The sequence below is a fragment of the Chrysochloris asiatica genome, unplaced genomic scaffold (genome assembly GCF_000296735.1).
Source record: "Chrysochloris asiatica unplaced genomic scaffold, ChrAsi1.0 scaffold00042, whole genome shotgun sequence".
Taxonomy (NCBI): Eukaryota; Metazoa; Chordata; class Mammalia; order Afrosoricida; family Chrysochloridae; genus Chrysochloris; species Chrysochloris asiatica.
This window is the reverse complement of record NW_006408560.1, coordinates 19,649,903-19,720,716: the sequence shown is the minus strand read 5'-3', so window position 1 is coordinate 19,720,716 and position 70,814 is coordinate 19,649,903. Positions and strand designations below refer to the sequence as shown.

Genomic DNA, 70,814 nt, shown 5'->3' with positions numbered 1-70,814 from the left:
TGGGAGCCATGCACTATTTTGTCTGTCTCTCCTGGGGTCCGATAACTCTAGGTTGTGGTTTGAGGAGCTGGGATTGGGAGAGGGACAGTCTCCAGCCTGCCCAACCTCAGTCTCTGAGCTACAACCACCAAAGTGAACTGTGGCAAGGAGGCCCTAGGGCACTAAGGTGCCTTCAGGCAGGTGTGCTGCACAGTGAGAGGTACAGGGCTTCATGCATAGACCCTCCAGGAGCCCAGGTGTCAGTGCAGTGTATTCTCAGGGAAAGAACTTACCTTCTTCCCTTGTGTCTCTGCTTTTCTCTATCAGTGAGATTTTTGCAGCCTGCTGATGCACATAACCTCCATTCTTGAGCCTTTCATACCCAAGGGTGGTTTGAGGGGTACAAGGGCACTAGTCCTGGTGTGGCACTGTGGGCTAATGCGTCAGACTGCAAAGCCATTTGAACTGCAAGGTCAGTGGTTCAAGCTCACCAGCTGCTCCTTGGAAACCCTATACAGGGTCACTATGGGTTGGAATCAACTCGACGGCACTTAACAACAACAACAGGGCACTAATACACCACTCATCTGTCATTTGTTGCACGGTGGTGATTGGCATGTTGCTATGATTCTGAAAGCTATGCCACAGGTATTTTAAATACTAGCAGGGTCACCCACAATAGACAGGTTTCAGCTGAGCTTCCAGATGAAGAAGAAAGGGTGGACTACTTCTGAATATTTAGTCACTGAAAACCTTATGCATAGCAGTGGAACACTGTCAGCACAGAATATTGAATATTGAAACATGATGAAGAGTACAGCATATTGCCAGATATAGTGCTAGGGAATGAGCTCCTCAAATTGGAAGGCACTCAAAATGCAACTGGAGAAGAGCTGCCTCCTCAAAGTAGAGTTGACCATGATGACACTAATGAAATAAATCCTTCAGGACCTTCATTTGCTAATGGGATACAATTCAAAATGATGAGAAACCGCTGTAAACAACCATTAATAATCAGACCATGGAATGCATGAAATATGAACCTAAGAAAATTGGAAATTGTCAAAAATGAAAAGGAATGCATAAACATCAATATCCTAGGTATTAGTGAGCTGAAATGGACTGGTATTGGCTATTTTGAATCTGACAATCACATGGTTTACTATGCCTGGAAGGCAAACTGAAAAGGGATGGCATCATATTCATCATTAAGAAGAACATATCAAGATATATCTTGAAGTACAACACTGTCTGTGATAGGGTAATATCCATATGTCTACAAGGAAGACCAGTTAATTCCATGATTATTCAAATGTATGCACCTACCACTAAAGCCAATGATGATGAAATTGAAGAATTCTACCAACTTATTCAATCTGAAATTGTTCAAACATGCAATCAGGATGTATTGATAATTGCTGGTGATTGGAATGCAAAGGTGGGAAACAAAAAGGAAGGCTCAGTAGTTGAAAAATATTGCCTTGGTGTTAGAAATGATGCTGGACATTGTATGATAGAATTTTGCAAGACCAATGATGTCTTCATTGCAAATACCTTTTTTAAATAACATAAAAGACAACTGTACACATGAACCTCACCAGATGGAATACACAGAAATAAAATGACTACATCTGTGGAAAAAGATGGTAGAAAAGCTCCATATTATCAGCCAAAACAAGGTCAGGAGCAGACTGTGGAACAGACCATCAATTGCTCATATGCAAGTTCAGGCTGAAGCTGAAGAAAATTAAAACAAGTCCACAAGAGCCAAAAAATGACCTTGACCATATCCCACCTGAATTTGGAGATCATCTTAAGAACATATTTGATGCATTAGACACTAAAAACTGAAGACCAGAAGAGTTGTGGGATGACATTATGAATGTCATACAGGAAGAAAGATAAAGGCCATTAAGAAGACACGAAATAAGGAAAAGATCAAAATGGATATCAGAAGAGACTCTAAAATTTACTCTCCAGCTTAGAGATGCTAAAGCAAATGGAAGAAATGAGGAGGTAAAAGAGCTCAATAGAAAATTTCAAAGGGTAACTTGAGAAGATAAAGTCAAATATTATAATGACATGTGCAAAGACCTGGAGTTAGAAAACCAAAAGGGAAGAACACACTCAGCATTTCTCAAGCTGAGGGAACTGAAGAGAAAAATCAGGCCTCGACTTACAATACTGAAGGATTCTATAGACAAAAAGGATTCTATAGAAGTTGTCAAGGACTTCATTCTTCTTGGATCAACTATCAACACTCACAGAAGCAGCAGTCAAGCAATCAAATGACGTATTGCATTAGGCAAATCTGCTGCACAAGACCCTTTGACAGTGTTGAAGAGCAAAGATGTCAGCTTGAGGACTAAGATGCATCTGACCCATGCTATGATATTTTCAATAACCTCATATGCATGCAAAAGCTGGACAGTGAATAAAGGAGACCATAGAAGAATTGATGTTTTTGAGTTATGGTGTTGGAGGGGAATAGTGAAAGTGCCATAGGCTGCCAAAATAACCAATAGATCCATTTTGGAAGAAGTACAGCCCGAGTGCTCCTTGGAGTCCAAGATGGCCACACTTCATCTCTCATACTTTGGACATATTGTCAGGAGGGACCAGTGGTTGGAGAAGGATATCATGTTTGGTAAGGTGGAGGGTCAGAGAAAAAGAGGAAGACCTCCAACAGATAGATTGGCCAAGTGGTAGCATCAATGGACTCAAGTGTGGCAACAGTAATGAGGTTGGCCCGGGATCAGGCAGTGTTTCATTCTGCTGTGCATAAGGTTGCTATGGGTCGGTACTGACTCAATGGCACCTAACAACAACAACAACAACAATAGACAAAATATTGAATAATGCAGAAAGCCTCAAAAGAAGTTGGAAAGAATACAGTCACTGTACCAAAAAGAAATGGTGATGTTCAACCATTTTAAGAGCTAGCATATGATCAACAGCCAATGATCTGAAAGGAGAAGTCCAAGGTGCATTGAAGGCATTGGCAAAGAACAAGGCACCAGGAATTGATGGAATACAAATTGAAGTCTTTCAAGAAAGTGAGGCAGTACTGAAGGAAGGCACTCACTCATCTATGCCAAGAAATTTGGAAGACAACTACCTGGCCACCTGACAGGAAGAGATCTGTATTTGTGCCCATTACAAAAAGAGGTGATCCAACAAAATGTGGAAATTATTGAACAATATCATTAATATCTCATGCAAGCAAAATTTTGTTAAAGATAATTCCAAAGTGGCTGCAACCATACATTGACAGAAAACTTCCAGAGGGTCAAATTGGACATGGAATGAAGGATGTTATTGCCAGCGTCAGGTGGATCTTGACTAGAAGCAGAGAGTACCTAAAAGATGTTTACCTGTGCTTTATTGACTATGCAAAGGCTTTCAATTGTATGGGCCATGACAAGCTATGGACAACATTGCGAAGAATGAGTATTCCAGAACACTTAAATTTTGCTCATGAGGAACCTGCACATAGACCAAGAGGCAGTTGTTCCAACAGAATAAGGGAGCACTGAATGGTTTAAAATTAGGAAAGGTATGCACCAGGGTTGCGTTCTTTCACCATACTTATTCATTGTGTATGCTGAGCAAATAATCTGAGAAGCTGGATTGTATGAAGAAACACATAGCATCAGGATTGGAGGAAGACTCATTAGCAGCCTGTGATATGCAGATGATAGAGAATCTTGCATGCTGAAAGTGAAGAGGATTTAAAATACTGATGAAGATCAAAGACCACAACCTTTGATATGGGTTTCACTTCAATGTAAAGAAAACAATAATTCCCACCACTGGACCAATAAACAACATCCATATAAATGGAGCAAAGATTGAAGTTGTCAAAGATTTTATTTTGCTCTGAGCAACCATCAACACTTGTGGAAGCAGCAGTCAAGATATCAAACGATGTATTGCCCTTGGCAAATCTGCTGCACAACACCTCTTTAGAGTGTTGAAGAGCAAAGATGTCAGTTTGAGGACTAAGATGCGTCTGGCCCATGACATAGTATTTTCAATAACCTTATATGCATGTGAAAGTTGAACAGTGAATAAGGAAGACCATAGAAGAATTAGTGTATTTGAGTTTATGGTGTTGGAGAAAAATATTAAAAGTATCATGGACTTCCAAAAGAACTAACAAATCTGTGTTGGAAGAAGTACAGCCAGAATGTTCCTTGGAAGCCAGGATGGCCAGACCTCATCTCTCATACTTTGTACATATGAGAGGGACCAGTTCCTGGAGAAGGATATCATGTTTGGTAAAGTGGAGGGTCAGAGAAAAATAGGAAGAACCCCCAACAAGATGGATTGGCACAGTGACAGCAGCAATGGGCTCACATGTAACAATGATTGTGATGTTAGTGCACTGCAAGACTGGGCAGTGTTTCATTCTGTTGTGCATAAAGTCACTGTGACTTGGCACTGACTTGACGGCACCTAACAACAACAACAACTAACAAGGGTACTAGTCAGCATCTCCCTGCTATGATGCTGAACAGATTCTAGTGGAGCTTCCAATTGAAGCCAGACCAGGATCTACCCCCCAAAATCAGTCAATGAAAAGCCTATGTTGTTGTTGTTGTCAGGTGGATTCCAACAATCCAGTCCATTATGCATGAGGTTACCATGAGTCAGGGGCCAATTTGATGAAGTTGCTAAATACTGTTGAATGTGTTCAGACTCAAGGCAACCCTGTATAGGGTTTCCAAGGAGTGACTGATAGAATTGAATCACTAACCTTGTAGCTAACAATTCAGTGCTTATCCTACAGAGCTACACCAGTACTCCAGTTTGATGATATGTTGTTGTTGTTAAGTGCCGTCGAGTCGATTCCGACCTATAGAGACTCTGTATAGAGTTTCCAAGGAGCAGCTGGTGAACTTGAACCACTGACCTTGCAGTTCAAACGACTTTGCAGTCTGACGCATTAGCCCACAGCGCCACACCAGGATTCCAATTCGATGATAGCTAATGAGAAATCAGTATCTACCCTCTACTTGAATACTTTGCTTCCTAGTGTCTGTCACACTGAGTGCTTGACCTTGAATTTTGAAAAGACACTGATTAAAATATAAACACTCCTAAGAATGGTGATAACAGTTTATGGAATCCACAAGGCAGAGTGGAGTTTTGAGGAAGGTGGGGTACAAAGGTGAGAGAAAAAAAAGGCAGGAGGAGAAGGTAGAAGTTTCCAATGGCAGCTCTACCTACCTCAGCAAATGTCCTGGGGATCCGAGAATTACAGGTTGAATGGTGGCTGATTTATGTTTGTGTATTTGTTGTAGGTGAAGGGATTCTCAGGGGGTAGTACCATAACACCAGAGTTGAGTTTAGGAAAACAACACCAACTCTGATTATTCAGAGGGTTTTTTCTATCTTCCCTTCTCATCCAGGTAGACTGTTGGAGCCCCGAGTCACTGTAAATTTTGAGATCTCTGGGGAAGATGCCTGTAATATATCCCTGATGTGTTCTATGGAAACGGCCGACATGGATGTGACCTACAGTTGGACAGCCTATGGAGGCAGCATTGATACAGTCCATGAAGGCCCTGCCCTCAGCACATTCTGGAGACCTGGAGACAATGCCCCTTCCTATACTTGCAGGGCCAGCAATCCCATCAGCAACATCAGCTCCCGTCTGATTCGTGCTGGGTTTTTCTGTGCAGGTATCAGGAGACCAGAGACAGTCTCTGAAACACTAGGACACATTCCTCAAGGTCATTCTCTTGGGGAAGGAGCCACCATCTTTCTCCTTAAGCTCCTCTAAGACAGCATATGCAAGCTAGAACCTACTCCCTCTCACAGAGGCTTGACACCTAGTGCCAGCCCCTTCCTCCTTCTGTCCCCAACTTCCAATGATCTCTTCTCTTGCTCATCTAAGATCACTCCCCTGATCTCAGTTCTCAAGAATCAATATTTACAGAGACCCTTGCAAAAGGGCATCAACTGAATAATGCCAACTCATGAACTGGAGACCCCCTCTGTGGAATTTGTGGTAGGTGTCTGTCTCCTCATCTTAACCTAACACCTTCCTCTGACAAGTCCTTCTTTCTTTCCCTTTTTCCATCCCAGATCCCGGATTCCTTTCTGAGAAGGCCTCATCTTCCTTCTGCCTCCTGGTCAAGGGACTGCTTCTTCTCTTGCTCTTGGTAACTCTGGCTGTGGGGCTTTGGGTTGTTGGAGTCCAAAAAAGACACCAAGTGCCAAAGACGAAACCACTCAGGAGAAACAGAATGAAACTTAAGAAGAACTTTGGAAGACCGACTGCCTCTTGAAGACCCCTATCTTCAGCGTTGTTTCTTTCCAGTCCCCAGGGAATCTTTTCTCCAGTTCTCTCCACATATCCCAGGAGGCTCAGGGTTAGATATCCTAAGGATCATGCTCTTTGAGGAAAATCTGGCAATAAAGTCAAATCAGGTGGCCATCACTATGGAGGAACTGTGTTTGATTCTTCTATCCTTGCTGGGTCTGGCTCTGGCAAAACTCACTTCCATGTTTTCTATTCTAAGCAAACCTTCTCCAAGCCCGAGCGCTTTCCCAAGCCTTCTTTTAAGGAGGAAATCGAGCCTAAAAGATCCACTCACAATACAATTTGGTATTATATTATTCGCTATTTATCCCATTCTCCAACTCTGCCCCCCCCCCCAAAAAAAAAAAAAAAAAAAAAAAAAAAAAACACTACTAAAAAAAAAAAAAAAAAACAAAGAAAAACCCACTACTAAAGAGTTGATTCTAACCCACAGTGACTTGAGAGGACAGAATAGAACTGCTCCCTAGGGTTTCTAAGTCTGTAAATATGTACAGGAGCAGATTGCCTCATCTTTCTCCCCCAAAGTGGCTGATGGGTTCGAACCAGCGACCTTTCAGTTAGTAGTCCAACACTTAACCTATTACTCTACCAGGGCTCCTAAAAGCAAGATTCCTTTTAACCTAACTGAACCTGTGATTTCCCCACCACATTCCATACCACCTCTTCAATTCACTCACTACCTACACATGTCTGTCACTAGGGTGACTTCCAATCACCTCTTCAACACCTCCTTCCCTCCCATCTCCAGTGGCAGCTGAAGAGACCAAGAACAAACTGTATTCAGTAGTGGCTACAAATCTGATTTGGGAGAATGACCAAGTCTTAGGCAGTGACAAATTGGGCCTGGTTGAAAAATTTAGGTGGATCATTGGGCTAAGGAAAAACCAGGAATATAAACTTAAGACTCTTTGGTGGGAGTAGGCGGGAGAGACATTAACCCAGGATAAGATTCCGGAGAGTTCTGAGACATAGAAACCTATAGGGAAGGAACAGACAGGACAGTGCTACCAACAAGGTTGTAGAGGATCAAGGATTCAAGATCTTTACTCTTGATCTTGCAGAGTTGTCATATATATGGGGTGAGCACCAGAGGTCCAGAGCAGCTAGTATCAGGAGGATGTCTGAAATTTCACCAGGTTCAATGCACAACTGGAGAAGGACTGTCCTAGGGTCCTCCACAGCTCATTGTATGAGACAGCCTTATATGCCAGGGAGGGTAGATGGGAGTTAACTAAAGTCATCAGCCCAGAGAAGAACAGAGATACAAGAGCAGAGGAATCTTAGCCTGAACAATACCACTCAAATACAGGAATCTAACTTCTTAGAATTCTCCCATTTAGGATCCTGTATTTGAGTGATATTATTCCTGCTAAGATACTTAGGAGCTCTAGGTTCTGCTTGCCACTTGCCTCACAGCTAGGGACACATTATTCAGCAAATATCCATTGAGTATGGTCCCTTTCTACAAGGAACACACAGTTGAAGGAAAGATCAGCATAGGTGTATGTAGATGATTGGTTATGGCTTGGATTGTGTCTCCCAAAATATGTGTTGGAATCCTAACCCCTGTACCTGTGGATATAATACCATTTAGGAAGAGAGGCTTCTTTGGTATGGTAACGAGGTCTTATCAATGTACAGTATATCACTTTTGACAAATGAAAAGAACTAGGCACAGAGAAGCAAGCACAAACTGGGGAAGACAGAAGCACATGTGAGGATCAACAAGGAACCCAGGATCACTGAGACAAGATCTTTTTCCAGAGACGAGAAAGAGACCCTTCTCCATACCAGTGCCCTGAATTCATACTCAATGCCTACAGAACTGTGAGAAAACACATTTCTGTTCTTTAAGGCCATCCATTTGTGGTATTTTTGTTACAGCAGCCCTAGGCAGCTAAGACAGTGCTCTTAGGAAAACATGGCTAAAGCAAGTGCCTTGGTTCCCACAGAGATGGGATCAGCTGGTAACCGCAGGAATTTCAGAATGGGAGTCTGATAGGGAGAGGCTAAGCAGTGGGAGGCACACACCCTGGAATTGCTCTAGATCTCTCACCCCTTTGTCAGTGAGGGAAGGACGCTGATCTCCAAAGTGTCTGTTAAGAAAAAGATTAGTAATTCTGTGAAGGGGCAATGGGAAGTACAGGAGGATCTTGAAACTGAGAATACTTTGCTCTTGGGGAAGCAGGAAAACATGGGTCAGGTATTAGGGCCACCCAGGAGGAGGATTCTGAAAGTAGCATGGAGGAAGCCAAGAGTCAGGAGCTCCTGAACTAGAAAGGAATCAGGTGCAAGAGACAAAAATTGGCTCCTTGTCTAGGATTTTGTGATGAAGTCCCTTGAGCTTTGGAAGGAGTGGGTGAGGTTGGGAAAACAGTCCCAAAAGCACTTATAAGATTGTCAAGTTAATTCACTCTATGGCTCTGGAGTCTGAACCTTTACCCTTACCCTCTAGATGGTAAGGCCTGATGTTGGTTCTTTGCCCCTTCATTAGGCCCTGAGAGTGTGTCAGACAAATAAATAGTCCCACCTCCAAAAAGGCCTGTAATCTGTGGTCCCCCTTCCTCCAACATCTATCCTGTTGTTTTTGTTAAGTGCTGTTGAGTCAGTTCTGACTCATAGTGACTTTATGCACAATACAATAGAACACTGCTCTGTCCTGCACGACCATCACAATTGTTGTTAAGTTTAAGAGTATAAGCCCATTATTGCTGCCACTGTGTCAGTCCATCTAATTGAAGGTCTTCTTTTTCGCTGACCTTCCAATTTACCAAACCTGATGTCTTCCAAGGACTGATTCCTTCTGACAACATGTCCAAAGTATGAGAGATGAATTCTTCCCATCCTCTATTCTAAGGAAAATTCTAACTCTAATTCTTCCAAGACACATTTGTTTGTTCTTCTGACAGTACATAATACTTTCAATATTCTTCACCAACACAATACTTCAAATACATCATTCTTCTCCAGTCTTCCTTATTGATTGTTCAACTTTTACATGCATATGAGGTGATTGAAAATAGCATGGCTTGGGTCAGGCACATCTCAGTCCTCAATCCGACATATTTGCTCTTGAGCACTTTAAAGAGGTCTTTTGCAGGAGATTCGCCTAATGCAATACATAGTTTGATTTCTTGACCGCTGCTCCTGTGTTGATTTTGAATCCAAGTAAAATGAAGTCTTTGACAAATTCAGTCTTTTCTCTATTTATCATGATATTATTTATTGGTCCAGTAGTGAAGATTTTATTTTCTTTACATTGAGTTAAATCAATACAGAAGATTTTGATATTCATCAGTCACTATTACAAATCCTTTTCACTTCCAGCAAGCACGATTGTGTCATCTGTATATTTCAGGTTGTTAACAAGTCTTCCTTTAGTCCTGACATCATGTTCTTCTTCATATAATCCAGCTTCTCTAGCAAGCATGGTGAAAGGATACAACCCTGATGCACATCTTTCCTGATTTTATACCATTCAGTATCTCCTTGTCTGTTTGAACAACTGCTGCTTGGTCTATGAGTATTCCAGAACACAATTAAGTGTTCTGAAATATTCATTGTTTGCAATGTTATCCATAGTATGTTAGGATCCACACAACCGATAAAACACAAAGAAATGTCTTTCTGGTATTCTCTGCTTTCAGCCAAGATCCATCTGACATCAGCAATGATACCCCTCGTTCCACGTCCTCTTCTGAATCTGGCTTGGATGTACTGCTGCAACCCTTTTTAAATTATATGCAGCAAAATTTTACTTACATTTGGTATTACTAATATTGTTTGATGATTTCCATATTCTGCTGGGTCCGCTTTCTGTGGACTGTGCACAAATCAGGCTATTTTCTAATTGGTTGACCAAGTAGCTATCTTCCAAATTTCTTGGCATACATGAGTAATGTCCTCCATGATGACATCAGTTTGTTGAAACATTTCAATTTGTATTCCGTCAATACCTGGAGCTTTGTTTTTCACCAATGCCTTCAGTGTAGTTTGTACTTCTTCCTTCAGTACCATAGAAGCTTCCTCATATGCTACCTCTTGAAATGGTTGAACATTGACCAATTATTTTTGGTATGGTGACTCTGTATATTCCTTCGATATTCTTTTGAATTTACATCCATCATTCAATATTTGCCGATAAAATCCTTCAATATTGCAACCATAGGCTTGATTTGTTTTTGTCAGTTCTTTCAGCTTGAGAAATTTGGTTTTCTAACTCTTGGTCTTTGCACATTTCATTACAATACTTTATTTAGTCTTCTTGAGCTGCCCTTTGAAATTTTCTGTTCAGCACTTTTACTTCATTTCTTCCAGTCACTTTATTTATTTAGTTATTTATTTATTAAATGTTTTATTGTGAATTGTGTGATAGTCTACATGGGAGAACATCAGCTTTACATTCATTCCATCATCCATCATTTTATTGGCATAGTTATCATCCTGTCCATGCATCCTCACCCAACCAAGGGGTGTACCCTGTAAACCTGCACCCCCCTCCCACCACAGTCCTCAGCCCCTTTCCATCTCCTGATCCCGAGCCCCCAGCCCCACCATCTCTTGACGTTGTCTTGTCTGCCTCCATCTCAGGCCTCACTGCCTCTCTGGGTAGGATTCCGCTCTTTGCTCTTCTCCATTGATGGTGCCAGGGTCCTCTGCTCCTAGACTGATAAATTAATCACTCCCCTCTTTGTTACAAAATGTCCATCTTTAGATTTCCAACCCTCTCAATCAGTCCTGATAACAATTATCTTCCAGTCACTTTAGCTACTTACTCCAAATTCAAGAGCAAGTTTCAAAGTCTCTTCCAACTTTCAATTTTGTCTTTTCTTTCTTTCCTGTCTTTTTAAAGACCTTTGACTTTCCTCATGGATGATGTTCTTGATGTCATTCCACAACTTCTCTGGTCTTCAATCATTATATCTAATGCATCAAATCTGCTTTTGAGATGGTCTCTAAATTCAGGTGGGATATATTCAAAGTTGGAGTCCTAGTGCAGCACTGTGGGCTAATGCGTCAGATTGCAAAGTCATTTGAACTGCAAGGTTGGTGGTTCAAGCTCACTAGCTGCTCCTTGGAAACTCTATACAGGGTTGCTATGGGTCGGAATTGACTTGACAGCACTTAACAACAACAACAACATATTCAAAGCAATTATTTTGGCTCTTTTTTTCAATTATTTTGGACTTGTTTTCATTTTCTTCAGCTTCAACCTGAACTTGCTTATGAGCAATTGATGGTCCGTTCCATAGTCAACCTCTGATCTTGTTTTGGTTGATATTAAGCTTCTTCTAATTTCTCTTTACAGATATAGTCAATTTGATTCCTGTGTATTCCATCTGGTGAGGTCCATGCGTTTAGTCACCTTTTATATTGTTTACAGAAGGTATTTACAAAATTCTATCATGAGATCTCACATCATTTCTATTACCAAGACTATATTTTCCAACTACTGATCCTTCCACTTTGTTTCTCACTTTTGCATTCTATTCACCAATAATTATCAACGCATCTTGATTGCATGCTCGATCAATTTCAGACTAAGAAGTTGGTAGAATTCTTCAATTTCATCATCATTATTTTTAGTGGTTGATGTATAGATTTGAATAATAATAATATTAACTGGTCTTCCTTGTTGACATATGGCTATCATTCTATCACAGACAGCATTGTACATCAAGACAGGTCTTGAAATGCTCATTATGATAATAAATGTGACACCATTCCTCTTCACTTTGATATTCCCTGCATAATAAACTATATGTATGTCAGACTTAAAGTGGCCAATACCAGTCCATTTCAAATCACTGATGCCTAGGATATCAATCTTTATGCATTGCATTGCATTTCTGACAACTTCAAATTTTCCTAGATGCATACTTTGTATATTCCACATTCTCATAATTAATGGATATTTGCAAGTGTTTCTACTCATTTTGAGTTCTGCCACATCAACAAATGAATGTCTCAGTAGTTTTGCTCAATTCACATCATTGAGGTCAACTCTACTTTGAGGAGACAATCTTTCCTCGATTGTATTTTGAGTGCATTGCAACTTGAAGGGCTCATCTTCCAGCAGTTTATCAGTCAATGAGCCACTGCTATTCATAAGGTGTTTTGTGGTTAACCTTCAGAAATGGTCCACCTCTCCTTCTTTAAAGTGTCTTAGTCTGGAAGCTCCACTGAAACCTATGCCTTATGGGCAACTCTACTGGTATTTATAATACTGGTAGCATAGCTTCCGGCATTACAACACACAACTTACCGCAGTATGAAAACCAGTATAGACTTCTTTCCTGGGTGGCACCATCTTTTAAAATTTGGGGTTAAGGCTTTGGGAACGCTGAGATGCTGGATAATTTTACCATCAGAGTGCCAAATACTGACTGGAAAAACCTACCTAGAATCCATCCTGCAAAAAGAGGGACAGCTTATTCCTCATGTATTTTAGAGTGTGACGCACAGATGAATGAATGGGCTCTGTGCAGTTGGCCATGGCTTTTTCTTGTTGTTGTTAAGTACTGTGGAGTCGGTTCCGACTGATAGTGACCCTGCACAGGGTTTCCAAGGCTATAAATTTTTATGGGAGCAGAAAGCCTCATCTTTCTCCCACAGAACGGTTGGTAGTTCCGAACTGCTGACCTTGAGGTTGTTGTTGTTGTTAGGTGCCATTGAGTTGGTACTGACTCATAGCAACCTTATGCACAGTAGAATGAAACACTGCCCGATCCTGGGCCAACCTCACTACTGTTGCCATGCTTCAGTCCATTGATGCTGCCAGTTAGACAATCCATCTCACTGGGGGTCTTCCTCTTTTTCTCTGACCCTCCACCTTACCAAACATGATATCCTTCTCCAGTGACTGGTCCCTCCTGACAATATGTCTGAAGTATGAGAGATGAAGTTTGACCATCTTGGCATCCAAAGAGCACTCTGGCTGCATTTCTTCCAAAATGGATCTATCGGCACTTTCAATATTCTCCTCTAACACCATAACTCAAATGTGTCAATTCTTCTATGGTCTTCCTTATTCACTGTCGAGTTTTCACATGCATTATGAGGTTACTGAAAATACCATGGCTAGGGTCAGGCGCACCTTAGTCCTCAAACTGACATGTTTGCTCTTCAACACTTTAAAAAGGTCTTGTGCAGCAGATTTGCCTAATGCAATGCGTCATTTGATCTGTTGACTGCTGCTTCCATGGTGTTGATAGTTGACCCAAGAAGGATGAAGTCCTTGACAACGTCAGTCTTTTCTCCATTGATAAGAATGTTGTTTATTGGTCCAGTGGTGAGGATTTTTGTTTTCTTTACGTTGAGATGTAATCCATACCGAAGGCTGTGCTCTTTGATCTTCATCAGTAAATGTTCTAAGTCCTCTTCACTTTCAGCAAGCAAGGTTGTATCATCTGCATATCTCAGGTTGTTAATGAGTCTTCCTCCAATCCTGATGCCACGTTTTTCTTCATATAACCCAGCTTCTTGGGTTATTTGCTCAGCATACAGGTTGAATAAGACAGGTGATCCAGCGGAATGCAGAAACCATCAGATAATCTCTTAGATATCCAATGCAAGTAAAGTTTTACTAAAGGTAATACAGAAATGGCTGCAAGCACACATTGACAGAGAACTTCCAGAGGTTGAAGCCGGATTCAGAAGAGGCCGTGAAAGGAAGGATATCATTGCTGATGTCTGATGGATCTTGGCAAAGCAGAGAATATCAGAAAGATGTTTACCTGTGCTTTATTGACTATGCAAAGGCTTTCGATTGTGTGGATCATGACAAGCCATGGACAACATTGTGAAGTATGAGTATTCCAGAACACTTAATTGTGCTCATGAGGAATCTGTACCTGGACCAAGAGGCAGTTGCTGGAACAGAACATGGGAACACTGAATGGTTTAAAATGAAGAAAGGTGTGCGACCTTGAGGTTAGTAGCCTGATTTGTAACCACTACGCTACCAGAGCTACCAGAGCTCTTTATGGCTTCTTCTGAGACCTAGTCTCTGAATAGAAAAGGGCAGAGGACCACATATAACCTTAAGCTCCTGAAGAGGAAGGCTCAAGCCCAAAAGAAAGCTGAATAAGCTCAGAGGCATGAAATGAGGATAAACATCTCATAGCACTTGACAGTTTGCAAAGTTTGTTCTTTGAGAATCTATTAAATGGCATGCACTAGGCTAGCAATGGGGAGGCAGAAAAGACACTGCCTTCAAAGAATCCTTTGTGGAGTGAGTAAAGATATCATTATAATAAAGCGTCACAAGGGCTATGGGGTGAAGATGAAGGTGTGGTAGGAAGGGTCAAGGAAGGTGCTTTGGAGGGGATAAGTAAACAGAATTTTGACCTGTGATCAGCAGTGAGCCAGGGAAAGAAAAAAAAAGGGCACCTTAGCCTTGTGGAAGGTAAGTGCCAAGACGCTGATATAATAAATAACAATAAATATAATTAACAGTGCACAGTAAATTCTAGGGGCTGCATAAAGATGTGAGTGAGAAATGAAGCTGGCGAGATAAGCAGGGGCCTTTCTGATAGGCTAAGGGCTATGGAGGAATTCAAGGATGAACAGGACGTGATTTACACCCTCATGTAACTAAGAGTCTCATTGGGACAAAAGGCAGACATGCAACCTTTTAAATAACAACATGGGAAATCATACATCTGATCTGGTGACAAGACCAGTGTTTAGAGAGACAATGTGAGCTGGTTCAGGGAATTCTAATTTGTTGAATAAACTTTCTCAGAAAGTAAAGTTTGTAGATCAAGGACAGCTCAGAGGAAATGTTGAGTTTTGAGAAGGGGGTACTATAAGGGAACAAGTTATTGGACTCAGTAAATTCCTTTTCTTAATGGAAACATTAAACACAGGGAGGAAGTGGGAAGAGTGTTGTTACATTGTAGTTAATGTCACGAATCAAAATGTGTATAAATTGTTGAATGGAAAATTAATTTGCTCTGTGAACTCTAACCCCTCATTCAAATCACAATAGAAAGATTTTTTTTAAATGGTGTTAAGATACATCTGAAACAGAGAAAAATGGTAATAATAATAAAACTCACAAAATAAGCTTCCAGAAAATCTTTTAAAGGTTGAAAAGCATTCTACATCTCAATTTACAAAAGTAATTTTAAATATTTAAATCAGGAAAGATTAGTTTCTCCTCAAGAAAACATGACAGGCAGCAGAAATGAAATGTTTGGATTAGAAGTATAGCTGATTCTAACATAAGAGAGGGAGATCTTTCCCCATGGTTGGTGAGAAGCCAAGAAGTAAAAATAGCTTCCCACTTTGACCATCTGTTCTAGTCATACTCTATGGCTTTGTTTTCTTGTCATGTCCACCAATGTGTTAATTTCATTTTTATGTTCACTAATGCCCTGACTCATGACACAATGGGATCTATAGAGTTTTTGTTGGCTAATTTTCAGAAGTAGGTCACCAAGCTTTTTTTCTTAGCCTGTCTCGGTCTGGAAACACCACTAAAACTTGCTCAGCATCATAGTAACATGCAAGTTTCCACTGACAAACCGTAGCTGTGCTTGAGATACTTTACCAATAGAATCCAGGTCTCCTGCATAGAAGGAGTGGCATTCTACCACTGTTGCCCCTTCCCTCTGCCCACATTTGAATTACAGTCGTATCAATATATCAGTATATTAAAATGTAAAACAATGTGGAAAAGGTGCTATTTGGAAGGATTTACTAAAAGGCTTATGGGAGAGAACACTCCCCCTGCTCCAGCTTCTCTCTCCCTAGTTACACTTTCAACTCAGGCTGTGACAAGAAGCACTAGACATTTACCCCAGTGAGAACTTTCCAATAATCAGAACTCACTGAAACTGGAGTATGTCGCCACAAGCTTCCTGATGCAAAATGTAATCAGATAGTGACTGGAGGAACACCTAGTGAGGTGATGTATCCGGAATCTGGTGTGAAGTAGCAGTTAGACGTATCCCATAGGATCTCTCCTGATGTTGAGTTGGTTTCATAGATCCTTGTTGCACTAAGTGGAATTCAGATGGGAGTGAGAACAGTGTGTTGCTTTCAGGGAAGGCTTGGGGAAGTTGCAAGGGGAGCAATTGAATGGGTGGGACCTGAATAGGCAATGATAGTTTAAGCCTGGTGGGAAAGGCACATGGAAACTGCATCCTAAGGGCAGCCAAGCATGGAACCCAAGGAATCAGAAAGTGCTGAGGGCCATACATGCAAAATATCTTTTTGCCTGAGGGTTTAGGTCTACAAGGGAGAGAGTTTTGTGAAGTTAGGGGATACCATCTGATCAAAGCTTCCGGTTGTCAGAATCCCAGTTCTGCCATGTCCTAGATGGCAAATCTTGGGCAAGTTCCTTCACCTGGTTAAGCCTTAGTTTTCTCATAAGTCAGTTGGAGCTATATCTACCTACTCCACAGGGGTTTTGTGCATTAAGCTGAATTATAAAGCACCTAGTCCAAATCTGGCACCATGCAAAGGTCCAGTAAATGATCATGTATTTCACTCCTTCTCTTTTGAGCTCCCACCTCGGGATATCTGTCATTTCTCCCCTCAGGGTCTGCGTTTCTGAACTGTTTGAGCTGGTAGCTTGGGCGGGAGCAGACTTGACACTCCAAACTTAAAAGAGTACAGATTTCCCCTACTGCACACCGTGGGAGGCGCCTGGGCAAGCTTTGGGAGCTCGCCAGTGCAGACAGGTATTTCCAGTCTGGTGAGAAAAGAAAAAACGGTGGAGGTGGGGATGGGGATAGGGAGGGGGGGGAGGAGATCCGGTGAGCCCAGGGGAGCTGGGTGGATCCCCTGGGAGGAGGGCGGGGAGTCCCTGCCTGGTGTTCCTGCCCCCAGGTTCAGATTTCAACCCGAGCTACTGCCTCTGCGGCTCTCTTAGCTTATTACGGGAGGAAAGAGGGTCGAAGGTGGGTTATAAAGGAAAGTGGGCATGAACAGAGCCAGTTAAGGAGTCCTCTCCTGTGGTCCTCTGAAGCAAGGGCCTTAGCCAGGTAGCCCCTCAAGCTTGCAGCTGGAAGAGGGGGCCTTGCCTTTCTATGCAGGGTTGTATAGAGCTCCACGAGGGGGCGACCTGAGCCCACGTGCCACCGCGTCCTTCTATCCCGAAACTACAACTCCCAGGCCGCTCAGAGGTCCTGCCCGCCTCGCCTCGCCTTCTGTTGGTTCCAATTGGCCGCCAAGGGAGGGGGATTGGCGGTCTCCAGGACAACGGGAGGCGCTCGGGGCATCCGAGGCGGGGAGGCGGGTCCGCCCCCTATTGTGTAGCTGGAAGAGTGGAGCCGAGCGGTGCGGAGCAGGTGAGGGCGGGGGCGTTTTGGGGGGAATAAAACTGGGGGTGCTGGAGAGAGGGTGGAGAACATTGCTGGAGTTATGGGGGGACTGGAGGAGCGGGGAGTTGGGGACTGAAGTGGAATTCTTAGGGGAGCAGAACTAGGGGAGTTATGAGAGTGAAGTGGTATCCTTGTCTGGATTGGGGGGTGGGGGTGCCGGTGAACTGGAGTTCTGGAGTTTCAGTGGGGGAGTTCTTGGTGGGTTTCAAAAGCAAGGAGGAGTACTAAGGGTCTGTGAATACGAAGAAGGGGCTTATTGAGGTGGGGAGCCTGAGCGGATTGTAGACAGAAGCAGGAGAATCCCGAATCTCGGGGAGGGAGATTTTGAGGAGGGAAAGATGGGGAGAAGTGGAAGGGAGATCTGGAAAAGACACTAAGGAAGCTTTTGAGGGTTTAGAGGACCTGGTGAAATTGGGGATCAGGTGTGAGGCGCTTGAGTTTTGGGGAGACCGAGAGATACAGGGACACCTGGGGAGGGAGCACTAGTGTTTGGTGGGAGGAGTAGGAAATAGTGGGGGCCAAAGTAGTTGGAAAGATCTTAAGGAATGCAGAGGATTTCCAGCGGTACCAACGTTACTGATGTTCTTGGAAAATGGAACCAGAAGAGAATTTGGGAATGGTATATGGTTAGGGAGAGATATTTTAGGGGAATACAGGGGCTAACTAGGGGTGGTGGAAGACAGGGGGAATGGTTGCTGATGATTTGCTAGGAGTTAGACATATGGGGCACTAATTTGAGGCAGGGATTATGCTTACAGCCTGTTGTTTTATAGCCTGTCCAGTAAAGTGAGACTGAAGGTTGGGTGAAGGCCCTAGAGCAGAGCCTAGTTGGATTTACCAGGCCCAAGACAGAGATTCTAGCCCTAGCTCACTGTTTCTATGCTAAGACCCCACTCCATGCTCTAGGGATCCCTTCATACATCCCAGGGATTCCCAGGCTTTGGGACTTGTCTTGGATCATGCCCCTGGGGTTGGTGAAGGGAGGTCTGGAAAATCCAGGAGCCCCAAAGATTCTGGAGGGGAGTGAATGGGAGGAATTGGGTACCACGTGGGCCATGGTACCTGGCAGAGGGAGGGCTTGCCTGCTGGCATCCTGAAAGGGAAGTGGCGCCACTGCCTGCCAGGGGACCTGTCCAGACCTGGAGGATGTTGCCTGGGCCACCACCCCCACCTCTCATACCAGCAGGTGGGGAGGCAGCTTCTCCTCCTCCAACAATCTGACTCACTCACTGCTAAGCTAGAGTCCCTGCTAGGAGACTGCTTTGGGGAAAGAGGCCACAGGACCCCCAGATTCTAAGTACTTCCCAGAGATTAGGGAAATGGGGCAAGGGATTGTGTGGGACACCCTGTGGACCACTGTTTTAGGGGTTTAGGGACCTGTATTCTCATTGTGGCGCTTTGGGTTCATGCACCCAACTGCAAAGCCATTTGAACTGCAAGGTTGGCGGTTCAAGCTCACCAGCTGCTCCTTAGAAACCCTATACAGGGTTGCTGTGGGTCGGAACCAACTCGAAGGTACTTAACAAAACAACAATTCCCATTCAAGCTTTGGCCATGGCTACCTATGGGACCCTGAGCAAAGCACTCTGAAATCCTGAGTCCTTATTTATCACAGTAGGGTTTAGAATAAGAAGTCACAGCAGAGAAGACAGAGGAAGCTGGGGTTCTCTCTTCTGTCCCTGGGTGAAGGCTCTCTGGTCTCTTTATACTGCCACCCTCCGCCCCCCCTCCATTACTTATCTGCTCTCCTAACTCTTCCACTGCCTCTTCTCTAGTGGGGTTTCTTCTGGGCTCCAATCTTGGCCAACAGCGCATATTGCCTTGCATCTTGCATTTAGATCTGGTGGTTCTCCAGAGAACAGCTTCATCTGGTGTTACCCGAGCCAAGTGCTAACTGTCCAGAGGAGTGAGAGCTGAAACCTGTTACCTGAGGCTTCGGGCTTGCTGGGCTGTGCCATCCCTTGGCCCCTCCATCTGAGCCTTTGTGGACAGGAGGGGCTGGGCGAGCAGGCCAGCTGGGCTATGGTTTGGTGCCTCAATCTGGCCATCTTCAGCCTGGTCATCAGCCAGGGGGCTGACGGTGAGCTGTACTCTTGGAACCCAAGAACTCCTAGCCTTGGTGGGGGGATCCCCCTGGGGGTTCTCCATGCAACACATGAGGGTAGGGAAGGAACAGGCCTGGTTCAGGAGAATCTGAGGGTTCTTTTATCACCCCAAAGTTTTAGGGACCTTACAGAGATACTGCTGGGACTTTCCCTCCCAGCCCTGACTCTCACCCTTCACTGTGCCCCCATGCCACCCACCATGCAGGTCGAGGGAAGCCTGAGGTGGTGTCAGTGGTGGGCCGGGCTGGGGAGAGCACAGAGCTGAGCTGCGACCTCCCTCCGGCCGGCCGGCCCCCACTGCATGTCATCGAGTGGCTGCGCTTTGGATTCCTGCTTCCCATCTTCATCCAGTTCGGCCTCTACTCTCCCCGAATCGACCCTGATTACGTGGGTAAGAGTTAGCCTTGGGCGGGAGGGGGCCTGGCAAAGATGGGGCAAGATCCCTTCCTACTGCACTGTCCCTATACCAACCTCATATCCACACCCCTGCCTTACTGCTGCTAATGAGTGTGACTCTGGTCCCAAGCAGTGTTTATTCATGGGCAGATTTCATTCATCTTCACACATACATGTAAGGTATAGTTGTGCTATTTACAACTCCATGTGATCTGTTCTGAAGGGAATACTGTAGCCCAGTGCAAGTGTCCGTCCTAAATTCTTCAGTTCTCTTTCTAGCTCTTACCATGACCTGTGTCTCTCCACTTGGCCCTGTCCTGGTGCCTAGTTTGCTATCTGCTCACTTCTCCCTCACCTCCTCTCACCATCACCAGTATCTAAAATGCTAGTTCAGGAGCGGACCAATGAGGTGACAGAGTGGGTGTCCCCTCAGCCTGTTTCTGAGTATAGAAGAGCACGCGCATTGTAGGGTGGGCTAGAGAGGGCCAAGATCCCTGAAGATCAACAAATGGACAGGGTTGGGCTGGGCTGTTGCTGCAGGTGGATCCTAAAATAGTGCAGAGGCCATAGGATGTCTCAGCTTCTCCCTAATCCTGGATGCTGCATTCATCAGAGCAGTCCTGGGCCAGGCCGGCCAGGTCTCAGAGGGCCGTCTATGGGGAGGTCCCAAGGAGGGCGGATCTAGGGCTGCTGAGGCATTAAGCTTCTGGACAAACTAGAGTATCCGATTCCTTTTCCTTAAGGAGAAACACATGAAAGGCACCCCAGAGGGTGAGATGTGGGGAGCACCCCCACCTTTATCTCTTTCGTTTGAATTTTGGGAGAAGCTCTGAGATTGGCTGAGCTCTCAGGTCTGGGCGTGCTCAGCAGATGCTGGAGAAGGGAAGGATTTATTTTCAAACTGGGGGCAGTTGTTGGCAAACAGCCTAGTGGGAGTACATGTGTCTACACTAGCTCCATGGAAATTGATGGAGGTGGGGGTGGTGGTAATCAGGACCAGAAGAGAAAAAACGGTTGTGCCCACCAGACCCTCCCTCCCTGCTTCCATAGACTGCCCACCCAGGAGGAGTTTGGGCTATTGGGGGGTTGAGGAGAGGAAAGAGAAGGGCTTTCTTGGGATGGAGCAGGGAACTGTGAAACTCCTCTCCGCCCAGTCACCCTGTCTTGAGGTCTTTCTCCAGCATGTAGGTGCTGGATGGCTGGAAACTTTGCTTACCTGTGGGTTTTCTTTCTTCTCTGTTGTTCTTTTGAGTGCCAAGGGCTGTGAGCAATAATCTCTCGGGCTTTCTTTCTACCCCTACCCTTTGTTCCCATTCCCATCCCCCAGTCTGGAGCTCCTGGTCAGGCCTGAGCCAGTCTAGGGAGTCAGGACTCACAAGGGAGGCCCCTGAGCCCATTAACCCTTTTTCTGCCTCACTGTGGAAAGGGCCTCTCTGCCTTTGTGTAGGGGACTCCGAATTGCAGTTGCTAAGCAACAGGAGGTGGAGGTTGCATCGGACAATGCCTTACTGTCATAAATTCTCTGAGCAAGTGACTGGGAGATGGGCCTGGGACTGTGTGTGAGCCTGGTGGCCTAGAATGTGTAAGGAGCCAGTGAGAGAGAGAGACAGATTATTTGGAGCTTTAAGAGCTACACCGAAGGGGTCGCTTCCAATCTTTGAGGACTCTAGAATCCATCTAACCAAGGAGACTAAATTCATAGGATGCATCTACTCACTTATTGACTCTCTCATTATTCAACATTTTGCATTTATGACAATCATAACAAAATCGATTGCCTAATTGTTTTGCATATTAATGACATCATTGGCAATAGTAGATGTGGAGGTGTGACGTAAGAGTCAGGCCAGCTGTGCTGGTTAAGGTTATTTGTCAGTTTGACTGAACCATGATTTTCAGTGGTTTGACATTTATGCATTGATACAATTTGGTAGTTATGCAATGATGTAATTTGGCACTTATGTAATGATGTAATCATCCTCCATTTTCACATAATGACATAGTCATTGGAACCTACCCATGTCAATAAGTGAGGAGTGGGTCTATAAAAATAGTAAAATAAATGATGGAACAAGATATGACTATAGACTAGCATTAGCTATGCCCTGTTGCCATTGAGTTGGTTCTGATTCCTGGTGAACCCCAAGTGTTGCAGAGTAGAACTGCTCCGTGGGGATTTCTGGGCTGTAATCTCTACAGAAATGTAGCACCAAAACTTGTTTTCATGGAGCCACTGGGTAGGTTCAAACCACCAACCCTTTCAGTTGGCAGATGTGTGCCAGCCGTTGAACCACTCCATATGACATGTTTAGCACAGAGCCTGGCACACAGTGCTTGGTAAATGATGGCAGTCAGGCATGGTCTGAAATGTGATACAGGCTTCAGAAGGACAGAGGCCTGCACCAGCTCTCCTGGGATGGAGCTCAGATCAACTACCCATGGGATGGACTTTTGCTCCTTGACTTTTGGATTGCATTTCTTGGAGTCTCAAGATGCCACACACAACAATAGGCGAGTGAGTTTTCTTTCTGTCCCTTTTAGATCTCCCAACTTCCTGTAGAAACCCCCGCTTTTTACTAATGCCCTTCTAAACCCTCTGTATAGCCACATTTTCCCAGTAGCCTTCCCTATGACTCTTGTTTCACAGACTCTGGAAATACTGGGCCATTTTAAAAACCTTTGTGTGTATCTGTGCATGTGAACTTGCAATGTGTGAACATGTGTGTGTCACTGCCTTCTGAGGACCTGAGAGAACATACTGTTTCCGATTTCCTATCTAAAGACTGTGAAAGTGGAAGAGGAATCTCCAGGAGGCGGGCCCTGGATCTGGCAGACTTAAGACAGCCTACTCCTGGTGGTCTTCCTGTTCATTGGTAACACTGCTAGTTGCCATTGGATCAGTTAGGACTCATCACAGCCCCTTGTGTTGCAGAGTAGAACTGCACTCCATGGGGTTTTCAGTGGTGAGCTTTTCTAAGTAGACCACCAAGGCTTTCTTCTAAGTCACCTCTCGATGGATTTGAACTTCCAAGTTCTTATTGTTTGCACCCCCCCCAGGGATCCAATCTATAGCTCTAGAAATGTATGTCTTTCGGAAAACTTAGGACTTGCAGTATGCTTCTTTGGTTAGCATCCATTTAAAACCATTATTTATGCCTAGGGGTGAGCATCAACTGATTCTAACACCAATGTGTAATGAAAAACACACTACTTCTGTAGAATGTAAGTTTGGCTTTGTCCCTTACTTTGTTCCATGTGGCTTTGGAAAGCCACTTAATATCAATTCCTTTGTCTATAACGGAATTCTTGCATTGATTAAATGTAGTCATGATGCCAAATATTGCATGTTGTTGTTGTTAAGTGCTGTCGAGTCGGTGCTGACCCATAGCGACCCTGTACAGGGTTTCCAAGGCTGTAAATCTTTATGGGAGCAGAAAGCCTCATTTCTTCCACGGAGTGGCTGGTAGTTTCGAACTGCTGACCTTAAGGTTCTCAGCACGATTCGTAACCATTACGCTACAACCCTAAATCTTTCTCCCCTCGTCTTCCTTCTTGGTAGGGCTAGATCACCTTATTGAAAAGTTATTATCATGTAAAACTTAAAGGAAGCTAGGTGGCAAGGCAAATTAGAGTTAAGGAGAAATCCCACTGATGGGTGGAAGAGTGTGGTTGTGTTAAATATTTACCTGCAAGACCTATGCTTATCTCGTGGGTGGGAATTTAAACACCTAGCAGGCCCACCCATCCTAGAGAATCCACACCCCTGGGCCACAGTGTGGAAGAACAAAGACCTTTGCCTAAGATCACAAAGCCAGCCTCAACTTGATCATTCTCATTTTCTTTCCTGGTGACATTAGGGGCACTGTAGGTTTAGATTATAGTTCAGAAAAATCACCCTACATGGACAGGGGAAGCAGTTAGAAAGGTGCGTGCATTTACAGAATCTCTAGCATTTGGATGGGCTTAGGAATACATTCTGTGGGATAAGCTCTGGACCAAAAGATTGACAGTTCAAATTTACCAGTCGCTCCTTGGAAACATCGCAACCCTGAATAAGGTTTAGCTGGTGGGTTTGAACTGCCAACCTTGTGAGTAGCAGTTAAGTGCTTATCCTACAGTGCCATACCAGGATTCCTGGAAACCCTATACAGCGTCGCTATGAGTCAGAACTGACTCAATGGTACTTAACAACAACAAGGGCCACATTCTGATTGGCTAGGATGGACCCACTGCTAAGGTACTTGGCTTGGATTTGCATTTAAATACCCTACAAGATTTAAAGAATATCATTGTTCATATCAAGGTTCAGAACTGATGAATGTAGAGAGGGGAGAGGCTGGAGGCAGGGAGACCTATGTGTAAACTGTTGGATAACCTAGGTGAGAGATAACCTGCAGGTCTAAATGTCGATGTAGGTGGTGTGGTGGTGGTGTGACATGGAGTCGGGTAGGAAAAAAATGTGTAGAGGCAGAATTTAAAAGTGCACACATGGGATTATCATGAGCTAGAATTGACTGGCAGCAACTAACAATGAACAAGTAGGTGTTGGGGAAAGAGCAAGAGGAGTCTAGGTGATGCCAGGTTTCTGGTAGGGGACTTGCTATTTGCTGATACAGAACTCGGAGCGGTGGGGAAGAAAGGGGAGGTGTGGTTTGTTACCAGTAAAGGCTAGGGCCATGACTAGAATGCAGGCTTCTGATTTCAAATCCTCAGCTCATTCATTTGTTCAGCAGCCCTTATTTGAGCACCTGCTGATGCCAGGCACCGTGTCGGATGTCTTCGCTGCATTCTCTCTCCCTTCTACCCCACCCACATTTTTCTGTGCTATCTCATTTTGAAGATTAAGAAACTGAAGTTGAGAAAGAGGTTAAAGAACTTGCTCCTAAGTGTGTTTCTCTCTCACTAGGCTGTACTGCTGAGGCCCCTGGAGGGGAGGGGACTTGGGTGGGCACTTCATGTGAACCTAAGGGCGGGGATGGCTTATTTGCTTGGGCTGTGGCTGTGTGACTTTCTGTGGTCAGTCCGCTGGAGCCGGAGTGCCCTGGGCGTTGAAGGTTTTGGAGAAGACGCTGCTGCCCACCTGGGCTGACCTCTGGCCATCCTAAACCGTTTAGGCTCTCAGGGATTAGGGGCTTTGGCAGGGGAGGTCTAAGTCCTTGCTAGGGTCCCAAACTGCTGAAGTTTCAAGGGACTGTACTCTGGTGGGAGAAGAACTCCCAGGAGCCCATGCCTTCCTCTACAAAAGAACTCTGCGGTGGGGGACAGATCTAGTAAGAATCTAGAGAGACCATATGCTGGCTCCCCAATAGACTTCCCTTAACAGTTCTGGAAGGTGGGTGTAATTCAGTGGAACCTTCTGTCCACTTTCTGTCCCTCTGGTTTTCTCGTTGCCTACACTGGATGTGCTTCCAGTGACCCCAGCCCCACTTGTGCCCTTCTGCGTCCCATTCTGCCCAGGTAACTGAGAAAGACAGAGCTTGGTCCTGAACTCTGAGAATGACCGGTGTGTGCAGGGGTTTGGGGCTACCATGAGGTCCTATCAAAATCCTTGATTCGGGGCTCCTCTCCCAGGGCGAGTCCGGCTGCAGAAGGGGGCATCCCTCCTGATCGAGGGGCTCCGGGAAGAAGACCAAGGCTGGTACGAGTGCCGCGTGCTTTTTCTGGACCAGCACCCTCCCGAGGACGACTTTGCTAACGGCTCCTGGGTGCACCTCACAGTCAATTGTATGAAGCTGGGCCAAGTGGTGGAGAAGGGAAATACTGGAGACCTCTGACTGGGGTGGGGAGGTGAGGGGGTGGAGGAGAGGAAGTTCTATTTCCATCCATGCACAGTTCTGCTGCCCCACCCTTCCTGACACCCATGCTCACGTTTTCATTCTGCCCTTTCAGTTCTTTAAATCTGTATCCAATCCGCCTCCCAGGCTCCAGTCTGTGTCAGGAGCTTCCTCTTTCCTCTCTGTGCCCTGCTCCTGCCGCTCTTGTTATAAGAGGGCAGTGGGGGATGGAGTTGGGCCCTGAGAGAACCAAAGCTCACATACATTCAGCACTTTTGTTTTTTGCAAAACCATTTCACCCAGCACTTTATCAATTCTCTCTCAACCCTAAGGAGAAAGGTCATGATTGTTCCCATTTCATCCATGAGGAAACTGGGGCACAGAAAGGCTAGGTCATGCCACACAGAGCAGAGCTTAGATCCCGGGCCTTCTGACCTCCAGAACAGTGATTTCCTGAGGGCACCTAGCTGTCCCTCTAGCTCCACAGCCCAGTGTGAAGTTGGGCAGGCTGAGACTGATCCCCAAGTGGTCTGTCTCTCTGGCCCTCTGGACGTGCTCTTTGGGCTGATGGGTCCTGTGGCAGCCCCTCATGTCTTTCTCCTCGCAGCGCCCCCACAATTCCAGGAAACACCTCCTGCAGTGCTGGAAGTGCGGGAACTGGAGCCAGTGACCCTACGTTGCGTGGCCCGTGGGAGCCCCCAGCCTCATGTGACTTGGAAGCTCGGCGGACAGGACCTTGGCCAGGGCCAGGCGCAAGTGAGTCCTGGGCTGGGCAGGGTGGGCCAGACAGAAGCAAGGGACAGATGGGTTCTGGGAGACTGACCAGCCACGGCTGCATCTTGGCATCCCCGAGCTTGGGTTGCTGCCGCCCTCTGCTGGCCAGCCTTGGAAGCACAGCGTCTGAGGCGGCTAGTGGGCAGGGACCTTACTCACAAATTCCCTCCTCAGGTGCAAAATGGGACGCTGTGGATCCAGCGGGTGGAACGGGGCAGTTCTGGGGTCTACACCTGCCAAGCCTCTAGCACCGAAGGCAGCGCCACCCACGCCACCCAGCTGCTGGTGCAAGGTGCTGTCTAGTGGGACAGCTGGGAGCACAGATGTGATCAGGGGCTGGGACACCAAGCAGGAGTGGGGAAGAGGCTTGGGCCTGAGGAAGGAGTGAGAAAGCTCCCATCACAGTCGGTTGCTCCAAAACCAATGTCTTAATTTTGAAAGTAAGTAGGTGAGTAGATGTTTAATGTCCAGCACAGTGGTACAGTGGAAAGGGCAAGAGTACTGATGAGAAATCTTCTAACTGAGCCATTTAACCTCCCAGAGCTCTAGTTTATTTACAATAAGGGCTCCACACCTGCCTTTCAAAGGAACCCTGGTAGTATCGGGCTGCTAACCAAACACAAGGTTAGTAGTTTGAATCTACCAGCAGCTCTGCAGGAGAAAGATGAGGCTTTCTGCTCCCGTAAAGCTTTGCAGCCTCAGAAACCCTATGAAGGGTCAGTATGAGTTAGAACCCACTCGAAGGCACACTACCACCACCACCACCTGCCTCTCAGACTGTTATAAAGACTTGATACATTAACTGCCGAGCACAGTGACTGATTCCTGGCCGATATCTCCCTTTTAGGAGGAAAACAGAAGTAGGAGCTGGCTTCAGAAGGGGTGTGGAGAAATGGCATTGAAAGATAATGGAATTTTCCTACATGCTTTTTGAAGCTCCCCCTTACAGGGTCTAGGTCTGCCGTCATAGGGCATGTTATATCTTTGTGGGGATAGAGGGTTAATTCCTGAAATAAAGACGTGGTTCTACTGTAAGAAAGACAGAGTGGTATGATGATGAACCATCCCCTAGTACCACCAATCCCTGAATATGAATCTTGCTGTCCCTGCTGACCTTGGTCAAGTCACCTAACCATCTCTCTGCCTTTCCGTCTTAATGTCTTCATTTATAAAGCAGGGGAGGGAAATTCATAACACAAACTGTCCTTATAAGCATGAAATGAGTGCTCAGCAGAGCGCCTGGCATGTTGTAGGTACTCTGTGCATGCCTTCTCTTCTTACTACCTTGCCCAGAGTCAGGGGTTGCTGCAGCATCTTGAGGTGAGGTATTGGGTACCTGGATAAGAGATGGAATGAGTTAAGACGTGGCAGAGGAGAGATACTAAGGGTAACTGTGCACAGTTAAAACTGACCCCTACTCCTCTCTTCCTACACACATAGTTCCTAGGTGGGAACAACTAGGTGAATGAGATTCCCCTGGTGGAATGGAAAGGGAGCTGGTCTCAGGGGAGAGCATGAATTTTTCTTAAATCCCAGGGGAACATCCTGCTTCAATTCCCCAATGCTCTGCAATCACCAGCCCTGTATTTCAGAGGGTGGAGCTGAGAGGAGCTGTAGAAGGACCTCTGGGTTCTTGGAAGACTGTGAGCTGAAGCCATCTCCCTTGCTGTGTGCTACCCCTAGGGCCCCCAGTCATTGTGGTGCCCCCCAAGAACAGCACGGTCAATGCCTCCCAGGATGTTTCCTTGGCCTGCCAGGCTGAGGCGTACCCTGCGAACCTCACCTACAGCTGGTTCCAAGACAGCATCAATGTCTTCCACATCAGGTGGGGACTCGGAAGGGGAGGGGATGGGAAATTGGTGGCTAGTTTTTGAGGAGCCCTGTGACTGGGCAAGGTCTTGACCCCTACCCACACATGCCATATTGTAGCCGCCTGCAGCCCCGGGTGCGGATCCTGGTGGATGGGAGCCTGCGGCTGCAGACTGCCCAGCCCGATGATGCTGGCCGCTATACCTGTGTGCCCAGCAATGGCCTCCTGCGTCCACCCTCAGCCTCTGCCTACCTCACCGTGCTCTGTAAGGACCCAGTTCCTTCCCCAGCCTCTCCCTCTCTCCTGGGCCAGGCCGGCCCCCTGACAACTTGCCACTGCTTCCCCCCTCCAAGACCCAGCCCAGGTGACGACGATGCCTCCTGAGACACCCCTGCCTATAGGCATGCGGGGGGTGATCCGGTGTCCTGTTCGTGCCAACCCCCCACTGCTCTTTGTCAGCTGGACTAAGGATGGCCAAGCCCTGCAGCTGGACAAGGTACAGGCTTGGGGCAGGGGAAAGGAACAGCTTAGCTTGGTGGTGTTCTGATCAGAAAGAGGCTGGGATGTAATTGTTCTTATTAAGTACCGTGGAGTCGGTTCCGACTCATAGTGACCCTGTACAAGGTTTCCGAAGCTATAAATCTTTAAGGGAGCAGAAAGCCTCATCTTTCTCCCGCGAACACCTGGTAATTTTAAACTGCCGGTAGTTTTGAACTGCCAACCTTGAGGTTAGCAGCCTGATTTGTAACCACTACACTACCAGAGCTAGCTCAGTTTAATTCTGTGACTACAGAATGCACACTTTCTACCAGGTGCTGTGCGGATGTTGAGTGGGGTGCAGGGGCACAGCCTAAAGTGGGGAGGACATTGTCTTCCTTTCTTAGTTGCTGCTGTAATGGAAATACATAGATGGCATTAATGAATGGAAATGTACTTTCTTACGGTTTGAGTGTCCACAGTCAGAACACTGGCTCAAAGGGAAGGCTCTTTCTGTTTCAGTTCCTTGGTGGTCTTCATGCAGCATGGCTTCTAGCTCCCTGCATTGGTGCCTTCTTGCTTGCTTCTAATCTGCCTAATCTGCTCTTTTCATACCTCAAAAGTGATTGGGTGAAGATACACCTTATGTGGGTGTGGTCTCATTAACATAACAAAGAACCCCTATTCACCACCAATGAGATTACCTTTATTGGTATAGTAGTACCTTCTTTGGTATGTTGTTATTCTGTGGAGTCGGTTCCGATTCATAGTGACCCTGTACAAGGTTTCCGAGGCTGTAAATCTTTATGGGAGCAGAAAGCCTCATCTTTCTCCCATGGAACAGCTGGTAGTTTCGAACTGCTGACTGTGAGGTTCACAGCCCAATTCTTAACCACTATGCCACCAGAGCTTTCTGTTATAGCTGTTGTTAAGTGCTTTTGAGTTGATTCCAACCCATAGTGACCCTGTATAAAGTTTCCAAGGAGCAACTGGTGAGCTTGAACCGCTGACCATGCAGTTCAAATTGACTTTACAGGTCCAGTGCATTATCCCACAGTGCTACACCATATAACACCTTTTTTTTTTTTTTAATGTTTTATTATGAATTATGTGATAGTTTACATGGGAGAACATTAGTTTTACATTCATACTATTGTATATCATTTCATTCAACCAAAGGGTATATACTACAAGCCTGCCCCCGCAACCCCATCCCCACCCCCCCACATCATCTGCACACAGCCCCTCTCCCTCTCTGGGTCTAAATTCCCCTGCTGCTCCATCTCTCCACATCATCATCTCTGCCTCCATCGCTGGCGTCACTGCTTCTCTGGGTAGGGTCCTGCTGTCTGCTCTTCTCCCTTGATGGTCCCAGGGACCTATAACACTTATTTTTGAGGGACATGATTCAGTTCCGAACAGAGAGCAACACCGACACTGCTAGAAGGGCAGCCACGTGCCTTCCTCTCAACAAGAGCTTCTTAGACTTTGCTGAAGGGCTTTGAAGGATGGACTGATCTTCCAAGCAGAAACCAGGGCCCAGAGGCAGGAAACAGTAGAGTGTGTTTATGGGGTGAAGAATGAGTCCTCCAGTTTGGTAGCAGCAGCAGTGCTTGTAGGGACAAGAATGGAACAGAGAAAGCTGGAAATACAGGTTGGGGCCAAGGGAAGAGAAGAACTGTGGATGCCAAGTTAATATAACCTCATTCCAAGGTGATTGGGATCTTTCCATTGTCTGCAAAGACTACACTTCCTTGAGGGCTGGGATTGCCTCTTTTAATCACAGTGCCTCCAGGGCTTCTGTACTCCATACATTGTTGTTGAATGTCTGAAAGAATCTAAAAAAAAAAAAGCAAGCACACAGAGCTGTGTCTGGGGTATACAGCAAGTACTCTTAAGTTCCCCAAGGGCAGGGTTTGTATCTCTTTTGTTCACTGCTGATCATGGGTGCCTAGCACATGCGGTACCTCTGTCAGCATTTACAGAATGAAAACAATAACTGCAACTCTCAATAAATTTAGCTATTTTTGTTGTTTAGTATCATCAAGTCAGTTCCAACTCATAGATACCTTGTATAGGGTTTCCAAGGAGCACTTTGCGAGTTTGAACCGCTGACCTTACAGTTCAAACAGACAGTGTAGTCCAGTGCTTATCCTGTTGTTAAGTGCCGTTGAGTCGATTCCGACCCATAGCAACCCTATATAGGGTTTCCAAGGAGCAGCTGGTGAACTTGAACCACCGACCTTGCAGTTCAAATGACTTTGCAGTCTGACGCATTAGCCCACAGCTCCACAGCAGGATTCCAGTGATTATCCTACAGCACCACAATGCAGATAAAGAGCTGGGTCTTTCACCCTAATGGCTAACTCATTTATTATTCTAAAAAGTGATTTTTAACCAACCCCCCGCCCCCCATTTAATTTTTCTTAAGGCGATAACTACATTATTTAGGTACTACTAGAATACCAGAGGAGTCCTGGTGTGGCGCTGTGGGTTAATGTGCCAGACTGTAAAGCCATTTGAACTGCAAGGGTGGTTGGTTCAAGCTCACCAGCTGCTCCTCGAAAACCCTGTACAGGGTCACTATGGGTCGGAACCGACACAACAGCAAACTACAACAATAGAATACCAGAAAGATGTTTACTTGTGCTTTATTGACTATGCAAAGGCTTTCAATTGTGTGGATCATGACAAGCTATGGACAACATTGGGGAGGATGAGTATTCCAGAACACTTAATTGTGCTAATGAGAAATCTGTACATAGACCAAGAGGCAGTTGTTCGAATGGGAACACCAAATGGTTTAAAATTAGGAAAGGTGTGTGCCAGGGTTGCATTCTTTCACCATACTTATTCAATCTGTGTGCTGAACAAATAATCAGAGAAGTTGGATTATATGAAGACATACGTGGCATCAGGACTGGAAGAAGCCTAATCAACAACCTACGATATACAGATGATACTACCTTGCTTGCTTTGATGAAGATCAAAGACCACACAGCCTTCAATATGGATAGCACCTCAATGTACAGGAAACAAAATTACTTACCACTGGACCAATAAATAACATCCATATAAATGGTGAAAAGATGAAGATGTCAATGACTTCACTTTGCTCTGAGCAACCATCAACACTCATGAAAGCAGCAGTCTAGAAATCAAACAACGTATTGCATTGGGCAAATCTGCTGCACAAGACCCCTTTAAATTGTTGAAGGGCAAAGATGTCAGGACTAAGGTGCGCCTGATCCAAGCCATGATATTTTCAATGACTTCATATGCATGCGAAAGTTGAACAGTGAATAAGGAAGATCGTAGAAGAATTGATGTATTTGCATTATGGTGTTGGAGAAGAATATTGAAAGTACCTTGGACTGCCAAAAGAACCAATAGATCTGTGGAAGAAGTACAGCCAGAGTGCTCTTTGGAAGCCAGGATGGCCAGACTTCGTCTTTTCATACTTCGGACATATCAGGAGAAACTAGTCTCTGGAGAAGGATAGCTACAATGTTTGGTAAGGTGGAGGATCCGAGAAAACGAGGAATACCCCCACAAGATGGATTGGCACAGTGGCAGCAGTGATGGCCTCAGGTAGCAACAAGTGTGAGGTTGGCCCAAGACCAGGCAGTGTTTCGTTCTGTTGTACATAGGGTCGCTATGAGTCAGTACTGACTCGATGGCACCTAAAAGCAGCAACAACATAAGTCGTCATTAAGTACTGCTAGGTAAGGAGCTCTGGTAGCGTAGTGGTTACGAATCGGGCTGCGAACCTTAAGGTCAGCGGTTCGAAACTACCAGCCGCTCTGCGGGAGAAAGATGAGGCTTTCTACTCCCGTAAAGATTTACACCCTTGGAAACCCTGTACAGGGTTGCTATGGGTCGGACCCGACTCGATGGCACTTAACAACAACAACAACAGGTAAGAGAGTTGGAAGTCAGACAACAAAGGAAAAAAGGGGAGAAAAAGTCTAAAGGTATCCTGAGTCCAGGAATGTTGCATTAGAATGTGGAAGGGAGGGTGTGGGAGAGTGAACACATGGAGAAGGACTCAGAGGCTGCTGACATGGTCCAGGTGAGAGGTTATGAAATCTGAGTTACAGAGGAAGCCACGGAGATGGGTGGGCCTTCTTGCCTAGACAAAAAGAACTTCCCAGGATGCCAGAATTGACAAGCCTTTAAATAAGGGGAGTGAGGAACCAAATTCTAGTAGGAAGGATGGTGGAGTCTTTAATACAAATAGGGGTGGTTTGGGGTGAAAAGGAGTTCCTCAATGTTGAAAACACTTAAACATGCTTGAATGAGTCCCTCTAGAGGTATCTCGAAAGAAAGCCTTGGTGATCTACTCTTGAAAAAACTCAGTCATTGAAAACATTAAGAAGCACAGTCCTACCATGGATTGGGGTCAGCTGGGTAGCAACTGGTTAACTGGTCTGGGTGGAAAATGCTGAATTTTGTTTTATAAAGGTTGGGAGGATAGCTAGGTGAGGTTCCAGCAGACAACTGTAGGGGGCGCCATTTGCCCTGTCTGTGCAGTACACCCTGGAATTGTTTAGTCAGAGCTGCCACACTTGTTTATAGAGGCCTCTCTGTAGCATAGAGAGAAACCAGGAGCTGGAATTCGAGTCAGGTCTAGAGACATCTGCACAGGTGTGGGTTTCTTATATTGTCTCTCTCTCTCTCCATTGCCTATCCATCCCTGCTCTTGCTCTCCTGAGTTTTCCTGATTGTCATCTCTCCTTCTCCCTTCTACCTCTTCAGTTCCCCGGTTGGTCCCAGGGCACAGAAGGCTCGTTGATCATTGCCCTGGGAAATGAGGATGCCCTGGGCGAATACTCCTGCACTCCCTACAATAGTCTCGGTACTGCAGGGCCCTCCCCGGTGACTCGTGTGCTGCTTAAGGTAAGGCCCAGGGTGGTCCAGGGGCCTGTGGCAGAAGAGGGTCAAGTGGCTGAAGGTGCATGTCACACTGTTGAGGCCAGGCTGCCAGAGTGGGGTGGACAGATGTGTGCAGAGGAGCTCCGAAGTCTCTGACCACAGCTCTAGCCACGGCTGTCAGATACCATCCACAGAGATTTCCCTAGAGATGAGAACTGGGGAGATGGGAATTAAGGCACGCAACATATCAACAAAGAAAAAATGAAAGAATTGGGCTGTAACCACCCAGACTCTTAGCAGCCTTGATCATGCTGCCTTCCTCTCTGGAATTCTAGGAAGGAAGAAGAGGGAAAGGAAAGGGTAAAAGTTGTCCTGTAGAGGTTTAAACAGCTCCAGAGAGACCTACCCAAGCCACCAAGCCTTGTTCTAGCCCAACATTTCCTTGTAGCCCCTTCCATTCAAACTACAGAGACATGGAGAGCTGGAGAGAGACTGAGCATAGGACACCCTAGGGAGGGGGAGTAACTAACCTTAGCTAAGCAATGTGAAAGAGGCCACACAAGAGCCCCCTGCCAATGCTACACCTGGCTTTACAGGCTCCCCCAGCTTTTATTGAACGTCCCAAGGAGGAGTATTTCCAGGAAGTAGGGCGGGAGCTACTCATCCCTTGTTCTGCCCAAGGAGACCCTCCTCCTACTGTCTCTTGGACCAAGGTAAGGTTCTTGACCCTGCTCTGTCTGCATTCATGCATACTATACCCCTGCGCTCTGTCTGCGTTCATGCCTACTGTACCCCTGCCTCTTCATCCTCAGGCCATTTTGTGAGCAGGAAGATGGGGGTGGGGGGGAGGGCTGTGGAGGCTGGGTGGGAAGAAGCTGGAGCTATCCAGAGAGATGACTGACACCCTTGATGAGGGGTGGCTGCGTGTGTCCTCAGGGCTGACCAGTGGTTCTGTAGGTGGGCCGGGGACTGCGGAACCAGGCCCAGGTGGACAGCAATAACAGCCTGATCCTACGGCCACTGAGCAAGGAGGCCCATGGGCTCTGGGAGTGCAGTGCCAGCAATGCTGTTGCCCGAGTGACCACCACCACGAATGTCTACGTGCTGGGTTAGTGGCTGGAGAGTGGAACGGGGCTGGAAGAAACCATATGGGACAGGAAATAGGGGACTCCTGGGATGATGGGTGGAGGGACGAGACCTTGAGGCTCCACTTAGCTCTTTACCTTCCTTCAGATTCCTGACCACCATCCCTCATTCCATTCTCCCTTATCCAGGCACCAGCCCTCACGTTGTCACCAATGTGTCTGTGGTGCCTTTGCCCAAGAGTGCCAATGTCTCCTGGGAGCCTGGCTTTGATGGTGGCTATCGGCAGAGATTCAGTGTCTGGTACACCCCATTGTGAGTGCCCCTGCTGTTACTGTGCCTGCATCACCTCCTCTCCTCTCCACCGGAATTGGCCTGGTCCTCTGAGTCTTTTCCCACCCTGCTATCCTTGGCCCTGATCCAACTCTGCTGCCCTGTTTCCAGAGAAGTTTAGGTGTTCCGGGTTAAGTCAAGTCCTAAGATCTAGATGATTGTAAGTTGGGGAGAGGGGTAAGGACACAAAATCTTGGTCTTTCTAACTGCTGAGATGCTCCTTGTTTCCTCATGCCCTCCCAGGGCCAAGCGTCCTGACCGAGCACACTATGACTGGTTGTCCCTGGCAGTGCCAGTGGGAACTGCTTACCTCCTAGTGCCAGGGCTACAGCCTCACACCCAGTACCAGTTCAGCATCCTAGCCCAGAACAAGCTGGGGAGTGGTCCCTTCAGCGAGATCGTCTTGTCTGCCCCTGAAGGTGAGCTCCCTCACCGCAGAGCAGCAGAGACAAGGGTGGGGAAGGACTGTTAGTGAAAGTTCAGATGTAAGAGAATCTGGATGGGAGAGTGGTAGGGGTGCTGGACAGCTTGGGGTCCATATATTGTGTGAGATGATTTGGGCTTGTCTTTAGGGGCTTTGGGGAAATTAGTGAGCACTGCAGGGCAGTAGAGAGCCAGAGAGATGGGGATCCCATCTTTGACCTGCCTGTCTGCCCCTACCAGGACTTCCTACTACACCAGCTTCCCCCAGGCTTCCCCCCACAGAGGCGCCTCCTCCCCTGTCCCCTCCCCGAGGTCTGGTGGCAGTGAGGACACCTCGGGGGGTGCTTCTGCATTGGGAACCCCCAGAACTGGTCCCTAAGAAGCTAGATGGCTACGTGTTGGAGGGCAGGCAAGGTGCCCAGGGCTGGGAGGTGCTGGACGGGGCCGTGAGAGGTACAGAAATGCAGCTGCTGGTTCCTGGGCTCATCAAGGTATGTGGTAGGTGACGTAAGGCGGCTCCTCCCAGCAGCCCCTACCCCCACCCCTCCCGCTCCATTCTCTGCTGTTCTCCAGGGTGATAATCTCGAGCTGATTTGACCATCTTCACCCCCTGCTTCCTACCTCACCCTACCTCCCAACTGAAAAGATTTCTTAAATGGAGTTGGAGAGGGCTGGGGTTGGCCCTGACCCTCTTCCCCCCACCCCAGGATGTCCTCTATGAGTTCCGCCTTGTAGCCTTTGCCGGCAGCTATGTCAGTGATCCCAGTAACACGGCCAACGTCTCTACTTCAGGTGAGAACCCAGTAGGAGGGAAGGGGGTCTCCAAGCACATCAAGTCCTGGGCTCTGATCCTATCTTATGGACCCTTCTCCAGGCCTGGAGGTCTACCCTTCGCGCACGCAGCTTCCTGGTCTCCTGCCCCAGCCGGTGCTCGCTGGAGTGGTGGGCGGTGTCTGCTTCCTGGGCGTGGCCGTCCTAGTGAGCATTCTGGCTGCCTGCCTCATGAACCGGCGCAGGGCTGCCCGCCGCCGCCGCAAGCGCCTGCGCCAAGGTAGACCCTCTACACCATCATCCAGCTGGCTGGTGGTCTTCACACACCCACCTCTGGAGCCAGTCCCAGAAAGCCCCACCCTTCAATAAGCCCCTCCTAAGGAGCTCTGGTAGCATAATGGTTATGAATTGGGCTGATAACCTCATGCTCAGCAGTTCGAAACTACCAGCTATTCAGCGGGAGAAAGATGAGGCTTTCTGCTCCCGTAAAGATTTATAGCCTCGGAAACCCTGTACAGGGTCGCTATGGGTCAGAACTGACTCCACGGCACATAACAACCTGGCCAATGGGGAATCCGAGAGTGGTACTGTAGAATAAGGGCTCTACCACGAGGTCGGTTTAAACCACTTAATGTTGGCGGTTCGAACTCAACAGCTGCTCCTTGGAAACCGTATTCAGGGTCGCTCTGAGTCAGAACCGACTCCAAGGCACTTAACACCACCTGGCCAATGCACTTCATGAACTTGGGGTCCTGGTGTGGTGCTATATGATAAACACTGAATCACAAGGTGGGAGGTTCAAACGCACCATCTGCTCCTCCGAAGCCCTATACTGCGTCGTTATGAGTTGAAACCGATTGGACGACACTTAACAATAACAACCTGGAGAAAAATCCCTCCTAGGGTCTTGCAGAGCTTTGCCAACTTTTTCCCATCTGGAGGGATGGATACCACTGGGCACCTAGAGTTGGGTACGAGGGTCTGCACCTCGGGACTTGAAAGAGCTTTGCCTTTGTCTGTGCTCTCATACCTTTACAGACCCACCTCTTGTCTTCACGCCGCCCAGGAAGTCCACTTTGCAGTAAGTCTCTCCACCTTCTTGGTCGCTCTGCTTTCCCATTATACACGGCTGGTATCCTCCGCTGCTTCCTTTCCTGCACCTTGGGGGAGGGGTCGGACAGGGAACAGAGAATTGGGGCACAGAGGCCCCAGCATGGGTCTTCTGGTCCTATGATGCTATGCTTTCCCAACACCCACTCCACCATGTTAGTGTTTTTCTCGCTTGCTCTCCCTAGCTCTGATCTGATGTGCTCCAGATCTCCCAAGGTCTGATGCTGGCTCCTGGGAGGGGGACTGGCCACAGACCCTGATCTCCTGTCCCTCTCTAGCTCTGCTCCGGGCTCGGCCAGTCCTGACAGTGTGGCAAAGCTGAAGCTCCAAGGCTCCCCAGCACCCAGCCTGCGCCAGAGTCTGCTCTGGGGAGAGCCCACTGGACCCCTCAGCCCCCCTCCAGATCCTCTACCTAGCCGGGGTCCCTTACCCCTGGAGCCCATTTGCCGGGGCCCAGATGGCCGCTTTGTGATGGGATCTAACCTGGGGGCTCCTCAAGAAAGGTCAGACCACCCAGAGCAGCTGGACCCTCGGACTGCAGCCCTACGTCAGGCCCCGTCATTTGACTGCAGCAGTAGCAGCCCCAGTGGGGCCCCCCAGCCTCTCTGCATTGCAGACATCAGTCCTGTGAGACCCCCTCTGGCAGCCCCACCCAGCCCCCTGCCAGGTCCTGGCCCTCTGCTCCAGTACTTGAGCCTGCCTTTCTTTCGGGAGATGAATGTGGATGGGGACTGGCCTCCCCTTGAGGACCCCAACCCTGTCTCACCCCCACATTACATGGATACCCATCCTTGCCCCACCTCATCTCTCCTTCGGCCCCTGGACTCTCCCCCCGGTTCCCCCAGGACAATGCTCCCTGGGGTTCTAGTAGGGACTGGGACCACCCCAGAACCCCCTTACACAGCATTGACTGACTGGACCTTGAGGGAGCGGCTGCTGCCAAGCCTTCTCCCTGCTGCCCCTCGGGGAAGTCTCACCAGCCAGAGCAGTGGGAGGGGCAGTGCTTCTTTCCTTCGCCCCCCTTCCACAGCCCCCTCTGCAGGAGGTAGCTACCTCAGCCCCGCTCCAGGGGACACCAGCAGCTGGGCCAGTGGTCCTGAGAGGTGGCCCAGAAGGGAGCATGTGTTGACAGTCAGCAAGAGGTGAGGGCAGTCCTTGTCCATCTCTGCCCAGTCCTACCCTCTCGTCTCAGAACTTTTCCCCAATGTTGTTGTCGTTAAGTGCCGTCGAGTTGGATCTCTGTATAGATAGGGTTTCCGAGGAGCAATGGGTGAGTTTGGACCGCCAACTTTGTGGTTCAAACCAACCTTGAAGTTCAGTGTTTATCCTCTGGCACCACACCAGGACTCCTCCCCAAAACATCCCCCCATTTCTCTTCTACTCCCCTCCTGGGGCCATGAGAACTTGTCTTTTTTGTGCTGAGGTTCAGAGATATCTAGCTTTTGATGCAGTGGGTTAAGCACTGGACTGCTAAGTGATAGGTCAGCAGTTTGAATCCATTAGCTGCTCTGTGGGAGAAAGATAGAGCAGTCTGCTCCCATAAAGATTTACAGCATTGGAAACCTACAGAGCAGTTCAACGCTAGCCTCTAGAGTAGCCATGACTTAGGATGCCTAGATGGCAGTGGGCTTGGTTTGTGGGTTTTTGGAGGTGGCACAAGCACTTAACTTTTGGACTACTAGCTGAAAAGTTGGTGGCTAAATCCACCCAGAAGTGCCTTGGAAGACAGGTCTGGCAATCTGCTCCCAAAAGATGAGAGCTCTTTGAAATCCTATGGAGTGCAGTTCTATTGTGCACTCATAGGGTCACTGTGAGTTAGAATTGACTAGATAGATGGGAAGCTGTTTCAAGGGTAAGTGGTGGTGTTTCGGGTTCCCCTTTATGCCTCCATCTACCCACAAATCGGTCCTGTTATACAGGAGGAACACATCTGTGGATGAGAACTATGAGTGGGACTCAGAATTTCCTGGGGATATGGAACTGCTGGAGACCCTGCACCTGGGTTTAGCAGGCCCCCGATCCCGACTTGAAGCAGAGCCAGAATTAGGTGGGTGAGCCCTGGCTTCACTTTTCCACATCCTCTAAAGCCCTAGGGCCCAATCATACCCTGGCCCCCACTGGAGCCCAGTCCAGACTCCTCTGCTCTGGACCATCTCTTGCTCCCACGGCTCATCTGCATTGGAAGACCCTGGAGAGCTTCATGTTTGAGCTTCCACTCTGTGAGCCTCAAGTCCTCTTCCTCCACTCTTTCTCCTGCCCTCCTCTTGCAGGTACTAAGACCCTAGAGGAAAGCTGCCCTCTGAACGCTACTCATGCTCCTGGCCCCGAGGCCCGCTGTGCTGCCCTTCGAGAGGAATTCCTGGCTTTCCGCCGCCGCCGAGATGCCACTCGAGCCCGGTTCCCAGTCTATAGACAGCCAGTTACCCACCCTGAACAGGCTACTCTGCTGTGAACCCCTCTCATATGAGGCTGGGCAAAGACAAATGACCCTGAAAAGGAAGTCCCAATACCTAGCTCCAATCTGGGACGATACCCCACCCCTCTGGTGCCCAGGCACAGACTAAGGGTGGGCTTGGGCAAGGTTTGACATGGGAAGTATGTGCTGATCCCTGGGTGAGTCTGGGGATTGGTTCTTAGGTCTGTCCCTTTTTGTGTGTGTGTGTGTATGTGTGTGTGTGTTGTTTGTGGTATGGGTGAGGTTTTTTACAGGTGAATAAATTCTGAAAAAATGTTTGTGTGTTGTCTGGCCTAAAATCTGTGGGAGAGTTGGGAAAATCCCTGGACCCTTAAAAAGAAGAAGAATCTTTCTGAATGAATAGAGGTGCACTCAACATTCACCCAGAAAGTATTTATCGAGGGCTTAGTGAGGTCCACAACTAACGACCAGCAATTGAGCTAGATGCTGAGAAAATACCGAGTTCACTAAGACATACCTTCTGCCCTTGGGGAGTTCTTTCTAGTCCTTGAGATATGCAGAAATACTTGCATTATGATGTGGTAAGTCCTGTAATGAAGCTTTGTTGCTTATGGTAGCACAAGGAAGGTATTCAGTTCAAGTCAACAAACATTTCATGAGTAGTTATAGCATATACTGCAACACATGCTTTGGATGGATGGATAGCTGGTAGGGTTTCAGAGGCATCCTCACAGAAAGGGGTAATAATAATAGCTAACTTTTGAGCATTCACTGTCAGGTTCTGTTTGTTGTTAGCAAGTCAATACCAACTCATAGCAACCAACCCTGTATTGGATTTCCCAGGATCATCTAGTGGATTCGAATCACCAGTCTTTCGTTTAGCTATCCAGAGCCATACCAGGCTCATTGTTGTTGTTATGTGCCATGGAGTCAGTTCTGACTCATAGCGACCCTGTACAGGGTTCCGAGGCTGTAAATCTTTTACAGGAGCAGAAAGCCTCATCTTTCTCCTGAGGAACAGCTGGTAGTTTTGAACTGCTGACTATGAGATTAGCAGCCTGATTTGTAACCACTACGCTACCAGAGCTCCTTACCAGGCTCATTACATGTATTTAATTCTCCACAATTTTTCGAGGCAGGCATTACTATTAGTCTTATTTTTAATTGACAAGAGTGCTGAAGTCATTTGGACAAAGTCACACAACTGGTAAGTGGTAGAACAGATCGGAAGCCAGTCAAAGAAGAGAAAGTATTCCAGACCACAGAACAGTCTGTAAAAGGTGGTGTGCTGTCAAGCCAATTTGGACTCATAGTGCTGCTGTATAGGGTTTCCAAGGTTGTAAATCTTTATGGGAGTAGAAACCCTCATCTGTCTCCCACTAAGTGGCAGGTGGATTTGAACTGCTTACCCTATGGTTTGTAGCCCACTACACTACCAGAGCTCCTTGTGTAATGACAGATCGAAAACTCTTACCCATCAGGGACTCATTTTGTGGGAGTGGTTCAGAGCTCTACTTTTAACTGAAAAGTTGGTGATTTGACTATGACACCAAGAGGTGTCTTGGGGAGTCCTGGTGTGGCGCTGTGCACTAATGTGTCAGACTGCAAAGTCGTTTGAACTGCAAGGTCGGTGGTTCAAGCTTGCCAGCTGCTCCCTGGAAACCCTATACTGGGTCGTAATCGACCCATGACACTTAACAACAGAGGTGTCTTAGGAGATAGGCCTGGTGATCTGAATCGTCACAGCCTTGAAAGCCCTAAGAGAAACCCCACTGATGAGCAGGTACCTCACCATAGGGAGGCTGCTCAACTGGAGCTGGAATAGGGGTTAGGGTTCCTTCAATCCCTAATCTATGTTGCCCAGATAATGTTCTGGACCTAAAGGTCAGTTTGAACCTCAAGGTTGCCAGTTCAAACTCACCAGCTGTTGCTCGAAAACCCTATACAGGGTCACTATGAGACAGAAGGAACTGACTCCTTGGCACTTAAAATGAATAACAATCCGCAGACACAGCTTTAGAAACAAGAATCTATGCTGATTTGTTCCTCTACGGAGACCTACCTCCCCTTCATATCCCTCCAGGATTTAAGAACGGATGTCAGGTCACAGAGGAGATGAAAGGCGATGAGAAACCCACATGTGAACCCTTGGGTTCTTGAGCAGGGAGTGACCTCACTGTCCGTTCCTGCCCAGGCTTGAAGAATATGGTAAGCAGGACCACGTGGGAGTGCTGTCCTGGCCTGCAAGCCCGGGTCCTGTTGTCACACTCTAGTCAAGAAGGGAAGGGGGTCTTCCTGTACCTTTGTAAACCAGGAGCTCTCTTCCCACTTAAGCACACCCACTCGAGGTATTTGGTCTTGAGCTAACCTCCTAGACCGGAAGTTTCCCACAGGCAGTAGCATGTGCTGGGACACAAGATGCTTTGGGTGGATGTTGTCGTTGTTAAGTGCCGTCAAGTCGGTTCCGACCCATAGAGACCCTGTATAGGGTAGTGAGCTTGAACTAATGACCTTAAGGTTCAAACCGATTTTGCAATCCAGCGCATTAACGCGACACCAGGACTGGGTGGACAGTTGGGGTAAAAGCTGAAGTTCTCTGCAGCAGCCCTTGGAGACCCCAGACTCTCCAGGATCCCTAACCCATGTTCTGGTCCACTGCTCTCCTCTCTTACCACACTCTCCTTGCATCCCAGAGCTGCGGCGCCTTTAAACTCTAGCTGCCCTTGCCCCGCCCCTGGCCCTCCCCGTCTGAAGCGAGAGCCTCCAGAAAACCCCTGGCCGGAGTGCTGCGCGCCACTCGCAGCTGCAGCCCCTTCCTGGAGCGCTCCGGTCTCCTGCCTTCTAGTACGGTGAGAAGGGACTGAGGGGGGATGTGTGCAGGCTGCCAAAAGCTAGGAGCCCGCGTTTGGGACTTGCTTCAGCGTGCTTGGGAATCCAGGGTGGGGGTGGGGGGTCAAGCAAGGGTCCGATGACTGCTCTACCACGCCCCATGCTGTCATCTCCAGTCCCCCGTGCCTGGACCGGGCATTGTTGGGCGATGAGGTCAGGCGAGATTTGCCGGTGCATGGACGGGGCGTCCGTCGTGTACAGTGACTCCGGAGCTGAAACTTACCAGCCAATTCCTCGCGGGGTGGAGGAAGGAAGGGCGTCCAGATGAGCGGGCTGGGCTGAGCTGGTCCGGAGACCCTGGCCTCGCTCCGTGCGACCCATCATTTCTGGGTTCCCGGAGCACGTGTGGGCACTTCCAGTGGTTTGCCTGCGTCCCCGAGCCCGCTCTCTCCATTAATCCTCCTGCCAGCTCACTTTTATGGAGACTAGGGTCACGGACTGGGGCGAGGGGACCCCATGCACAGGTCCCCTAGTGGCCTAGCCTTCCCCAGAGCGGCCCGGGAATGGCGATTTGGATCGATCGCCTCCTAGGAGAGTCCCCTGACCTCAGACAGCCGTGGGCCTGCAGCCCAGACTGCACCCCGAGTGCCCTGCTTGTGTGAGGTGGGGCTGGCTGCTTTCCAGGGACTGCCCGAGCTCGGCTGTCCCCCGCCCCGTGTCCCCCGCTGCTGGGAAAGCCGTCGGTGGCCGCGGGCGGCGGGCGGGCTGCCCAGACCACTGCGTCACCCCAGTGTTAGGCGGGCGGTGGGTGACTCATTCGGCAGTAACGGTCTGGGTGTGGCGGTGGAGTGGGGGGCGGCTTTGGGGGCAGGCCGAGCCGGACCGGAAGCAAACGGTCTCCTTACCGCTCTCTGCAGGCCTCCAAGAGCTAGTAGTAAGCAAGTTCTGGGCTAAAGTGGGGTGGGACTGGGTGTGGAGACTCTGTGTAGGAAGACCTGTGGCTTGGACGGGACTCCCCCTAGTTTCTCCAGAGCACCAGACAAAGCGACAGCTCCCCATTTCTTTTTCCTAATTCCATAACCCAAACTCATTGCCATGGAGTCCACAAGGGAGATCTAACACTGCAGAGGCGGCCAAGGTAGGGCGGGGTGCAGGGCCCTACCATTCCAGAACCAACAAATAATCTTTGTCCAATGGCTGCCCTCTGAGGATTGGCCTCTGATCTTTCCTTCAACTCCATTTACCCTCCCACCAGAATTTGCAGGTATGGGGCTCTCTTGCTCAGGACACACTTTAGGTTTCCAGGGCATTTCTTCTGAACTATTTCCTTGAGTCTCCTTTTCTATCCCCAAACTTCCCATCTCCTCCAAATGCCCTCCACAGCTGCTTCCTTGAGGAATCCTTTGTACCTGGCTGTACCGAGAACCTTTCCCCAGGCCCCCACCTCTGCACCATGTGCTCAATCACCTCACCACGCCATCCATCCACGTTGAGTGTGCGCTTCTGCCTGGCACCCCCACCCTGCCCCCACTCCTGTGTTTGGTACACAGAAGCCATGGCAACAGTCCCCACTTCACCCCCTCCTCCTACACAAATCTTGCGGCTTCCTGTTTGTGTAAGTTCAGCTTTCTCTTCTGCTCTTGACTCTTGACGGCCAGGGGGCTTCCCTACGGGGGTCCCCAAATCAAAGGTTTCCTATCATCCTTGCTTGTTCCCTGTAACATTTTATTTTGTGGGCAGGTGTTCTTGGCACTCTTTCAGTCCCCGATACGAGTTGGGACTTTTCCCTGGGTCCTGTTCCCAGTGAATGGATAGCCCCTTTGTCTTTTTCCCAGTTAAGCACTCAAGTGCCCATCCGGGAACCCTCAAGGCCCGTCCCCACCCCCTCCCGCCTTGCCTGGTCCGCCTAGCCTGGTCCGCCTTGCCTTGGGGTGAGGTAAGCTTCCAGCCCAGGGTCTGGGTGGGGCTGACTGTTGAAAGCGCTTCTTGTGGCTCCTCCCCCTTTCTTTACCATTGTAATCCTGTGGATGGGGGCGGTGAGAGTTGTTCCCACAGCTGTAGTCTGCTCTCCAACTTGCTCACTTCCAACCTACCCCCCAAGTCGTCCAGCTGTTGTCTTTCCTGGGATCCCCAGCTCTGGGCATCTCCCACGCCTGCCTCCCAGCTGGGTATCTCCCTTTGCCGCACTCTGGTAGGTGATTTGCTGTTTTCCCTTATTTTAAGGGAGGGCAGGATCTGGTTCCCAGGGTGTCTGTCGACTGGGTGGGCCTCTCTAATTCCAGCAGCCACAGCCCATCAGCTCCTGCCTGATCATGGGGGTGGGGCAGAGAAACAGCTGGCCGCCAGGCTGGGCCCAGCTGGGCCCACCTCTTTGCAGAGCTCTGCCCTGTGACTCTAGCACTTTAAAGCTCTAGGACAAAGGCCCCAGAGTGGAGCAGAGATCCTACAGCTGGAGACTTTGGCCCTGCCAGCTGTGTCCAGGTTTCAGAATGGGAGAGGCCCCACAGCATCCATCCACTCTCTTCTGCCCTTGTGCCTGGGAGGTGGGCCTGAGAAGCAATCTGCCCCTCCCTTGAAGGGACACTGGCAGGATCTGGCTTCAGTCCCTGCTCCCCCCTTCTAACCCTGTTGTCTGGGTTAATTATTCTCTTGCCCTTGCTTTCCCTGTGTCTTAGTGAGCCCTGGGCCTCAGGCCACTCGGCTCCATGGGGCTCCATGGAAACACAGCCGTAAGCCCAGGTGACCACATTGAAACTGCTCCCAGAAGAGAGGTCTGGACAATTGGGCAGGGAATAGGGGGCTGACTATAGCAGCAACCTCGAGCCCCCTTCTCACTCTGCCAGTCTTCCAGCCATTCCCCACTGCATTACAGGTTATAGACTTATTTAGATTAAGTGGTGGCTGTGGACAAGCTCTGGTGGCACAGTGGTTAAGTACTCAGTGTTAACTGAAAGGTCAGTGGTTCAAATCCACCAGCTGCTTCAAGGGATAAAGATGTGACTGCCGGCTTCTTTAAAGATTACAGGCGTAGAACTATGGGGCAATTCTCCTGTGTTTTATAGGGGCTCTGAGTTAGAACTGACTTGCCAGCAAAGGGTTTTGGTGGCTGAAGCGGGAATGTGCTGAGCAGTTGGACTGGGCTAGGCTAGGGAGGGATGGAAGCTTGTCTTTCTTTTTCCTCAGGCCTCAGCCATTCAACCCGTCTGGCTGCTGGTATAGATCAGGGCCCAGACCACATTCATCTGGACCAGCTTTCAGCCTAGGGGAAGTGGGGGGGTAGGGTGGGTTACTCTTAATGAGGTTTAAAAATAACTGATTAATGGGGAGGTTCTCTGCCTGAAATGTGCGGCTCCTTGAGACTGGGAAGGAGCGGCCATGTTGGAGTCTGAGGGAAGTGGTTGGCCTGAGACACACAACCCCTCAGGCTGAAAGTGTGTCCTAGGCTCTGGCGCTGTTGAGAGTGTTAGCCAGCTGCTGCTTTTGTGGCCTGGCTTCTAGTACTGCCGGCTGAACCCTGAGGCCCATTGTGGGGGTGGCCGGATTGTTTGACCTGAAGTGTGTGGGAGGAAGGAGGCCAGAGTGACTTCATCCTTTCAGTCTAACCTGGCTTGGCCTGGAACCAGAGGTGTGGAGAAAGGGCAACTCCCTTTCCTCTCCTTGTCCATAGGTCCTGGGGGAATCCCCTTTTGTGAGCAGCCAGAAACTTAGCTCTATTGCAGAGCTTAAAGAAGAGTCTGTCCAGGGAGGGAAGGGGTCAGGGACTGTAGAACACTGTCCCTTCTCTGGTTCCAGCTCCCCCAGGGATCCAGCAGCACTCCTTGGGCTTGCTCAACAGGTACCTTGGGTGTGGGACCCAGGTAAAGACGTGGTGGTTGGGGACAGGCTGCCAGCAGAGAGCTGCTGCCAATTCAGACCAGTGGTCAGGAAACCACCCAGTTCTTACTGACCAAAGTCCTCAAACTAAGTTAAAGAAACCTTCCTGTGTACTTCCCCAGACTTCCTGCTCTTCCTAGGTTTCCCTAGAATACATATCCATAATACATTATCCTGGTGTGGTGCTGTATGATAAGCAGTGGACTGCTACCTGAAAGATCATCAGTTCAAACCTACCAGCCAGTCCTGGGAAAACCTATACAGGGTAGCTATGAGTCAGAACCAACTTGATGACCTTTAACAACAATAATAAAGCATAGTTGTAGTATAGCAGTTATATATCAGTCCCTGGAGAAGGACAGCAGTCTTGGTGCAATGGAGGGGTCAACAGAAAAGAGGAAGACCCCCAATAAGATGGATTGACACAGTGGCAGCAACAATGGGCTCAAACATAATAATTGTGAGGAAGGTCAAGGTCTGGGCAGTGCTTTATTCTGTTGTGCACAGGGTCTCGATGAATCTGAACTGACAAGACAGCACCTAACAACAACAACATAGTTGTAGAGATCAGCAGTTTGTCGAGGGTCTCATTGGGTTGACAAGGCTACATTCCTCTCAGTGGCTCTAGGGGAAACTGTTTTCTTGCCTTGTCCACTTTCTACAAGCCTCCTGCATTGCTTGGCTCATGGTCCTGCATCACTGCAGCCTCTACTTCTGTCGTCACATGTCTATCTCTGATTCTGACTCTGACTTCCCTCTTTTACCTACAAAAAAGACCTTTGTGATTACTTTGGGCCACCTGGAGAATGCAGGATAATGTCCTCATTTCAAGGTCCTTAATTTATTTGTACTTGCAACAGAAAGAAGGTAACAGTCACAGGTTCTGGGAATTAAGATGTGGACATCTTTGGAGGCTTTATTCGATATGCCACAGCTTCTAGGAGGGAAAGTAGAATCCATTTTTATTGTGTAGCTTTTCCCATGAAATTCTTTTTGCCTGCCGAGATTCATTAAGGCCCTATTCAGACCTACCTCTTTCAGGAAGCCCCCAGACTGCTTCTGCCCCTCTTCTTCTCTGAATCCATTCCTACAGCATGTGGTCTAATTGTGTATAGTCTTTACCCTTCCATATGACTCTGGCATGGCACTCTGGACCAATTTAAAACAAAACTGGGCAACTCTATCCTTTCCACATCCCTAGCATGAATAGTAAGTGCTCAATGAAAATTCAGTGGTGATCCATCTAGCCCTACAACTTCTAGCCCAGGTTTCCCAAGATGCTTCATCTTCCTCCTTCTTTCCCAGAACCGTCATCTTTTCAGGGCTTTAAAGAGCAGGCTTGGGGGATTAGAATGACCAGTTTGCCTATGCTCAAGCTGACCAACCCAAATGTGGGGTTGAACCTCCAATCTTGGTTTTATGTACCACTTATTCTACTCCAGTGAGTTTTATACTTCGTTCTAGCAGTAGAATTATTGGTTCAAATGAACTATAATAGGAATTCATAGATAGTCTATGGTGTTAAGAAGAGCTTTCCAAGGTACGGCAGCACGTCTAGTCCCCACCCCTGGGGCTCACCTGGGGTGAGAGGGGAGGATATTGTGTGTATCCCTGTAAGCAGAGCGCTCCACATCATTGGCTGCAGAATGCTGACCCCCAACCTGGGTGTGTTCTCCCCCCAGTTCCCCACAGCCACCACTACCCTTCAGAATGGCCAACAGGGGACCTGCCTATGGCCTGAGCCGGGAGGTGCAGCAGAAGATTGAGAAACAGTATGACCCAGACCTGGAACATATCCTGATTCAGTGGATCGCCACCCAGTGCCGCAAGGATGTGGGCCGGCCTCAGCCTGGTCGGGAGAACTTCCAGAACTGGCTCAAGGATGGCACGGTGAGAGTTGGGCCCTTCTGTAGGCTGGAAGTGCCAGAGAGCAGGACAGGGAGTGGGGGCCTGGGGATTGTTCATCCGGAAGCAGAGAAGGTAAAAGGCACTCCATTTTGATTTCTCCCTTAACCTGGACATCTTGCTTTCCTTCCTGCCCACTGAGTGAATGGTAAGGAGGAATGTGTTCCTTCAGTGGGAAGGACCTATGTGATTCATAAGAATATCTCTAAGAACAACAGGAGACTGTGCTCTAGTCAGAGGGATTTTGGAATAGAAAGAAAAGAATAGACACTGGCTTTTCATTCTGGACTCAGAATCACAGGGCTGGACAAAAAGGACCTTTGAGGTTCACTCCAGATGAAGGAGCCTGTGTTATCTTCAAGCACAAGAGGAACCTCTCTGGTCCACGGCTGCTGGAGGTAGCAGTGCTGACTTGGTAAGCATGTCTTTACCTCTTCTCACTTGCTCTCTGTCACTCAGGTGCTTTGCGAGCTCATTAATGCGCTGTACCCTGAGGGTCAGGCCCCGGTAAAGAAGATTCAAGCTTCCACCATGGCTTTCAAACAGATGGAGCAGATCTCTCAGTTTTTGCAAGCAGCTGAACGCTATGGCATCAATACCACTGACATCTTCCAGACTGTGGACCTCTGGGAAGGTGGGCCAGGGATAAGGCCTGGGGCTGCTCTCTGGGAGACCAGAGACTTGGCTGGACTGTTTTAACAAGAGACAGAGGGGTGTGTGTGTTTGCGTTATGGGAGAGTTGGCCATGTTCTGGGTAGGGGTAAAGGTGGGTATGGGGAGGAAGAATAAATAGGAGCCCAGGCCTGTTGACTGAGTGATGGATGTGAGACCCTAATATCTAGGACCCCAGCCCTGCTGGGAGCCAACTCATCCCCCTTCTCCTTCCCAGGGAAGAACATGGCTTGTGTACAGCGGACATTGATGAATCTGGGAGGGCTGGCAGTAGCTCGAGATGATGGACTCTTTTCTGGAGACCCCAACTGGTTTCCTAAGTAAGTATTGCTGGGACAGCTGTAAGACCAGGGTAGGCACAATGTCCTTGCCCACTCCTGTCCCTAGGGGACAACTGATGTTTCCATAGTACCAGCCCTTTACCAAATGCTTTCTCATTTCTCATTCACTAAATCCTTATAACTCCCTGGGATGGCAAGTGATTGTCTCCTTTGAGATATGAGATGAGAAGGTGGCTTCAGACAGCTTAAGGCTCTCCAGGGCAGAGTTGGAGCTAGCACTGGGCCCACAATAAAGCCTGTGCTCTGTCCAGGGGAGGGCGTTGCTTGGACAATCTTTGATCTTATAACCCATCTCTCTCTTCCCACCAGGAAATCCAAGGAGAATCCTCGGAACTTCTCAGACAACCAGCTGCAAGAGGGCAAGAACGTGATAGGGTTGCAGATGGGCACAAACCGCGGGGCATCTCAGGCAGGCATGACTGGCTATGGGATGCCACGCCAGATCCTCTGATCCTGCCTCCACCCTTACCCCACCCCTGATGCTCTACCCTCCGTGAATGGTTAATATATATAAATTTTTTTTTTTTTTAAAGCAGCGACATTCCCTGAGAGCCCCTGTAGGCCTCTACCAGGGTTGGGGACTAGACTGGCCTGTCTTCTCTGGAGAGTCCCAAAGGTGGCCTCTCCCATACTTACTAATACATTGCCATTCCCTTCCCTAAATTCCCCTAAACTGGACCAACTAGCCTCTTTTTTCTTGGGACCAAAATTTGGGGGTTCTCCCCCAGTTCCCCTTCTCTTTCCCTCTGATCTCTCTTTCCCTTGGGCTCTGCCCTCAATCCATTCCTGGGCTGGGGGTCAGGGGCACCACCTCCTGGCTTTCTGATGCTGGACTGACCTTCCTTCCATAGGCTGTGGCTGCACAGATTTAACTTATAGGGAGGGACCATGGTGGCTGCCACTTCAGCCACAGCTGGACTTTGTTCACCACACATCTGGGGCAGCCTTCCCCAGCAGAGGCCCTCTTGACTTATTTTCCATTCCCCTTGCTGTGGCTAAGGGGTGGCGGTGAGGGGACAGAGGAGGGGAGGGCTGCCCACCATGCTCTGGGCCTTAAGGAATGTGAGTTTGCTGATTTGAATAAAGAATCCCAGTCTTTTTTGGATAGACTCTGACTGTGTCTGGAACCGCCGTGCCCACTGTGGAGAAGGGAGGAATACTGGGAAATGGGCAATGCCTGGTGCAGGGGATGAGGGCTTCGAGATGAAATGTGGCAATGAGAACTCCCTTTTAGCTTTCATCCTCTTCCTGCCTCATTGGTATAGGTGAAGGCGGATTGGGATTGGGAAGAGATAAGAGCTCACAGCTGACCTTGGACTGAAGGCCACAATGCAAGGTGTGCTAGCAGCGTCCCCAGAGAGGTGAGGGCCTCAACTATCCAGTGACTTTGGAGTGGGGCAATCTTGACTGGAGCTCCCGGCTGGCCTCCTCCCTCCAGCTAGAGCCGATTCTCAGTCACTGTGTTGGCACAACCCTGAGATCTGGGAGGCCTCTTGGGTAGGCTTGGGGCAAGGTGACTTTTGTTGGTATTGGCCAGACCAATTTAGGGGTTAGGGAGAGACTGAGGAGGACATGGCAAGCCAGCTGGGGAATGGGCAACAGTGGGCTGGTGGAGATAGCTGGAGGGAGGAATCCTTATTAATTTGTTCCAGGCAATCAATTCGGGGGTCCGTTGTCTCCAGTCCCTGGGGGACAACTCGTAGTTTCCAATGGTGCCGTAGGACAAACGCTCGACCTCTAGGTTGACTTGAACTGCAAGGTTGGTGGTTCAGACTCACCAGAAGTTTTCGGAAACCCTATCCATAGTCACTATGAGTCAGAACCGACTTGATGGCACACAACAACCAAAAACCAGTTGTCTGGTTAAAAACCTGTGCTCTACAGGGTTTTAAATGACTGAGTTTTTGAAAGTAGATGCCAGACCTGTTTTGTGAGGTGTCTCTAGGTGGACTCAAACTGCCAATCTTTGGTGTCACCTTTATCACATAGCTTTCCAATCAGACTCTGCTTTCCACAAAACTTGAAGGACTTGATTTGCCTCCCACATCAGATAACCCCAAGGTCTTGGCCTTCATTACCTCCCTCTCCCCCTTCCTACTTTAGAGCATTTCTATCTCTTTAAGGGAAAAGCCACTACCCGGTGCCAGACAGTGTAGTGACTTATAACCAGAGTTTTCATTCTCCTATCCTTGTGTGGTCCCTCTCCCTCACATGCCCCCCTTTGCCAAGAAGCACCTACTATATGCTGACTCCATGCTGGCGTTTTCCATGTACCATCAGCTCAGTGGCTCTCAGCCTTATCCACAAACACCACAGGAGAAATATTGGCACTCATGCTGAGCTCCCATGGGTTGCGGCACAGATAAGATAGGCTAAAGCTTATGTACAAATTCCCATTGGATTTGCTGTCACAAGGACCTTTTATCTCCCATTCAGGAAGGCTTTGTGGAATGCAAGTGAGTGAGAATGATGTCATTGAAGAGAAAACATTGGACTGACGGATATTTGTACTAGAAAGCAAATCACTTGCAACCTTCCCTAACTTAACTATTGTTGTTGTTGTTATGAGCGACCCTGTACAGGGTTTCCAAGGCTGTAAATCTTTACTGGAGCAGAAAGCCTCATCTTTCTCCCTCAGAGCAGCTGATAGTTTTGAACTGTTGACCTTGTGATTCAGAGCCCAATTCGTAACCACTAAGCTACCAGAACTCCCTACTTAACTATTAAGAGTTGCAAATTATTGGCCACACACCTCACAACTTTCTGAGACACAACAGTATGCCAGGGTACCAAGACAGAACCACTCTATATTTCTATTTGATCCCCACTGTAGCCCGAGAGGTGGTTATGACTCCACCATTTCCCCATTTTGTCTGTAGATGAAGACAATGGGCCCAGAAAGGACATCATTTGCCTAACACTACATAGTGTATAAGGTGAGGGGCAGAGGTTCGAGCTCAGATCTCCCAGGCTGTCAACCTGACTGAACTGTGTTGTTCCAGGATCAACAAGAAATAGGCCTGGGAGTTTGAAAAAAGAGGGCTCCTCAACTGTAAACTAGAGATAAGTCCTCATGGGGTAGTTTAGGATTACCTGAGACCCTAGGTAGAAGTGTCTAGAATATAAGTGCTCTAGACTTATGTCGAGAGAAAGAGAAGGGTGATTATGCCCAGCCCTTCATCAGTGCCCCAAAATGACAAGAGTGGCCCTGCCCTCCACTCCCTGAAATAACTTACCCCTGTAGGATAAGCATTGCACTGGAAGGTTAGTTCAAACCTCAAAGTCGGTGGTTCAAACCCACCAGCTGCTCCACAGAAACCCTATTTGTTGTTTAGTTGGCGCCCACCCATAGCGACCCTGTATAGGATTTCTGCAGAACGGCAGGTGAGCTTGAATGGCAGTTTGAACCTTGCGGTTCAAACAGCATTGCAGTCTGGTGTATTAACCCCCAGAGCCACACCAGGACTCCAGAAACCCTAAACCCTATACAGGGTTGCTGTTAGTTGGAATTGACTCAATAGCACTGAACAACAGCAAGGTCAAATACCTAATGGATTTGAAGGGCCTCAGCTGTGGGACTGTGACTACTTCAGGACAAGAAGTTCTGTCAGGAATCTTGCTATGCCCCCTTCCTTAATCCCTCTCATTGCATATTCAACTCCCTTGGAGCTGAATTAATTTTAATTTAATTAATTTAAATTTTAAATTTCTTTTCTTTTCTTTAAATTTTATCCTATCTGAAGTCACAGTTTCATCTCTAATTTGGCCTTCCTTATCTTTGCTGGTAGTTCAGGCCATGGGCCCAAAGGAAGAGCTCCTCTGTATGGCTCCCTCTTGTGCCATTGCCTCACACCCTGTGTCCCCCCTACTGTTTCCTAACACTCTGCACTTTGCTTCCAGAGCTTGCTCTATCTCTTTCCGCTCTTTATTCAAATATTTTCTTTCAAGTGAGTCCTTCCCTGACCACCTAACCCCACCCAGAGACTTTACCTTATCTTCCTTCCCTGCCATATTTTATCACCACCTGATACACAATATACAATGCACCTTTTTGTTTATTTTCTGTTTCCACCCAGAGAACATACACTACACAAGGGCAGGCTTCTTGTTGATTTTGTTTACGTAGAACAGGGTTTGACATTGTAGGTGCCAGGTAAATATTTGTTGAATGAATGAAGGAATGAATATTATACTGTCCTCATGCTTCTGCATCCCCCTGGTCTGGTGACATGGTGTCCAACTAGTCTGGGGCATCTCAAACCCAGCCTGTCACTGGATCTGAGATGGCAAGCTACCAAGACTTCCAATTTTTATTTCCAAAGGTAAAAAAGTTAGAAGCTGGGCTACCTACAGCTAGAGGGGTGGAGATTGGGAAGGAGACAGAGAGTGGTGTACTTTGGGGCAAATGGAAGGAGCTTTGAGGATTTGGGAAGAAAAAATTGGAGGAGAGCAGAAAAAAGAGGTAGAAGCCAACCCGGTTCGTTTGCTCTTTATCTTTAGTCTCCAAGTGGAAAATCACTGTGGAGGTGGAGAAAAAAGTAGAGTTGGCTTTTGGTAGCCAATGGAAAGTGGATTCGGGGGAGGAAGAGCGAGGAGGAAGAATAGGAGAAGAAAAGGGATTTTAGAAGCTCCACCCAGTTTGGCTCACCTGTAGGCAAAAAGCATAGGTGTGCAGAAGCCTATTCATCTTTGTGTGAGTGTTCTTAGAGGTGTGTGAGAATTTACAGTGCTAGGGCTCCAGGGGAGGAGATGGATGGGTCTGGACCCTGTGTGGAGACCTGACTATTGGTATGTGATAACCAAGGAGAGGTGTGTGTCCTGTGTGCGTAGGCGGCAGTGTAAGCATCTGTGTCTGTATATGGCTCTGTGGAGAACAATATGTCCCATTTCTGCTTCTTCAGCTGAGAGAGGCCTTTGAGAGTTTGGCAAAAGGCCCAAGGAGCAGTGGAACAAGGAAAGGGCTGGACTATATTGGGCTCCAGAGAGAGAACAATAAAGGGTCTGGATTAAATTAGTTGGAGAAAAGGCTAAAGGGTAAATTAGTAACTGTCTTCTTGAAAAGAAGTGTTTTTGGTCCCAGTAGCCAAGGAGATAGAAGTTGCAATTAGAGAAATTTAGGTTAGACAAAGAAAAACAATCCTCTAGATATTAAAAGTTATTAGCCTATGCAATCTCTTAAGGGTCAGGAAGAATATCTTTGATAATAGAACAGAACTCATCTTCTTAAACTGGAAATTGAGCAGCTCTGTCTGGCACACACACACTCATGTGTTCATTCATTCAGCAATTATTAAGATTCTACTCTGTGGCTCTGTAGAATAAAGCACTGCGGCAAGTTTGGTTTGAACCGCAAGGTTGGCGGTTCAAACTCACCAGCCGATCCTTGGAAACCCTGCATAGGGTTGCTTAACAACAACTCTATGGGGATTATAAAGAGTATTAAGACATGATCCCTGTGCTCAAGGATTGCATAGCCCTATAGGAGAGAAGGAGTTCTGATGTGGCATTGTGGACTAATGCGTCAGACAGCAAAGTCGTTTGAACTGCAAGATAGGTGGTTCAAGCTCACCATCTACTCCTTGGAAACCCTATACAGGGTCGCTATGGGTTGGAATCGACTCAATGGTACTTAACAGCAACAATATAGGAGAGCTAGAACGTGGGTAAGAGTCATAATTCAGGAAGCCAGTGGTACATGCTTTTGGAGAAATTCAGAAAGGGTTCTGTGGAGACTCATCTGCCAATGGCCTGCTGCCCTGGATAACTTCCTGAGTGGTGGCTGGTGGTGATGTCAAGGTGGTGATATCTGGCTACAGATCTTAGGCATTCAGCTCTCCTGCCCTGCCCCAGGCCAGGGCAGCTCCTCTGGGAAAAGAAGCAGTCATCAGAGATCAAGTTTCAGCAGCATTAGGGGTGAGAGACTAGTCCTTTCCTGCTGGGGTGAGGGTGGTCACACAAGCCTGAGTCAGGGTGGGACTCAGGGCACATCAACATCCCTGGGTGGGGAGGAAGCCCTACAAATACCTTCTTGGGCACTGGAGGTCCCCCATACCATACCACACCAAGCTTAACAGGACTCAAAATTGGAATTCTTTTTCCAATAGGGAAGTTTGAGTCTGTGTAGGACTAAAACATAATGATGATATTCACTAACATTTTCCTGTTCTTCCCTGTGCTAGGAACTTTCCTTGTCTTTTGTATTTGTTTTTTCATTATTTCAAAAATTCAAGATAAAGCATTGGTTTGATGTTAGGGGATGCACAGGTAACAAGCCCTTTCGTGAAGAACTAGATAAAGAGCCAATTATAATCTAATGTGATATGTGGCAACAACCAGTACAACCAGTTGTCACTGAATGATTCCTAAACATGGTGACCCTCTGTGTGTCACAGTAGAACTATACTCTAGGATTGTCTCTCATATATATTCTAAGGGACTTCAAAAAGTTCATGGAAAATTCCTCTATCTTTTAATTCCACTTTTCCACAAAATTTTTGAAGTCCCCTCATGCATAAATGTAATTTATTTGTTGTTGCTGTTAAGGATATACACAGCAGAACAAACAGTAGTTCAACAATTTGTACATGTACTATTCAGTGACACTGATTATATTCTTCAAGTTGTGTGACCTCTCATCCCCTTTTTCCAAATTGCTCTTTCACACTAAAAATAAACTCACTGCCCCCTACATTTCTTATCTCATCTTTTGAGTAGCTGTTGTCAGTTTGATCATCTTTAGAAGCTCCTTAAAAGAGTACAATGTTCAAAATGGATATTCTTTACTCTTTAAGCTAAATTTCGTGGTGCTGTAGGATAAGTACTCCACCGCTTTGAACTGCAAGGTCGGTGGTTCAAACTCACCAGCCACTTGTCGGAAACTGTATACAGGATCGCTATGAGTTGGAACCAACTTCATGGCACTTAATAGCAACAACAACAATGCTTGTTTTTAGGAGATATTTAGAAGATTCTAGGAAATATTTTTGGTTTAAATTTAAAGATTATCTCAGAACAATAGTTTTAGAGTCCATAGGGTTTTTAATAGCCAATTTTTTTGGAAGTAGAGCACCAGGTCTTTCTTCTGAGCTACCTCTGGGAAGGTTTGCCTGGTAACCTTTCAGTTAGCAGCTGACTACACTAACAGTTTGCACCACCCTATAATATGTGGCCTTAGAATGTAGTGGGTAACGCTTTGGGCTACTAACTATAAAGTCAGCAGTTTGGCTCTACCAGCCACTCCATGGGAGAAAGATAAGGCTTTCTGCCTCAGAAACCCTATAGAGGTTCACTTTGAGTGGGAACTGACTCGATGGCACACAATCACCATCCCATGATATATGTCAGTAGAGCGGAAGTCTAGGTGCGATAAGAACCAACCCACAGGAGGGATACCTACTCAGTTTTGTGGGGAAGGGCATCAGTGGAGGTTTCTGTAGGATGATGATGGTGTCTGAAATGAGGGCTTAAGGACAGTTGGAAGCATGGGGTGGCTCGTGGTGGCTCGTGGTGGTGAGGAGGCCAGAGTCCCAGGCAGGGTGGCGCATGTACAAAGGATGGAGGTGAGAATGTGCCAATGAGTGGGCTGTAGAGTGTGTTTAGAGAAATGAGAAATGCACCTCAGGAAAGTTAGGGTCAGATTACCAAAAGGCTTTAAAATCCAGTAAACAAGTTTTCATTGAGGGCATGGGGAGCCAGCAGAGAACTTTAAGTAAAAGAATGACAAGTTGAGGGCTGTATATAGAGACTTCTGAAGGCTGCTGGGTGGAGAATGGCCTAATTTTCAGGCGAGTCTGGGAGATACAGACTTTAGGGGACTGTTTCCATGGTACAGGATAAAGTGACAGTGGTCTAGAGCAAACCAAAAACCAAACCTACTGCCGTCAAATTGGTTCCAACTCATAGTGGCCCTATATAGGGTTTCCAGGGTTGTAAATCTCATCTTTTCTCCTGTGGAGTGGCTGGTGGGTTTGAACTGCCAAACTTGTGGTTAGCCGTTCAGTGCTTATCCTGCTGTGCCACCAGTGCTCTTTAAAGGTAGGAAAGTGGGGATGAATTTGAAAGTTGTTTAGCACTTCCTGACTGATTAAGGGGAGCATGAAGAGGAAGAGGACACAAGAATGACAAACAGCAACAATGAAGCAATTGTGGTATCTTGTCACTGAGATAGGGAATCCAGGAGAAGAAGCTTGAAACCATCATAAAATATTGTTCTCTCCCATTTTTCAGATGAGAAAACTGAGTCTAAGATAGCAAAATAATTTGCTAAACATTTCAGCTAGTGGTAGAACTGGATTTACATTTAGGACATGGGAACCCAAATCAGGCCAAACCAATTGCAGTCCAGTTGATGACTGCAGGTTCATGGAGACCCCACATGATTCAGAATAGAACTGTGCTCCAGAAGCTTTTCAATGGCTGAATTTCAGGAGCCAGATCCCTAGGCCTTTCTTCCCTGACTACAGAAAAGTAAGCTAACTACTTTCTATCATGTAGCTCTTTGTGAGGTGGTTGACCCTGGGGAAGTATTCAGCCCACAACCAGAGTGAGCTGAGGGTTTCTGAGGGTTGAGGTCAGGTTGAGATGGAAGGGAGAGGTCAAGCTGGGGGAAGCTACCCATCTGAAGCAAATGGAGCTCTGGCAGTGGCAGAAAGGAACCAATGGAGTGTCTGAAGGAAGGCCCAGCCCTGGGATGCTGCTCCCTGGAGGTTCTGTCTTCAAGGTTCCATTAACCTTTTGGAAGCCCCTCAGACAACCCAACTTTTAGCCCTGGCAGTAATAGCTACCAGAACCACAAAGACAATACCTGAGAGTTGCACCAATAAGGCACATGCATATTTATTAATTCTAGCGAGACTTGTCACCTCTTGGAAAGACTTTCAGAGAATAGAATAAACTACACCCTTTGGAGAGCAGAAAGAACTGAGGCCTGAAGATGTTAGGCAAATTGCCCAAAGCCTCAGGATCTTGAGAGTAGGAAGCACATCGTATTTATCTTTGTATGGCCCCTGTATCTCAGAACAGACAGTTTTTGGCACAGGAGCATGGTCCGGGTTCATGGTTTTGAGTTGGTTCTTCATGCACTAGGAAACAGGTTTCTTGACTCCTGGTCACATAAACTCAAGGATCTCTGAAGATGGGGTTGGCTATAGACTCTGGTGGACACCGGATAGTCTGGGATGCCTTAGGTCTCATCTTGAACCTTTCCTTCACTCTGCCTTAAAGAGTCCCAAGTAATTCTTGGTGCAATCTCTAAATGAAGTCCTCAGTTTGGCAGCATTGGAGTCATCTGAGATGCTTGTTAGAAATGCAAATTCCAGTTAGACAATCAGACAATCTATGGTGTCGGTGGTGGTGGTGGTGATATAGGTTGGTGTCTTAAATTTACATTTTAAACAGGCTACTCCCATGTTTCTTACTCAGCACTGCCTTACGTTCCTGAAGAGAAGTTTCTCTAACAGGAAAATTGAGGTCTGAGGTCCCTAGCCCGAGGTCTTCTCTGAGGAGATAAATGCTTGTTGAGTAATAGGCGCTGCTTTCCCTGCCCCCCATCCTGCACTGTTTGGGGACTGTGGCTGGGTTGCCAGGGGAACCATGCTGTGTAACTTCCTGGCTTCAGTGGTTTTCCCCTCCTTGTTATCTCAGCATCCGCCACCCAGTCCAGAGCCGTGACTGGTCACGTAGGAGGAGAAGCTGGTGCCAGGCGTGTGGAAGCGTGTCCAGGCAACTGCTGGCTGGAGGATCTGAGGCAGAAGGGTGGAGATGGGTTTTGCAGAAGATTGGGAGACTGAGGATTCCTTAATATCTTTCTCTGAGGTCTGGGTGATTTTTGTCCATTGGGAATATAGAGGAAGGAGAAAGTGGTGTCATTTCAGCTCCTCATTCATTCCTGATTTCCCCAGAGGTCAGGAAGGGCTCACCAATATCACAGGATCCTCTGCCTAGCATCATCTCTCCTGTGTCTTCCCTCCCTACCTCTCTGGACTCAGACTACCCACCCACACCTCCCAGTAGACTCCACATCCACTCCCACACAAGGTGCTCCCTCCTTCAGCCCTACCTCATCTTTCTCCTCCCCGTCCCTGCCCCAAGTTCAGTCTGTCTCCAGTTCTCTTGAGGGTTTGTAATGACTGCCCTCATGAGCAGGAAAGAGAAAGAGAGAGTTCTAAAATGAGGGGAAGCAGCAAAAAGATTGAGAGAATGGATTCATGCCTTGAAGTATTTACTTACGTTTTAAACCCTATTTTGTTTTAGCAAGAATTTCAGGCAGTTTTGAGGGTTCAAATGCTCCAGGAAGCTGAGGGATAGTGCTATAACTTCTCAGGCATGTGAGCAGTTAAAAGGATTTATGAGCTGGTTCCTGAACTTGTTTGTACTACACTAAAAGACAAAGACCCAACCCCATAGCCTTCTCTCATCTTCAAGAAGGAAAGGGGAAGAAAACAGTCAGACATTTTGCAAATTGATTTTCAAGCCTGATCTTATCTTTACAACCCCTCTCTTTAAGGCTATTATTCTGATTTTATAGATGAGGAAAAGTGATCTAGCTGGTTAGGCAAGTTGCCCCAAATCTCTAAACTATTAAGTAGCCACCCTAGTGGTCAAATCCTGTTAGTTTGGTTCCAAAAGCAAGCGGGCCCTGCTTTCCTTTTTCACTGTGTCTCCTCAGGGAACCGACTCGACAGCACTTAACAACAACAACAACAACCTCAGGGAACACAAGTCCCAGGAGAACTTGTTGTCCTACGTGAAAGTAAAAGGGCCATGGAAATCACAGAATGAAAAGATAAAGGAATTCTTTCAGGAACTTTTTGAAGTCCGCTCCTATACAGGGTCGCTGTGAGTAGAAACGGACTCAATGGCACTTAACAACAACATATAAATGATGAACTAAGCCTAGGTCTTTTACTGAGAACTAAACTGGCTTCCTAGAATTCCTTTCAGGAGCCAAGAGGGCAACGGGGGCAGGTCAAGAGGTGAGTGAATTCCCAGGATGAGTGTAGAAAAGGAGTCCAGAGAGAATATGAGAGAAACAGACCATCACAGACAAAGAACTACATGCACATATCACAAACGCCTTCACTGGAATATGGAGGGAGACTCCATCTAATTCTACTCTCCCTACCCTGCCCCCACCCTCGGGCAACATTTGTCCCTGAGCTGGGAAGTGAAAATTTCATAACCTATCAGGGTAGACACACACAGAAAGCTATCTCCCACTCCACAGTTTCCCTTTTCATTATGCTTAAGACAGGAGACAAGTTCAAGGGAAAGACCAGACTTTTTATTTTAACCAAATAGTTCCTCTGGGCCCAGTCTCCTAAGTTCCTCCAACTTAAATGTGCTTATTCACCACTGACTCAAAATTCCTATCCCTTGGGCCCAAGCCATTGTGGGGAGCACCGCAGGGGTCTGGCAGGGTGAGGGTTGGCGCCTGACTGACCAGTCACCCAGGAAGGCTCCAATGCTCAATGCGGTGGTGGGGGGAGGGGGGAGGGAGGACAGAGGTGCCGGGACTGAGTCCAGCCCAGGATTGCTGGGCTCTGCTCCCAGCTCTTTGGCTCCCAACACCATTGCTGGCTCTGGACTCCCGATCTGGGCCAGCAATCCAGGGTTTATTCCCAGATTTAACTGGAAAATGGTGACTTGGTAGGAAGGATTGGTCAGCCGTAGGTGGGACAAGAGGTTGGATGAAGGTTCAAGGCCTGCCCTGTTCCTCAGCTTCTTAGCTATTGTCACTCTTAGGCTTTCTGGGCAGTGAGAATGGGTTGGAAATGGGATAATACAAATACTAGTAAAATGAGAATTGGTGATCTAGGAAGAAGGAAGATGCACAGAAAGCAGAAGCAGAGGAAGGGCACAAGGGAAAAGGTGGAAAAGAATAGGAAGGGAAGGGGTGGGCAGAATTTGGGTGAGGCTGGGAAGTGACAGCCAGAATACTGTACCCGGCCCCCACCGGAGACGGCTGAGGTTTTGAGCCAAGTTTTGCCTAGAAAGGAAAGGTTGCCTCCCAATTTATCATGAGTGAAAACTGGTTTTGTTGGGCCTGAAGTTTATTCAATTTTAGAGGCTCCATTTAAGAAAAATAACACAAAATTGTTCATACAAGTTAACAATGAGTTACAAAAGTAAAGAGCTACCCAGAATAATAAAATAAATCACAACAAATTACAAATTAAAAAAATTCTAGCATAAGCATCATAATGTCTAGAAAAATAGCATGATATTTACATGAATTAATTGCTTGAAACAACTCTAAAATAGATGTTCTACCCCTGGCTTTTTTGGTTGCACATTCTTGAATTGATTTTTCACAAGACAATGATTTTATAATGTTATTTTGTATAGATAAAATAGAAAGACAATTCAGACTTTTCTCTGGCATGGATTGATCCGTACTTTTATTATCATTATTGACAGATCAGAAAGTTTCTTTCATTTTACAGCTTGCTATTGGTAAAAACATGTCAATTCTTTTGATTGTCAAATTTGGGATAGTATATTAAATTCGTTTGGGGGGAGTTATAGATAGATCCTAGTGTGGCGCTGTGAGTTAATGTGCTAGACTGCAAAGCTGTTTGAACTGCAAGGTTAGCGGGTATCTATGAGTTGGATCCAATTTTACGGCACACAACCACCACCACCATCATTAATATCATATGAGAGTAAAATTTTGTGGGAAGATAATCCAAAAACAGTTGCAGCGGTACATCAACAGGGAACATCAGAAATTCAAGCCAGATACAGAAGAGGATGTGGAACTAGGCGTATCGTTGTTGATGTCAGGTGGCTCTTGGCTAAAAGTAGAGAATACCAGAAAGATGTTTCCCTGTGTTTTTATTGACTAAGCATTCGACTGTGTGTACTATAACAAAACGTGGCTAGAAGAATGGGAATTCCAGGCCATTTAATTGTGCCCAGGTGGAACGGGTACAAAGACCAAGAGGCAGTCATTCAAACAGAACAAGGGGATATTGTGTGGTTTAAAAAGGTATGTGGAATTGCAGATGAAACAGATTTGGAAGGAGGAAGGGGGTGAGGGAGCATCCCTCTGAGTTCTGCCTCTCCTTTTTGAGGCAGTAGTGAGAACTGAGACATATGAAATATTGCTCTCAAAAGTGAACGGATTATACCACTTTGTGCAATTTGCCACAGGACAGCAGGAGAAGGGCAGAAGGGGAATAGGGAAAGGGAAGGAATCTATAAAGAAGACAATTACAAAGCAAAAAGTGAGAAAAGTATAGTTAAAGAATACCCTATGATGAGGAGTTCAAGTATATTTCAAGATAAAACAGACTGCTTTAAAATGGGGACTAGATTAATAAATTACAGGATAACCTCAAGGAAATTTAACACACCATCACCACAAAGCAATAAAAGGAAAATCCATGGAGGTTTTATAAACATTTAAACTATGAAGAAATTGACAAGAAAAAGCACACACAGAAAAGGATCTCAGCACAAGAAAACATGGAGAACAAAGAAAACAGCAGCACCACAAAAAAACACACAGCAAATGACTGCAATCAATTCATAATCATGCTAAACATCAATGGATTAAATGTACCAGTTAAGAGATAGAGAGTAGCAGAATGGATAAGAATACAGCATTCTTCAATAGGCTGTCTACAAGAGACATACCTTACACACAAAGACATACATTAAAAATTAAAGGATGGAAAAAATTTATCAAGCTAATGGCAATATAAAAAAAACAACAACAACCAGGAGTGGCAATATGAATCTCTGATAAAATAGACTTTAAGGCAAAAATCAAGCATAGGAAACAAGGAATGACATTATCTCATGATGAAAGAGTCAATTGAACAAGAGGGCACAGCCATAATAAATATCTGTACTTCCAACAAAAGAGTCTCAAAATACATAAATCAAACTCTTAATAGAATTGAATAAAGAAATAGACAAGTCTACAATAATAGTAGGAGATTTTAATACGTCACTTTTGAAAAAGGACAGAATAACCAGAAATAAACTCAACAAAGACACAGAGAAAGTAAACAACACAATCAACCAACTTGACCTCATAGATTTGTACAGAGCATTTAACCCAACAACTGCACAATAACACATTCTCTTCAGTGCTCATCAAACTTTCGCCAGAATAGACCATATATTAGGCCACAAAGCAAGTCCTAATAAATTTAAGAACATCAACATATCATAAGCTGTCTTCTCAGATCACAGTGCTATAAAATTAAAAATCAACAATAGGAAGATCAAAGAAACAAAATCAAATACATGGAAGCTGAAAAACATCTTGCTTAAAAGCTACTGGGTAGTAGCACAAACAAAAATCAAAATAAAATTTCTGGAAGCAAATGAGAACAAAAACACAACACACCAAAATCTTTGGGATACAGAAAAAGCAGCGTTTAGAGGGCAATTTATAGCAATAAAAGCACACATCCTAAAAGAAGAAAGAACCACAATTAACACATCAATACAACACCTATAACACTTAGTAAAAGTAAGCAAAGTAAGTCTGGTGGTGGTGGTGGTTGTATACTGTGGAGTCAGTTCTGTCTCATAGTGACCGGCGGACCTTGTATAGAGTTTCTGAGGCAGTAAATCTTTATGGAAGCAGAAAGCTTCATCTTTCTCCTGTGGAACAACTGGTAGTTTCAAACTGCTGACCTTAAGATTAGCAGCCTAACTTGTGACCACTACGCTACCAGAGCTCCTTAAAGTAGTAAGTCTATAGTCACCAAACTAAAAGAAATAATAAAGAATAGAGCCGAAACAAATGAAGTAGAAAACAGAAAAATAGAAAAAATCAACAAGACAAGAAATCGATTCTTTGAAAGGATTAATAAAATTGACAAACCATAGGCAAATCTAATAAAAGAAAAGACAGAGAAGATTCAAATAATTTGTATAACCTGAAGGGCATTATGCTGAGTACAATTAGTCAATCACAAAAGGACAAATTTTGTATGAGGCTGTTAATGTAAAAGCTTAAGAAAAAGTTTTCATACTAAAAGAAACATTCTTTGATGGTTACCAGGGTTGGAAAGAAGGAGAGAGTAATTCACTGGCTAGAGGGTAGACACATGTTAGCTGGTGAAGGGATGAGAATATACAAGAAGGGAGAGGGCAATATACAAGAAAAGGGAGGGTGGCAGAAGAACGGTGACGATAGCTGAAAACACAGGGAGGTATGCATGGGCTAAATGGGATAGAGGTAACTAGTGATATATACACAACCTTGAAACAACAATGCTCTGTGAGTAGATACATGGAAAGAGACATAAGCTGAATAGGTAACAGAGGAAACCAAAAATCCTCACAACTGGACCAAATATAAATGGAGAAAAGATTGCTGTTGCCAAGGATTTCATTTAACTTGGATCCATAATCAATGCTCACAGGAAATGAAATGATGTATTGCAGTGAGTGAATTTGCTGCAAAAGACCTTTAAGGTCCTCACTTTGAGGACTAAGTTTTGCCTGACCCAAGCCGTTTTCAATTGCCTCATATGCCTGTGAAATCTGAACAATAAGTAAGAAAGACTGCGGAAGAATTGATGCATTTGAATTACGGTGCTGGTCAAGAGTCTTGAAAATACCATGGACTGCCAGAAAAGCAAACAGACCTGTGTTGGGTGAACACCCAGAATGCTCCTTGGGACTGAGGATGGCAGGACTAAGTCTCATGCACTTTGCACATGTTGTCAGGAAGGACCAGTCCCTGGAAAAAGACATCATGATTGTAAAGTTGAGGATCAGAGAAAAGGGGAACTCCCCAAAAATATGAATTGACACAGTGACGACAACAATGGGCTCAAACATAACAACCATTGTGAGGATGCAGAGGAAGGGTCAGTGTCTTGTTCAGTGTGCCTGTTGTCTCTATAAGTCAGAGGTAACTTGATGGCACTTAACACGTTTTCACCAATGTCAGTATTTTAAGACAAATTTACAAGAAGTTTAATATTCACCCATATGTTCATATGATTTTCTTTCTGTAACTAATTGAGTTATCAAAAAAATCCAAGTACCTATTTATTCTATTAAAAAATAGCTATCCCTCCTAATGAATTACCCTTTGGTATCATCTGGAAACTTTCTGTACAATTTCCTTTTCAATTTTAAAATAAAAATAAAGTATCTTGATATCACGGCTCATCCTTACCACTTTGGTTTTATAAGCCATCATTTTTATTTTATTTTAATTTTTCATGAAAATATACACAATAAAACCTATGCCCATTAAACACTTTTTGCATGCATGGTTCATTGACAGTGGTTATGTATTTGACTTTGCGTCACTTTGTCTGTGCCCATCTTGTTTCACCAGATTCAACTTAGACTCTCTGACCCCTAATGTGTTGAGTTACTGTTGTCATTTTGATCTTCTATAGGTAATTCTTTTAAAAGACACAAGAGCCAAGGAAAACATATTTACTGAGGTAAATTTTGTTTAATTTATAGATGATTTCATTGGCTAGTTTCAGTTCACAATTTAAAAGTTACTTCCAGGCAATAGATTAGAAGGTTCCTCCAGTCTCAACGTATACTAATTTTCCAACAAGACTTGAAAGTTCTGTTCCACAATTTTTGCTACTTTTGAACAAGATCCATCTTTTGGGTCCTTGATAAAAATGTTCAGTAATAGTAACTGTGCACCATCCATTTCTTCTGGTCTCATGGCAAGTTTAATGGTTAATGTTACGTGTCAATTTGACTATATCATGATTCCCAGCACTGTATGGTTGGCTTCCATTTTGTGATCTGACATAATTGTGCTCCATTTGTGATATTATATAAATATCTTTCATTTTATTGTTGTAAATCCTAACCTGTATATGCTAATGTTGCTTCAAGCAGGGGCAATTTTGAGAGAGTTTTGATGGAGATCATTATGCATCTACTTTACAGCCCTGATTTGGTTCCTTCTGACCTCTTTTTGTTTCCTAATCTTAAAAACTTTTTTAAAGGGCACTCATTTGTTTTTCATCTGATAATGTAAAGACTGTATTGACATGGTTCAATTTCCAGAACGCTCAGTTCTTTATGGATGGACTAACTGGCTGGTATCATTGTTTGCAAAAGTGTCTTGACCTTAATAGAACTTATGTTGCGAAACAAAGTTTATATTTTTTATTTCCATCTTTTAATTCATTTTTTCTATGAACTTTTTGAAGTCCTTTTGCTTCCCTAGAGCACCTGGTGTGGCACTGTGGGATAATACGCTAGACTGCAAAATCAGTTTGAACTGCATGGTCGATGGTTCAAAGTCACCAGCTGCTCCTTGGAAACCCTATACAGGATTGCTATGAGTCAGAACCAACTCGATGGTACTAAACATCAACCACCACCACCACCACCACAACAACAACAACAACAGAAGTTAGTTGTTCATGAAAGCAACTAGAACTGCAAACTATTGCCTTCTCCAGTTCTTGTATCTCTTCCTCTGTTGCTTCAAGTGAATGGAGACCAATTGTTTTGAATGGCAGCTAGCAAGCTTTTATGACTTCAGGCACTAGTCAGTCACTGAGTTTGTACATGTATCAACTTTTTGAGTAAATTTTTTGCATCTCGTTCGTGTTTTGCTTCTGACCGTTGGAAAATACTTATAGAGTCCTTAAAAATAGTATTGTTTTTATGTAGCAAAGTGTGTTAGGCATAATTATAGCCCCCAAAGATGTCCCTATCCCAAACCCTATGAATAGTTACTGCATAAAGGAGCTCTGGTAGCGTAGTGGTTACGAATCGGGCTGCGAACCTTAAGGTCAGCAGTTCGAAACTACCAGCCGCTCCGCGGGAGAAAGATGAGGCTTTCTACTCCCATAAAGATTTACACCCTCGGAAACCCTGTACAGGGTCGCTATGGGTCGGAACCGACTCGACGGCATTTAACAACAACAACAACAAATGGCCAAAGAGATTTGGCAGATGTGATTCAGTGAAGGACTTTCAGACGGCTCCTTAAAATTGAAGAACTTGTACCAACTGTGGTCAGAGTGGTCAGAGAGATGTAATGTTGCTGGCTTAGAAGAGGCTAGAAGCGGGTCTGTACCCACCAACACTGTCAAGTAGATTCTGCCTCAGAGCATCCCTACACGACAGAGGAGAACTACTTCATAGGATTTCCAAGACTGTAAATCTTTTTTTCTAGTTGAAACAGTTCAGGACCAGCTGTGGCCGTTTGGTTTTAATTGGAAACTATCTCTTTAAATTTCGAGCAGATCTGTGCGCATGCGTAGTAGAACCCTCCGAGGGTGGAGCTGGGGTGCCCACTACTTCAGGCACCCCTATAGTCACCAGAATGGAGGTGTGCAGACAGCAAGGGACTAATGAACAGATACCAAAAGAAAAGAATGTCCACACCTTTATCTCAGCGGTTCTGCCAGGCGTCTGTGGCCGCTCCGATCCTTTCCCCACGTGGTCTCACCCAAGATGGCGGCTTCTGGAGCAACCGAGAGTCCTGGACTAGAAAGTAATAGATTTCTTGCTTCTGCCACAAATTCCCCCAGCTGTGAGTCTTCCAACCTTCTAAGTATTCCTTTCTATGTGGTTCAGAGTTCTGGGACCATCCCCTGAAACTGCTTGGTCGGGTATTCTGTGTTGTTGTTGGCGGAGCTCTCTGCTATACGTCCACCCAATCCGTCATCTTGTTTGTTCCTTTCAAGACTGTAAATCTTTAAGGAAGCTGAAGGCCTCACCTTTTCCCCATCCAGTAGCTAGTGGGTTTGAACTGTACACCTTTCAGTAAAAACAGTTCAATACTTAGTCCACTGCACCACCAAGGTTTCTTTATGGGATCTCTGTTGTTGTTATTAGGTACCGTAGAGTCAATTCGGACTCATAGCAACCCTTTGCACAACAGAACAAAACCCTGCCTCATCCTGCACCATCCTCTCAATTGTTGTTAGGTTTGAGCCCATCGTTGCAGCCACTGCCAAGCCATCTCATTGGGAATCTCCCTCTTGTGATTAGCTGTTCAGTGCTTCTCCTAAAGTGCCACACCAGGAGCCATATATTGGTCTTTTGACCTTTCAAATTGTAAGATCTAAAGCTACTAAGTTTGTGGTAGGATTCCTGGTGTGGTGATATAGGATCAGCATAGGACTGCAAACCACAAGATCATAGTTTAGACCTGCCATTTGCTCCTTGGAAACCCTATATAGGGTCATTATGAGTTGGAACTGACTCAACAGCACTTACAAATGACAAATTTGTGGTGATTTGCTTCAATAGCAATAGAAAACTAACACACACGCCTTGGACAACTTTATAATGTTGTTATTGTGCCGTTGAGTCAGTTCTGACTCATAGCGACCCTGTATAGGGTTCCCCAGGAGTGGCTGGTAATTTTGAACTTCCAACCTTGGGGTTCAAACCGACTTTGCAGTCCAGCGCATTAACCTGCAGCGCCACACCAAGACTCCAGCTTTATATTAGGAAAACCAAAAATCCAAATGAGTTGCCATCCAGTCAATTCCAATCCATAGGAAGACTATCTCATTATACTCAGAAAAATTCAAGCAAGTTTGTGTGTTTGAAATATTCCACGTATGAGTGGAATGCAAAAGGAAAACACAGCAGTTGGAAAAATAGAAGTTGTCGGCAAGTTTATGTCCTCTGGAGGTAGCCTTTTCTCTTAAGATGTATATCCAAACCAAATCTACTGCTGCTGTTATTGTTAGATGCCCTGGAACTGGCCCTGACTCATAGAGACCCTATGTAAGAAACACTGGCTTCGTCATTGTCACAATTGTTGTTACACTTGAGTCCATTGCTGTGTTGCTTCCACTGCCATTGCGCTAATTCCAACTCATACAGGACAGGGTGGAACTGCTCCTGAGAGTTTCTGAAATGGTCCATCTTTTCGGGAGCAGGCAGTCTCATCTTTATACTGTGAAACAGCTACTGCTCTTGTAGGTAATAGCCTAATGCTTGGCCCACAATGCCACCAGGACGATCCATCATTGTTCTTATTAAGTGCTGTTGGAGTTGGTTACAACTCATCGCGACCCTATGAGTATAGGGTTAGCAGTCCAGTGCATATCCTACAGCACTACACAATGACTGTGGATGATGTATAGTGGGCTTTTAATTACATATGTTGCATTATGGTGTCTACTCCTGGCTAGAGAAAACTTCAATTTGATGAGGCATTGATAAGAAAAGAATTCTCCCTTACAGTATTACATGACTGATGGTTAGAAGAATTTTTTTCACAGATTAGCTTCTGATTTCATACATTTCAGGTCTTGTTTTTCTGATTGTATACATCTCAAATTTTGTTTTCCTCTGTTTTGCGAATACTTTTGGTGTTGGTCACCATTGTACATATTCATATCTAGAATATGGTAGGCATTTTTCTGTCTGGACATCAGGTGAGTTGACAGAGTGGACTGGTAAGAGGAATGTTCCCAGAAGCCAGTCCTGCACCAGGATAGCAGGCAGTAACAACTACACATGCAAATGGTGGAGAACCATGAAAGCATGTTAGAAAACAAACCCAAACCACTTGCTATTTGGCTGATTCTGATTCATGGAGACCCCATGCGTGACAGAGTTGAACTGTTCTCCACAGGATTTTCTTTCTGTATCTATTTTTAATTTTGTTGGTAGTATACACAGCAAAACATGCACCAACTCAATTGTTTCTAAACATACAACTTAGTGACATTGATTATTTTTAGTTTAAAGTTTAGCAGAGTTTTCCAGATTTAAATTGTTCCAGGTCTTTCTTACCAGGTGCCTCTGGATGGACTCAAATGTTCAACCTTTCAGTTGGCAGCCAAAGGCATTAACTATTTGCAGCATCCAGGGCCTTCAAGCACGTTTTGTTGTTGTGTGCTGTTGAGGCTATTCCAATGCAGAGTGACCCTATATGACAGGGTGGAAGGGCCTCCTAGGGCTTTCTATGCGGAAATCTTTACAGCAGCTGATTGCCAGGTTTTTTCTCTTTCAGAGCTGCCGACTTTCTTTCTTTTTTAAACTTTTTATTGTGAATTGATTGAACAATTACAAACATTATCATCACTTTCACATTCATCAAATCATACACTGTTTCACCTCAGTTACGGCAGTCCCCTCCATGAAACAACAGTTCTCCTGCTTCCTCCTTGTGTTTCCTGTTGCCCTTCTGCCCACCATCTTATCCCTTCTCAACTTTGCCCTTAGGTAAAGTTGCCCTTTTGATTTGGAATGATTGACCATTCCATGGTGAGC

At 46.5% G+C, this 70,814-nt stretch overlaps 3 protein-coding genes across 4 annotated transcripts in view; all 3 read left to right on the top strand.

Annotated features, from left to right (window-relative positions):
• The window catches only part of SLAMF9 (SLAM family member 9), a 7,102-nt gene extending 827 nt beyond the window's left edge, over window positions 1–6,275 (top strand). The window contains 2 exon segments of the mRNA XM_006878194.1: window positions 5,394–5,666; window positions 6,073–6,275. Of these exon segments, the coding sequence (XP_006878256.1) occupies window positions 5,394–5,666; window positions 6,073–6,275 (476 nt within the window).
• A 13,366-nt stretch (window positions 6,276–19,641) lies between these two features.
• On the top strand, window positions 19,642–40,026 carry IGSF9 (immunoglobulin superfamily, member 9). 2 transcript variants are annotated; one of them, XM_006861635.1, is made up of 20 exons: window positions 19,642–19,723; window positions 19,954–20,139; window positions 25,716–25,868; window positions 26,526–26,695; window positions 26,867–26,984; window positions 28,376–28,517; window positions 28,622–28,767; window positions 28,856–28,998; window positions 33,738–33,878; window positions 34,451–34,567; window positions 34,812–34,962; window positions 35,129–35,252; window positions 35,514–35,689; window positions 35,934–36,184; window positions 36,401–36,485; window positions 36,568–36,744; window positions 37,503–37,545; window positions 37,853–38,716; window positions 39,494–39,621; window positions 39,845–40,026. In XM_006861635.1, exons 1-20 carry the CDS (start codon window positions 19,666–19,668, stop codon window positions 40,024–40,026), a joined length of 3,555 nt encoding a protein of 1,184 aa, XP_006861697.1. In that variant the 5' UTR covers window positions 19,642–19,665. The 2 variants fall into 2 exon arrangements, with proteins under 2 accessions (XP_006861697.1, XP_006861696.1); XM_006861634.1 differs by having other exon boundaries at window positions 19,666–19,723; window positions 28,904–28,998.
• Window positions 40,027–48,381: 8,355 nt separating this feature from the next.
• TAGLN2 (transgelin 2) lies at window positions 48,382–50,061 on the top strand. Its single transcript, XM_006861633.1, has 4 exons — window positions 48,382–48,582; window positions 49,057–49,231; window positions 49,487–49,589; window positions 49,920–50,061. The coding sequence occupies exons 1-4, from the start codon at window positions 48,403–48,405 to the stop codon at window positions 50,059–50,061; spliced, it is 600 nt and encodes a 199-aa protein (XP_006861695.1). The 5' UTR covers window positions 48,382–48,402.
• Window positions 50,062–70,814: the final 20,753 nt, after the last annotated feature.

Coding starts and splice junctions, on each gene's coding strand:
- IGSF9 (XM_006861635.1), top strand. CDS start 19,666: ATGGTTTGGTGCCTCAATCTGGCCATCTTCAGCCTGGTCATCAGCCAG. Junction 26,696..26,866: donor TGAGTCCTGGGCTGGGCAGG/GTGGGCCAGACA, acceptor TTCCCTCCTCAG/GTGCAAAATGGGACGCTGTG. Junction 35,253..35,513: donor AGTGTCTGGTACACCCCATT/GTGAGTGCCCCT, acceptor ATGCCCTCCCAG/GGCCAAGCGTCCTGACCGAG.
- TAGLN2 (XM_006861633.1), top strand. CDS start 48,403: ATGGCCAACAGGGGACCTGCCTATGGCCTGAGCCGGGAGGTGCAGCAG. Junction 48,583..49,056: donor ACTGGCTCAAGGATGGCACG/GTGAGAGTTGGG, acceptor TCTGTCACTCAG/GTGCTTTGCGAGCTCATTAA. Junction 49,590..49,919: donor GACCCCAACTGGTTTCCTAA/GTAAGTATTGCT, acceptor TCTTCCCACCAG/GAAATCCAAGGAGAATCCTC.